The sequence below is a fragment of the Anoplopoma fimbria genome, chromosome 9 (assembly GCF_027596085.1).
Source record: "Anoplopoma fimbria isolate UVic2021 breed Golden Eagle Sablefish chromosome 9, Afim_UVic_2022, whole genome shotgun sequence".
Taxonomy (NCBI): domain Eukaryota; kingdom Metazoa; phylum Chordata; class Actinopteri; order Perciformes; family Anoplopomatidae; genus Anoplopoma; species Anoplopoma fimbria.
This window is the reverse complement of record NC_072457.1, coordinates 27,016,959-27,088,285: the sequence shown is the minus strand read 5'-3', so window position 1 is coordinate 27,088,285 and position 71,327 is coordinate 27,016,959. Positions and strand designations below refer to the sequence as shown.

The following is a 71,327-nucleotide window of genomic DNA, read 5'->3' as shown; positions in this document are numbered from 1 at the left end:
TTAGTGTGTGTGTGTGTGTGAGAGAGAGAGAGAGAGCAGGAGATGTGAAACACCTAGAAGATGCTAAGATCTAGTTGCCATGGGGCTGTGTGTGAGTGCACAGTAAGCACCAAGGTTCTCTGTATACAGGGGTCAAGTTGATGTAACACGGTGTAAACCTTCACTCTGATGATGTTATACCACCGGGAGGAAGATATGTACAAATGTTGAGAGCTGAAATGATTAGTTGATTAATCAATTATTCAATTAGGGAATTAATCGGCAGCCATTTTTTAGGTCTCTTTCCTTTCACATGTTTTTCATGTGTGAAGAATTGCGTTTTCTTTACTCTCTTCTCATAGTAAACTGAAAATCTTTGGGCTATAGACTGTTTCTCAGATGAAACCAGCTGTCTGAACACCAAAATGTCAGCTTGTGATTTAAGAAATTGCTGTGGACATTTTTGACTATTTTATCAACCGGTTTTGGAAAAAATACGAGTAATCAGATTAATTAGAAAAGAGATTGTTAGTATTGTCTTAAAAACTTTGTCTGGTTTGTGTTTTTATTTTGGGCCGCAACTAATTATCATTTTCATAATTTATTAATCTGATTATATATATTTTTTATTAATGATTTTTTCTCTATAAAATGTCTATAAAAAGTTTCAAGCTTTCAAATATCTTGTTTTTTTTGGAGCCACATAAAAAAAAATACTAAGCAAGAAGAATATTTTATTTGACTACCTACTTTAAGGAATATGAAAGTTTTTTTTTTTTTTTTAAACCTTCCTTTTAACAAAACAAGTTGAACATCTGAAATGCATCAGTGTTTGATTTTGTCTCAACAAACAGCAGCCGTACAAGAAGAAACTTCAGAAAGGGCGCCTTTATTGCAGGGCTTTAGTACTGGATTGCATTAGATTGCACAGGTGTTCACAATATTGTGTGTGTGTGTGTGTGTGTGTGTGTGTGTGTGTGTGTGTGTGTGTGTGTGTGTGTGTGTGAGTGTGAGTGTGAGAGAGAGTTTGGTGCTTGTGGAAATAATTTCAAAGTAGCGTCTGCATGTTTATGAGCTTGTTTACTACTGGGATCCATTTTTCAAATTTCCGAGAGTGGGAGAGAAGTAAAAAGAGGAAAGTAAAAGCAGGAATAAATGACGGAACGGGAGAGTGGGTGAGAGAGAGAGAGAGAGAGAGGCAGAGGCAGAGAGAAAAGGAAGCAGTGGGGCAGATCAATAGTTGAGTGTTTTCTCTCCACAGTAATGATGAAATATGGTGTAAGCAGATCTGGTGCATAATCATTGCTGTGCTCCACTGTTTTTCCTGCTTCCATGTGAGTGTGCTGCCTGTCCTTGTGTTATCTTGACTTTGTGTGTTAAATGTACCTTCGCTCCACAAGTGTTTTGACCCCCTTATTTACATAACCTCACTGAGAACCGAAAAATGTACGAAAACCGAGATAAATCCCATTGCAACACACACGAGAAGTCAAAAGGATTAGGAAATGGAAAACATGTTTAAGTTCAGTTTAAGTGGCTCAAATCACTGATCCAACCCTCGGTCCTGATATGTATTAAAACACCAATATTACAGAGCTGCTTCTCTGTATCGACAATCTATGATCAGCACTTTAAAGTTTAGTTTTCATGATTTCCCCCAGAGGGCTTCTGGGTTTATTTTTCAGGCTTGTTAAAGGACACACTCGTTCCCACACAAACACAAACAGACACGTTCACTCCATACCCGAGCTATGATTTAGTTTTTGCATGCAGCGTTGAGATATTGAGAATGGAGCCATGGAGATGCAAGGCCCTAGTAACAGGAGTATCCGTACCAGCGGTTGTCTACTAGTTGCATCATCTCTATGCGCCAAATTGCCGCATTTTTTAACTGCAGTGTGACGATCCCAGAATTGTGGTATGAATTTCTGAACCTTTAAAAAGAAAAATACATACACACACACACACACACACACACACACACACACACACACACACACACACACACACACACACACACACAGATGCCGTGTGGATCAATGCCAAAGAGCGAAGAGAGGGAACAAAGATATGTGTGTGCATCAAATGTGGCACCGGCTCTTTGCCTTCACCTGTGGCATTAAATCATTTCTATGCAACAACAGTTCTCCAGCAAGTTGAAGCCTAGTTTGGAAACTTTGCATCAGAGTTGTTGTGAAACAAATTGCGTGCATCTTTCAAACACCTCTAAATCACCCTCAACGTGACTGAATGTAACTATGGAACGGGGTATTGGCTTAACTTTTCAACCATTCATCTCTGGATGCTGATTCTTCTTGTATCGTCAACTTAAGTATCTCTTGTATGTCTGTTTGACCTACAACGGTTATTTTCATTGTTGATTAATCTGCATTCTGTTTGTTTATTTAACCAATTAGTCGTTTATTCTATGTAAAGTCAGAAAAAACCCACTAAATTAGTCATTACAAGGTAATCTTCAAATGTGTTATGTGCAAACGAACAGTTCACAACTCAAAGATTTTCAATTTATAATCCCGTACCACCATAAAAAACAGTTTAACATGAAAAAAAGAATCCCATATGAGAGCCTGGAACTAGTGAATTGTTGTCCTATTTTCCTAAAGAATGACTTAAAGGATTAAGTGGACATCAAAACTGATTAATCATCCTTTCAGCTCTAAAGCTGACAAAGCTGGAGGACGAAAAAGAGAACTGTAGAAGATGAAGAAGTTTCATTTTGAATTATTTTGTCTTTATACTGGAAACCTTGCAATATATTATTAAATTAGATTAAAAACAGAAATACATATAGCATATTTGGATACTGGGAAAAGACAAATGTGTTTGATCAGTTTTCCATATAAACCTATGTTAATTGAACGTATTGACGTTTCTTTTCTTTTGTTTTTGTATACGTGCTACTAGAGGATGTCTAGGTTGTAAATGTTTGTCATAAAAAGAAAAACTTAAACTCTTTATAAAGGAAAAGACAAATTGTTACGACAGTAGGATGTGCTCATGCTCACATACTATGGTCCTGTTTGAGTGTGTATTTGTGTGAGCCACGATGCCTGTCATACCATCGTAAAGTGGCAGCAAATGTGGAACCTTAAAATGGTCACCAGGAATGCCTCGGGGCAAAAGGCCGCTGCTCTCCATGACACCTCCATGAGCTACAGTCTTCTCTTGTCTGCTCTGGTCTTAAATGTTTGTTCTTGATATAACCAAGTCATGTGACTGACAGTGATTCCTGCGTCCACAAAGAGTCACGCCATGTTCGCTTTGCTGCTGCACCGCCGAAACTTTGTCTCAATTTAGTCCTGCTGACCGGGGACGTACAGCGTCCGGGGGAAATGAACAGTAACATGTCGGTTCACGTATCGCTGTCTCCCTCGTCGCAACCCTCTCATTGTTTTCCACACACACACACACACACACACACACACACACACACACACACACACACACACACACACACACACACACACACACACAGAGAGAGAGAGAGGACCGACTTAACCTACGCTACATGCTTCTCTCCTCTTACAAAAAAAAAAAACACTTATGAAAAAAAGGAGCCAGAGCTCAATTGCCTGACAGTGCAGTTTTTTTTTTTTTTTTTTTTTGCTTGTGTTGGGAAATTTGTCATCACACTCTGACTTACTACCTGGAATGGGAAAAACGTGTCGACGCCAGGACTTTTTCTTGCCTTTAATAACACACTTGCACAAACACTGTCTCGCACACACTTAACAGGCACACATGCAAACACACACACACACCTTTTTTTTGAACTCTCAGAAAAGTGTGAAAGTGATCGCTCTTCTCTTGCCGTATATTATAATATGCATATAAGGGGCCCGGCTCTTGCTCCTTTTCAATCCTTTTCCCTCCCTTTCCTTGTGTTTTCTCCCTCTCCTGTTCTCCCCTCTCTGTCTGTGTTATCATGCTTATTTCACGCTCTGCATACCTCCCAGTTAATAGCCTCCTGCTCCTCTCCACAGACACAGCTCAAACTTTTTTTTCTTCTCTCTCTCTCCCCCCTCTCTCTTCAGTTCCTCACCCTCTCTCCGAGGCCCTGCTTCTCTGCAGTGATCCTGCCCCCTCTCTATACACAGGTTGCCATTATCGCTGATCAGATTCTTAATTCTCAATTAGCCTCCACACTGTGCTCGTTGTTAATTATTTACCAACTCCCTCAACTCCCTCGGCCCACACTAGATCAATAAGAACTGTTTTTCTATTTTTTTTTTTTATAAAACAAAGCCAAGATGGACTGCAGCCGGGGGCCGAGCTTTGTGGCGCTCTGAGGTTTTAATTCACGTTCCCTACGTTTAGCTCTCTTTGTGTCTTTCCATCATGTCCTCTCTGTGTCTTCAGCGCCTCACTCGGCTGCCATGCTTTGTGTTTTCCGTTATTGCTCAGAGAGTTGCCTGAGGGAGGAGGCGCAGTTAAGGCAGTTGTTATGTTGGGATTATTCAATAAAGACAGACTTGCCACTGCATCACAACCGACTTGTGACTCCCGCAGTCTATTCTTGATCATTCTCTACATGCTAGCTTGTTTATGCTCGCATACACCCACACACACCAGCCCCGGGTCGTTATTTGAAGCTTCTAATCTGGCTATTTTCTTGTGTGTGTGTGCGTGTGTGTGTGCGTGCGTGTGTGTTTGCAGCATGCCACCAGCTTTAACTAGGAAGTCTCTTTCTAAGAAATTCCTCTCTGTGTGTTGGCAGTGGCTAGAGCAAAAGGTTCTCTCAAACAAGATTAATTAGGGCTCCGTCTGAAGCCAGACACACACACACACACACACACACACACACACACACACACACACACACCAACACACACAGAGTTCATCCTCCTGTTCGTCTGCACTACATAAAGAGGAAGAGTCGTGCTTTAAGTCTTGTGCAGTTTCTTGTGCACTCTAATCTATCTTTATAAACCGCATGATCGCTGTGTTCACCTTCTGTCACACTATTACTCTCGTTTTCATCCTTTCTCCAGGACTTGATTTGTCAAGAAGACAGCATGTGAAGCTTTATCTGCGCGTGTGTGTGTGTGTGTGTGTGTGTGTGTGTGTGTGTGTGTGTGTGTGTGTGTGTGTGTGTGTGTGTGTGTGTGTGTGTGTGTGTGTGTGTGTGTGTGTGTGTGTGTGTGTGTGTGTGTGTGTGTGTGTGTGAGACAGAGAGCAGAAGGTTGGGGGGGGGAGAGAGAGAGAGAGAGAGAGATGGTCAGCAGTAGTTTCATTGCACTGGATCAGCTTCAGAACTTTTCTAATTGGAGGTTTTAGTCGTGGTCGTTGCTGAGTCCAGGTTTTTTTTTTCTCGCCCCAAATCCCCCGCCATCCATCCTTCCCTCCCTGCCTCTCTCTCTCTCCCCCCCTCCTCCAACACCCCCTCCGTACCCAACAGCTAAGCTCTTACAAATGTGTTGAGGATGCATTTTCACCCAAACGCTTTCTCACCCCCTCTTCATCCTCCTTCTCCCCCCCCCCCCCCGTCCTGTTCCTCCTCATTGGCGTTCCTCCCTCAATCCCCACCTCTGTCCCCCCCCTCCTCTCCTCCTCCTCCACCCCCTGCTCACTTGCCTCTCTCTTTTTCTTCTCTGCTTTCTCCCTTGTCATTTGCACCCCCCACCCCGTCCTCCCTCCATACTCAGCATTTTTCTCGGCTGTGGGTGTGATGTCTCCGCTGTAACGCTAATCAGCTCTGGAGACGTCAGCATTCTTCAGTCTTCCTTCACCAACACACACCCCCCCCCCCCCCATCTCCTCTTTTCTTACCTAGTCTGTCTTCACCTTGCTATCAGATCAACTCTTCACCCTCTTTTTCCTCACTTTCTTATCTTTTCTTTCTTTACTTCTAGCCGTGTTTTACTCCTCTCCACCTTTTCTTGCGTCCCTGTCCCCGTGTCCCGTCCTCCGTGTTTTGCGTGTGTGTTGTCTCTCCGCTGTAACCGTAAGCAGCTCTGCTCTTGAGTCGTCAGCGTTCTTTCGGATGCTCCATAAAAATACAGCCTGCCACAGCAAAAAAGCTGTCTGTTGTAGCAACAGTGGCTGTGGCATTGACCACACCGCAGCGACCACCCCGCAAGCATTATGGGAAGGACACCTCTGGCCCTCGTGTGTGTGTGTGTGTGTGTGTGTGTGTGTGTGTACGACCAAGATGAATTGCGATGCCTTTGCTCAGCAGATGATCCTTAACCTTGATGACTTGCTCTCAGACAACACACACACACACAGGCAAACTAGTTTATTGCAGTTTTATGCTCTGGTGTAAGTCAGGTTTTATTTTGTCCGCCCTTGATGAAATAGCCCCAAACTTAATTTACTGCCCCGCTCTGCAAGTATACTAACACCACAAATACCGCTCCTCTAGCTATAACAACTAGTATTTTTTTTTCTCCTCAAATGTGAACAGATGCTATTTCTCTTTGTGTTTTATTTTATTAACCTAAATATCTTCAATAAAATAATATCTCAAAACAAGCAATTTGAACATTCGACTACAAGGACCCCCTAATGAGTGGCAGATGAATCAATGAAGAGAATACTACCACATACAATCTGAAACTAAGACAATGGCAGACATAAAAAATGATTATGAAGAAGCTTCAATACCGATTATGGATATAGATACTACAAGTACCTTTTGTGCACCTGCAGCAATTCTATTTTCTAGTTTCATCCAAGACAATTTAATTATGTGTTGTCAAATATGGAATAAAACCTCTGAACCATGCATGCACAGTAAACTCAATTTCCGCCCGTACCACAAGTATTGTTTAGCACTTTAAACAAAACTACATTTGCATGTTTGTCTACTTGCAGCAGAGCGTTTTACGTGTGTGTTTTATTGTGCCCCACTGGCATGGCAGCAGGGGAATGTGTGTGTGTGTGTGTGTGTGTGTGTGTGTGTGTGTGTGTGTGTGTGTGTGTGTGTGTGTGTGTGTGTGTGTGTGTGTGTGTGTGTGTGTGTGTGTGTGTGTGTGTGTGTGTGTGTGTGTGTGTGTGTGTGTGCTTGCTGGCATGCTTTTTGTTTGTATGTAGATGGGGTTATGGGGGGTTGGGGTTTGGGCACAGGGGAAATAAACCAGTGCCTGGCAGGAAAACAGCCTCTCCCCCTCCTCTTCCCCACCCCCACCCCCAACAGCCACCCTCAGTCTTCATGTCTTTGATCCATCTATTGTGCGATGATGCACCTCCAGCTGTGGGAGGCTGCGCTCCAACGAAACGCAAGGCTGCAGTGGTACATGAGGATGGAAGACGATTGTTTATTGAGAAGAAGCTCTACATATAACACTGTGAAATTAAAAAAACATTTTAATTGACTTACCCTAACTCATTAAGGAGTGCTTGAAGTCAAATGGCTTGAATGCAGCTCCATTATAGTAAAGCTCCCATGTGAGGAAAAGTGTAGCATCACATTTCTCCCACGTTTTTTCACCATTTTACTGAATTCCTGACAGAATTTTGACTCGCTGTGATTTGATGCGCGTTGTGTGCATGTATGATTACTTGTATGTGCTTATAGCGTGCGTTTTTCTTTGATCTACAGCTATTTAGAACTGTAGATGTGTGGAAGCGCTCGCACAAACACTCACGCACCCTCAAAGACAGACAGAGGTGCATTGTGGGGGAGGTTCACTGGCACGCTCGGTGCCGTGCCGTTTGACAGAAAAGAATAAGAATGAAAAGAGAACAGACGCGTTGCCTCATGTCATCACTTCCTTAAAGCTTTTCCTAAATTAGCCAACTTGTGAATGACTGAAGCAAAATAACTTATTGCATTTTCCAAATCTGCCTCTTACTTTTTGTGAAGTAAGTGTCCCTGGTGTGAAATACGTAAGAGAGCATGAATGCATAAAGACAACAGACTTTCCTTAATCAGCAAATTGCTGTAACAAAACTTCAGATTCAGCAGTATCAGAAATGGAGGTTTGGCTGAAGAGCAGGTGTATTTAGGCTTTGAAGAAAGCAGCATTTCCCTTTTCTGTTAGACAGCCAATCAAATGCAAGCACATCCTCTTTTTGACCCCTCTCGTGCCCTCAGCCTGCAGCTATATTTTGTGACAACCCTCACCTTTAGGAAAGTAGCTAGATGGTTGTGAGTGGTAAAGTAAAAACAGAGAGGGGGGGTAAAAAGTGACAGAGGGATGAGCAGAAATTTGTACGCAAGGAGGGGGTGGGGGTGGGGGGGGGGGGCTGAAAGAGTGAGATCAGGAATCTGCTGAGTCATCATGACTGGCCTCATGATGATCGCTCAGCAGCAGCAACAATAGCCGCCCTTTATCAAACACACACACACACACACACACACACACACACACACACACACACACACACACACACACACACACACACAGGTCTGCGAGATGAGAGCCAGATCAACGCACCACACAAAGCCTCTCATTGAGAGCTTGTGGAGATGCTCATCTGTGGAGCTGTGCGCTCTAAGGACTGATCTCATCTTTTGCACTTCCAGGCTCCCTCTCTGTTCCTTTCTGATTCACACTGTTCTGCTTCCATCCTTTTGTCTCTTGTTGCCCTGTCGGTACAAATACATGCACATCATTATATTTGGTTTGTCTTCATTTTAATGCCTAGTACCTGAAGGTGTATATCTGTTTTTCTACTTCTCTGTTGTCTGTACACTACAGTTTCGGGTAAGGTGTGCATGTGTGTGTGTGTGTGTGTGTGTAAGGGCTGCTAACAGTTGGTTTTCCCCTGGAGTCCTTCCCACACATTTGACCACTTCCTCTTCTTTTTACGCTCATTTCATTCCTATTGGGCTGAAGCCAACCAATAAGAGATCAACAACACAAAGGTAGTGGGCACCGCAGTGTAACCACCAGGAAACAGGAAGTCAGGGAAATTCTAAGAAAAGTTTGTGTGTCACTTTCACTCATACACTGAGACACAGATGCATGATACTATAACATGCTCACACAACAGTGCTCCAACAGTGGATTCATATGCGGCGTGTCGCCACTGATCCTGGTGGGTATTGACACACACTAACTATATTCCCTTAATTTCAAGGAACTGGTATTGTTCTTACAAACACATTATCGTAACACGTGATCACATTTCTTAAGGCTATCAGTAGAACTTTCAGCTTCATTTATGGTGTTTCTTTGCTCATGTTTTGTATTCTCTTGCGTCCCCGTAGGTCTGTTCAGAAGAGCAAGGCACTTGTGGCATGACGACGACTAACAAAGGAAATAAAGCCTTGAAGGTAAGAGAGTGCATGTGCTACACTGGATTCTCTGTATTTTGATTTGTCGTTCTGTCTCACTCCTTGTCTTCCTCTGGTTTCCTGCAGGTGAAGCGTGAGCCGGGGGAGAATGGCACCACCCTCACAGACGACGAGCTGGTGACCATGTCAGTGCGGGAGCTGAACCAGCACCTCAGAGGGCTCACCAAAGATGAGATCCTGCAACTGAAACAACGGCGGCGCACCCTGAAGAACCGGGGCTACGCCGCCAGCTGCCGGGTGAAGCGAGTCACCCAGAAGGAGGAGCTGGAGAAGCAGAAGACCCAGCTGCAGCAGGAGGTGGACAAACTGGCCAATGAGAATGCTTCGATGCGCATTGAGCTGGACGCTCTGAGGTCTAAGTACGAGGCGTTACAGACCTTTGCCAGGACTGTGGCGAGGAGCCCGACTGTCGGGGTCGGGGTCAGGGCTGGAGGGGGAGGAGGAGGGGGAGGGATGGCGTCATCGGTCATTGGTCCGCTCATACCGGGGAAGATGGCAACAGCCACGAGTGTGATTACAATAGTGAAGTCAAAAACAGATGCACGGTCTTGAGGGAGGGAGAGATAGATGAAGGCATGCAGGTCGGGATGCAGTTCAGGTGCGACGGCGTAATTCTTCCTCTCTGCTGGCCGCCTCTCCTCCACCTGCACTGATGTCAAACAGCCAGGCAGTGTCCACCACTTTGGCTCAGCATGTTCCTGTCACCTGTATCAGATCAGTGCAGGCGAAGGAAAGGAAGGAAGCAGAGGAAGATTATTGAGACTATAAAGATGGAAGTCCTTGGTCAGAGCATGATCATTTAGCACAGGACAGATACACAGGGTTCCTACGGTCACTGAAAGCCTGGAAAAGTCAAAGAATTATTTAAGATTAGTTTTATTCCAGGCCAGGGGGGGGGGAAATCCAAAATAATGTCAATGCCCAAAACACGTAATCATGCAATTTTGTTCAGTTGCTACTAACGTCAGTCAAGAGTTCAGTGTCAAGTGTAACTGCTGGTAGTTCAAGATATCTATGAATTCATAAAAATCTCGTGGCACATTTACACACTAGATTTGAAGTGCTCGATTGCCCCGAACCAAGATGTAGAACATTTCAATTTGATAGACCAACAAAAATATTCTAACACATGCGTTGTATATGTATGAGACTCAAAAAAAGATGATACTATTATGTTAAATAACTGGATTAGATTGACACAAGAGTGTTGGGTCCCTGAGCTCCAAAATAATTCCAAAAGATTTCATGTGACCTGATGATTTCAGTGGCTGAAGAGAAGTCCCATCATGCTCGACCCTAGCCAAGAACTTTTTTCACAAAAGAACTATATAAAAAATATATATATTACACACTGGTGGTAACTGTATTTCTACTGTTTTGTACTGTGTTGTCATTCACATGAGGTCCAAAGTGTATTCTCTGTGTGTCAACTGTTATATATCAGGAATTCTGTGAAATTCTGTGGCGCTTGTTCGTTTTGGTATTGCTATATTTAGTTAGCTGTATTTTTTCTACGCTCTCTTCACTTTCTATGTCCAACTCTCTTTCTCTTACGTGTTTTTTCTCTGTCGTTCAATTTTTTCAATTCCAACTGGTTCCCTTCATTACACATAGTACTTAATGGATCCAACAGAAAGAGGGGGGGGAATAAGGCAATTGATATTTACCCAAAAACAAAAAAACATTCTATTGAGAAAAGGGGATAAAGTCACTGACCTTATCTGAGTTTGTAGGATTTTTCAGGGAAATTGAGCTCCTCTCAAAAGTATATTCAAGATAATTGGAAGGGCAAGTGCCTTGGTCTCCTAATGATATGCATCGAAAATAAGGCAAGAGGACATGAATAGTGGACGGACGGTGGAGTTTTAGTGCAGGTGTTTGCTTAATGTGAAACACTGACCAATCAGGAATCAGGTCGTGGCAGCATTTAACTGTGCGTTGTTGTATGAGCTGTGTAGTAGCAGGATTAATTATATCAAGAACACCCATTTATGTGACTTGGCAATTCATTTATCTAAAGAAAAAAAAACAGAAGTCTCTGCAAAACAACTTAATTTTCTTGCACAGGACATTTTGGTTAAAGTTCTATTTTGAGTAAAAGTCGATAAATCTGTTTTATGTTAGTTACTTGGTTTTCATGTTTAAGAGTTTGATTTTCTAATGACTCAGACATCTATGATATTTGACATACAGTAAAAATCTTGCCTCAAATCAAAGTCGTTTATGTTTCAGTCATCTTGCTTTTAACAACAAAGCTAACTTTGCAAGTACGAGTTTGATTTCTGACAACGCAGTCGGCCAGCAAATATATTCCTCTGAATTTCCAGTCACACAAATGGGATGTCCTTTCACACGAGTTTTACCATAAAAGTAGTCTTACGTGGTGTTCTATACTCCAAGAATCTGTGTCTATGTATGGTGGAGTCTGGAATTTTATAAAGACAATTATCTTTGCATTGTTTGTAACGACCTGTAAAAAAAAAAAAAAAAAAAAAGGTATAACAAAATCTGTTTGATATACAGTATCTCTCTATTTTGCAATTGTACCAAAAGTGGCTTAACTACTGAATAGCTTTGTTTTAACTCTGTGACTAGGCACGTGTGTGTAACCGTGAACTAGCGTGTGGTGTGCTGTGTAGGTATGTGACGAGGTAACTATAACGTTCTCTATTTCATGGATATGACTTTGATCCTTGTTTGATTTAAAGGCCAAAGCGGGTGATGACACTGTTGGTAACTGCACTCTTTTGTCTAATCATAATATCTTTGTCCTTGCGGCCCCATCATTCAGCTCCAGCACTGCAGATGTGTTAGGTTAGGTGTTTATCTGCTCGTAATCTGAACTCACAATTTATACATTTTAAGTTCACTTTGGCAGAAACAATTTCCTGCTTTTTTTCTGAACAAGTCCCTGTGGGTTTTATTTCGGTCCTTGCAGTGTTGAAAGCTCGTTTTTGCCTATAGGATGACCGATGAGAGGGGGAAGTGTAATGTTAACCTCACAATCTTCATTCTGTATTCATCTGGAAAGGTATCAGAGATGTGAAACTCAACAATGGGCCCCAATGGCTGCATCACCCCTACTCTTCAATAAGTTATTTTTGTAGTGTGTGATAAAAAAATATTTGTTTTTGATGTGTATATTTTATGTAGTTCTGTATAAATAATGTTCCTGTTTTTTTTCCTTTTTGTATGTTCAGTACGTGTCAGGGAAGTGAAACTAATTTGTTAATGTATTTGGTGTTTTATGAAGTGAAGAAAAAATGATTATGCTATTTAATGGTTTGTCTGTCAAAGAGTTAGGTTAACTTTACAAAGTACAATTGCCTCAAATTGTTTTTCTAAACTAATGAAGACCTTTTCATTTACCGAGATATACTTAATTTACATTATAAAAACAGTAGCCTACGTACATGCAGCCTTTTACCTGAACCACTTCTTCTCCACTGTGAAGTAAAAAGGGTTAACTAGCCTACTGCTGTGCAGTTATTAAGAGTAGCGAGGTATATCTGCATCTGCACCATACATTCATATAATATCAAACAGGTGAACAAAGGCATTGGAAGGGAAATGGGTTTGAGATTTAAAAATATGATTTCTCCATAATCTTAACACTGGTTTGCTATTTCAGTCAACCGTGAAATGGTATCACGTCTATCATGTCACGGCAAAGGAATTTACTCCAAAATGTTCGGCTACAAGCAAATATAGGGATCACATCCAGTATATTTATGTATGTGCTCTGTATTTTCTTTTTAATTTGTCCTGTTTTTATGGTCAGAATGCTATTATTTGATTTTCTACTGGATTTTTTTCATGTATTCTTTCTCTCTCTCTCTGTTGTTTCCTGTATGTACTTCCATTTGCTTGTTGAATGATGTTTTTTGATCTTGTGCAGTGTCTGTGTGGTCATGGTGGTATTAAATAGGAAGAAACACAACTAAGTTTCGGTTGTGTCAAGTTGTATGTACTGTATGTGCTGCTGTCAAACAGTATGTTGCCACCCAGTCTGTATTTCTATGCTCCTCTTGTTTAACATGAATGCGTAAAACATAAATGTGTCAACATGGTGGCTGATGTTTAATAGACTTTTCCAATTATGCAAACTGTGTAAGGCAAATTAGACCTCCTGCCACACAGGAGCAGTGATACCTTAGTAGTGGTCGTGTCACGTTGTCTGTTTTATAATTGCAGTTACTTGTGTAATGTGACGAGGTTAAAGAGCTTATATACAGAGTGTTTAGCAATTTATTCTTGGTTATAAATGTCAGCTTCAGTTGGTCTCTGTTTAAATCTGGCTTATCTTTGTCACTTAACTATTAACTGTGAAAACCTATAATCAAACAGGCTGATTCATTTCCTTTTAAGAACAAGGCAAAGATGCTGTCATGCAAGGCCTTCAGTCACACTGAGGAAGATTATTATTTTTGTCTTCCAGACTTGAACATCTTGTGTTTGTTTGTATTTCTCCAGTGTGAAGCTGTGTGTCACGTCAGGGTGTTAGATCTCTAAACAAATGAGCTGAAACATTACAGAAGTTTCTTCCTAATTGTTCCTCTGCAGACATGATCAGCTGACCACTAGTGACCATTCGTGATTATCAGCAGGGCAGTCTGGTGGTATTTCACAACAGAGTTTATGAACTTGAAAGACACGCTGACCTTATTTTCCACTGCCTGTATAGAGGTCATAACCTCCTTAGGAAAAGACACCCATCTCAAACCCAAGCAACAGCTCTTAAACCACATTTATAAATATTTTAGAGGCAGGAAGGAGTGGTGGAGACACATCTGATAAAACTCTTTTCCCACTCCACTTATCCCCTCCCTTTTTACAAAGTGTCAGCAAGTTAACTCAGCTGGCCGCAAAGCTCTTCTTCAAAAACGTCGGATTCTTCTAGAAGATGCAAATCATTAACTTCTTATCTTGCTGCTTGGCCAATTGGTATGTAGTCGTACGGTTGTTTTCCTGTCTAGTGAATCACGCCACTGGACTCTAAAAGCCCTTTCACCCACCTCCAATGCGGATCGATGAGAGTTAATGAACCAAGGATTCCTTTGATCGTTTGTTTGGTGTTTCATCAATAATAATGGTTGTTTTGTTCCCTCTTTCTTGCTCTCTCTGCTGCCCCTCTCTTATCAGTCGCACAGCCTCTAACATAAAATTTGGTATCTCATCATTACATTCACTTATTTTTATCTTCTTGTTGTAAAAGTCTCCCTCTCGAATTTTACTCTAGGTAAGGTTTTTTTGCCCATCAAACCACCTGTGTCTACTGTTGAGCATTTGGCCAGCTTACTCATTGGGATATTATTTGTGTTTTAAAGTATCAGTTTAAAGCTATAGAAAAGTAGTGAGCCCTTGTAATGGGAAATTCTGTGTTTTGTAATATTTCTGTATGGGGTGTAATAAATTATTCTACGATAGTACTTTATATGGGAAAATACCTAAAATGTGACAGTCTTTGTAAGTATTTATCTTCAACTAAATTATTGTACTTTTTTTGGGCAATTTGTAGATACGTGTGATGATGACAAGGTATTGGTTATCATGAAATTAACTGTTTCATCATCAGTCTGATGCATCTTTTAATTTATTGATGTATATACTGTATGTTTGTTGATAAACAGCTTACTTTATTTTGTATATGACCAATAAACATGTTTTCAAATGGAACAGCTTTTGTGTGTCTTTTTTTAAATTGGAATAAAAGAGTTATAATTATAGTTGTTTAGTATAATTATTATTATTATTCACAGCCCTATTGTGGTCTTTCTTTCTGTTTTTCATGAAGTTAATCTCTGCAATGCAAATATAAATATTGTTGATGTTGCACATGTATCTTGTTCATTAAATCAGGATACACTGGATGGATAAACTTCTGTACCTCACCAGTTATAATTCATACAGATTTGAATCAGTCACATTTGATAAATCAACATTATTTTATTAAATCGTCCTCATTCCTATGAATGGAAATATAAAAAATTAATAGTATAAATAATTTAGCACAGCCTTTTAATTCAGCCAGACTACACTGATCTAACACTCAAAACTTCAAGTCTGTGCTGCTGTTGTGTTTAAGAAAGAAAGAAAAAAGCATATACTGAGAAGACAGAACATTTTATATGTAAACTCTTTATTTCAGATATAAACTATACAGTATATTTGTTAATCTTTATAAATGCGTCACAATTCAGAAGACAGTCACCATGAATCTTTTTTTCACAGCAGACAGACTGTTTCTGCTGTGACAACTTAAGATTGTCTGCTATTTGGACGCACTGACCAGCTTTAAACAAACACAGATGATTGACAGTATGACAATACAAAATCAATTTGAGAGGGAATAATAGTGTAAATGATTAATAGAACATGGAATGTACATATTTGAAATAACCAATGATTAACTATTTTAACATTTTATTTTTTGGGGTTGCCAATAGGCCATAATTCAAGGCTGAATATCACCGCACAATTTGAACTATTTTATAAAGGCCGCACATGTGTTTAACCATTCCCGTCCATAGGTGGCAGTGTCAAGTTAATACCGGCTCCCTTCCACTTCAACAGGTCCGGATCCTGTGAAAACATGGAGCGAGGTGGTCATCTAATCATTACCAACACAAGCTTCGCAGCTGTATCGTTGAAGCATAGACTGGTGTTTTATTTGTTTGGTTAATTTAATGTTAATGTGTTTGTGAATTTAACTTGTGTGTTGTGTTTTAATTGTCATATTCGTTGTTTAATTGTGTAAATCCATATCCGTGCTGTGACTCCACTCCGGGTTTTCTGAGCGATCCGGCGGGTTCCAAACCGTCACTCTTGTTGCCCCGGGAGGAGAGGCGGGTAACCATGTCAACAGGCCGTGCTGATGGAGGGCTGCTCGGCTAGTCGGTAGCTCGCTAGGCTTCATTTATCAGGAGTAACACTGCTGCTCTACTTTACCTTTACGAGCCAGACTTAACTAGATATTACTCTACTGGCTTTTTGTTATTGAACGCCAGTAACCATACCAACCACAGCTAAGCTAGCTAGCTAGCTAACAAGCTAGCTAGCTAGGGTTACAGCTCAGCAGCTAGCGTTAGCACACAGCTATACTTCATATCATGTACATTATAGACAGATAGTCCTCAAACTGTCGACTACCAGCTGTATCCTGATGCGACCTGATGGAGGACTACGACACGTTTGTGCAGCGTCGCCTCTCCTCGTGGAGGGGAAGAGAGGAGGACAACAACAACAACAACAACAACAACAACAACAAACCTCCTGCGGCCTCTTCTCTCATCCGCTGCTACGGACGAGCCATCCTGCCTCCCCTGGTGGGACTTCAGTTTCTCCATATCGCCCTTAAAACGAACATCATTCATTTCAGGGACCTGGTTAATAAACTTTGTGTTGTGTTTTGTTAGATAAGACTCGTAGTCTCTGACTTTGCTGTCATGTGTGTTGGTGCTGACACAATTAGTCAATGAAAGAAACATCTTAAGGAACTGATAAGTAATTAATAATAATTCATATTCTTCATCTTTTTTTAATTATTCAAAGAAGTTATCAAGCAAAATTGCTTCAAGTTTGTCCAGCTTGTCAGACGTATATTGTATCGTCTATAACACTGTAAAGTTACTATAACTATGTATATATATATATATATATATATATATATATATATATATATATATATAGTTATATAACTATAACATTATTTGGGTTTTTGAGTGAGGGTTGGATAAAACTGGGAATATGTGATGGACAGTTTTGACTATTTATAGACATTTACACCAAACAAACAAGTAATTGGTTATTCCTAAAATACAGAACAGCATAATCAATAATGAAAATAATCAATAGTGCCTTTGACCTGTTATTCAACATGCATGACGCTTCATGTCTGTTTTCTGATGATAACAGCTCTCAGGGGAGCAGAGAGAGGAGATGCGGCGACACAGAGATGCAGCGCAGAGAGCTGCTGTCCACAGAAAGATAAAGGATGAGTCAAGAATGGCCTACGTTCAAACTATCCTGCACAGTGTTCAGGTAATATAAGTCTTGACTTTTCGGCTATCCTGTTCTTGTGTTTGTATTTGTGTTTTGCGAACTTAGTGAACTTAGACTTCTTAGTTTTATACAAACATACACTATTTATTTGAATAAATAGTCATTGTCAGACTTTATTTTCTTTCATGTAGTGTTTTGTCAAGCCCGCTTGTTTTTAATCAGATTAGAAAACTCCTTTTCTCTGATCTCATGATATTTGAGAAAACTCTGTCATGATGTTGTCTAAAACGTTGGTGACGATCCTAAAACAAACACGCATAACACAACAGGCGATATCGAGGTCAGCATAAATTATAAAATGATTGTACGATAGGTAGATATAGTAATTATTGAGTGACTAGGCCTAATTGTTTCCTCTTGTGTTTTGCAGCTGAGGAAGACAACAACACTAGAAGAGTTGCTTCAAGAGTCTGAGATCGACACAAAATCTTCATATTCCCATAACGCCATCGGTGGAGTTGTGTCACAGAGCAATTTATTCAAAGGAACAAATGATAGTCTTTTGCTCTCCCCACCATCCGGAAGGAAAGAAAAGGATGGTGTTTATCTTCCTCCTTTGACATCAACTACATATAGTGCCATTTTTGCCTCTAATGTGACACCTCAGCAAAGTTACCAGGAAGGCTGCCTTATTGACCAACATTACAGCCAGCAGGGATCTCAGCCAATGCACCAGTCAGAATCCTCTGGTTTTGTGACCTACGAGAACGGTGAGAACACCACCAGTGTCTCTGAGAGGATTGATGCAGAGAGACAGAGCCATGGCTTTGGCTCCTCAGAGGAAGGTGGCTTTTTCCTTCTCAACACCTCAAACACAATCGCCAAGATGCCAGATATTATTAACTACCCACCCATAGATGGCGAGGAATTGGAAAGGAGTGGACTGGAGTCATCCTTTTGTAATAACTCAATAGTCGTAGAAGACATTTGTTGCACCTTGCTCCAGGAAGATTCAGTCATATGTGACCCTGCACCGATGGATAAATCTGAAAGCAGCCATCTGGACAGCACAGAGGGTGATGACAACCTTTCCTTTACCACAATGCCTGACATTGACAAAGATCACAATTTGGACAGAATTGAGGGCCCCGTCTCTTCACCAGAAAACAGTGGCCTTACAGACAATCTAGAGTTATCACAGACATTAAGCACTCATCACAGTCCAACAACAGAGTTGCATATTCAGCTCGACTCCACAGAATCAGAGCCAGCGGACAACCACGTAGATGAGGAAAAGCCATTTGAGGAGCCTTATCGTCTGAGCCTCCAGGCCTTGCTTAAGAAATCTCAGGAGTATCGGCGGCACCAGCGGATGTTTAGGAACCAAGCCAAAAACACTAGAATTCAGGAGAGGACCCAAGAACAGACAAGGGCGGAGGAGCAGAGCCTCTCTGATAAGGAGAATGATGAGCTCCCTTACAAAAGGACCGGGCCCACAGAGGGGAAGAAAACCAAAGAGAGGAGAATGTCTGTGGAAACGTCCCCAAAGAAATCATGGAAAAATGAGAGGATCATTGAGAGTGAGTTTTTCGGGGATAAGGCTAACTTTAAATCTGAAAGCACACATTTAACAGGAAATGGACATGCTAAGGAAATGACTACTGTTGAGGAGGAAACAATCTTAAAAAATAATAAGCTGAACATTTCACAAGAGATCATAACAGAGCCTAAACAAATAAGCACCTTCCTCCTGCTACAGCCCACATCAGCAGAGACCTCGCCTGTTCAGAAATATCACAGTATCCCAGCCCCTAGTTTCTGTAGGAGTCCTGTGCACTGCAAGAGCAAAGGAAGTATCCAAGATGGAGAATCTCTCGATGGGGTTGAGGCCTCGAGGAAAGTTTTTATCGGGGCTGGTTTGATTGAAGACCACAAGGTTGGAGAAGTAAACCTTGGATGTAACAACAGTCCCACCGCAGTTTCTTCCACCGTGAATCTCATGGTTGGAGGTGATGTAACAAGCGTTTCAGTCAAGAATTCACAGCACATAGATCAACTTGAGTCCAACCTGTCCAGTCTAAAAGTACTGATCTCAGATCTGGAGTCCACACTGACAGAAAACTTGGAGAATCACGACCAAACTGAGAGCAACGCTCAAAGTGAGTTAAGTTTTAAAGGCACCAAGGACTCTCCTAAAAGTGATTGTGACTATTGTGAGGACAAACTGAGGAATGATGAGGTTAGCAATGATGCAGAGGAAGACCAAAGGTACGGAAAGTGGCCGAGAAGACAATCATTAGACAATTTCAAGAAAATGCAGGAAGATACAGGACCTGAACTGAGCAGTTGTGACACAGACGATGTAAAAGAAACCGAGGCAGTGAACGTAAGCGAGCTCAGGCTTGTCAAAACCTTAGCTACAGAGAGAGGAAAGGAGAATGAGACATGTAAAGGAGGACTTACAAAGAGTAATGGACAGCATGGCGGCAGTAGAAAGTCTACAGCTAAGCACATCCTCTCTGTAACACAGCAGCTGCGAATTCCTAATGTATTCAGAAATGTTCCATCCGCAGCCACAGCTTCGCACAACGTCTCGGTGCTTTCGGATACCAGTAACCGTCCAGTGGAAAGCAGGAGTGAGACAGCTGGAGAAGGTCACAACTCTACCCAGTCGCCATCTCTCAACCTGTCGTATGACGTGGACGCACCGTCTGGCCTGTGGCTCCTCGAAGGGTCAGGATCCGACATGGGCTCAAAAGGTCATCTTGTTCAGGAGAAACATCTGACCCCAGAGAGTGGGAGTGAGGGTCAGGGCGGGTCATCCAAGGTCAAACGGAGGCTGCTCATGCACATGACGGAGGTGACGCGGGACAGGAGTGCCGATGCCAGCAGAGGAGCAGACTCTGTGGTCAGACCCAACTCCAGCACTCCTAGAGGTAAGACCAGGACAATACTATGGAGAGGGATTGCTTCTACAAAACAGGGTTGTTATTGGGGGTTAATGGAAAAAAACTGAATCAGGACTGATGAGGATTTAAAAAATATATATTCTAGTATATCTGGAGCTAAAAGTTCATTTGTATGTTCTTTGTTGTAGGCCTAATTTAGGTTAAGTGTGCACTGTATAGCTCTGTTATATTGGACAAAAATAGAAAAGATGAAATAGATATATAATGTCTGAATAAATGAATAGAAAATAAATCGGATCAGAATCCTTGCCGTCAAAGATACAGACATTCTGCTGTATTTGTCCAGATTTTTCTATTCATTTTATTGACATATTATGTGACCAAGTATTTCACATATATTGCCGTCAGCTGCTGCAGTGCCGTGGTACGAAGGCCATGGCAGTCAAGAAGACAAGCAGGAACAACTGAAACAGGCCCACGCTGCTCAGGTCCGAGCCCTGCAAGATGAGCACAGGAGACAACAGGAAGAACTACTGCAGGTGAGACAGAAGTACATCAGAGTACGACACATAACTGGTTGCCATCAAACATGTCGCCCATTTCTATTTGTCACAAAGCGAATATGCGGCAAGGCTGCTTTGTTAATGGTATATTATTAGTCTGTATTTTACAGATTTTTTTTCAAATATGGGAGGGCTCAAAAAAAATATTTTAGAGAATACGGGCACTATTTTACATCTTTCATATTCTAATCAAATACCATGAAAGGACCAAAACCACTGACCCTACTAACAAGTTTTGCCTGTCTATATATAGCTGATAAAGGTCTGGGCTATTCCTCCAGTCTTGTCACTCTCAATCAAGTCAATCCCACATACACCATCATGCTGACAAAAATACGTACTAGCTTACCAAATCTGCAGGTCTCAAAGTCTTAAATTACAAGACCATTGACGGTATGTAGTCAAATTTCATTCATTAAGGTCTTGAATATTTTTTCTTGCTTTCAGTAGACAGTAACAGGAGTTATATATATTTTTTTTGTATTTGGTTCGGCCAATAGGCTTTGAGTGGTAATTGTGCGACAGTTGATTGGGCAGTCAGGAGGCTTATTGATTTATTATAGTACTAAGAATTACTGTTATATAAAACTTGGAAGGACTGAAAAAATGTGACATAGAGGTCAAATATAAATACTTAATGAGTAATTGTCCGCCTAATTATGCTTACTGGTGACATTCTTTGACCAGTATGACCATGGAAAAGGTAATTGCATTTTATTTTTTGTTAAAAAATCCTAAACTGTCGTAAATTTTATTTGACGAAACACTGAAAATAGTCCCCAACAAATACACTAAGTACTTCTTTTTGTGTAATGTTTGCTAAAAGTAGGGAGCTTCTCTGTTTAACTTAGTTTACGGCTGTGAATGAAATGAGAGAGAGATGCAACAAAGACCTCTCGCTGAAGTTGAATTGAAGTCGTCGCGGTTCATGATTGCCATCTTAATCCCTCAGCTTCAGGGGAACCCCAGGGGAATTTTTCACAGTAAGAAAAATATAGAATTTTGCCAGCTGTGCCCTTAAAAAAAAAATGCAAATGTTTCCCCTTCCTTGAGCGTCAAAACGGCAATGAAGAAACTACAAGAACGGAAACCTGTAAAGACATGTTTCTATCTACCAGACATTTCTCCTAACTCCAAACATGGTTCAAGCACAGTCCTATTGATACTTCCTCCATCCCATTGGCCCGCTTCTTGCATTAAATTGCATCATCTATTGCTGTACAGATCTAGCACCACGTCATTCCTGTAAAGGCAACCATAATTCACCCTACCAAGGTTTTTGACTCCACCCAAAGTCACCTATGAGAAATAAAAAAATGAATGTGTTTCCATTTTTTTTTTTTTTATGAGAATAGGGCTAACTGATTCACTTAGCTGTGATATAACATTGACCCTAAATGCTCTTATTGAAAACTAGAAGCAGCCTTGAAAGGCTCTGGCACTGCTCCATATGTGGACACACGGAGACACACACACACACACACACACACACACACACACACACACACACACACACACACACACACGTCGCCCTACCTGTTAGAGCTTGCTTCAGAGGACCGGGGTCGTGGGCAGACTACAGACATCTGCTCATTACAAGAGACCTTCAGACTCTCCCCAGTAAAAAAAACACACAGGGATTCTTCCATAAATGTTTCATTACATCCCTAAGAGGCGAGCTGGCATGGTCGCCTGTTTGTGCGTGTGTGTGTGTGAGTGTGTGTGTGTGTGTGTGCGCACATGCAAGACTTCAAGGACGCCTGCTGTTCTCTGGCAGCCAGTTCTTGTTTCTGCGGCTTGTGTCTGTATTTGTTCTTGGCCGGTGTCCTTGCCCTATTAATCACAGTCTCTGTTTAATTTATGTATCCTTAACAACAATATAATTAACATAACTCTTTAATAAAAAGACTTCTTTTCGACTCCCCTCTGTCCTTCCATCATTTGTGATGTGACGAGAGAGCGAGCTGGCTGGACCCTCTGGTAGAGGGAGGAGGGGACCGAGGGAATTGACACAGAAAGGAGAAGGATAATTTGTTTAATTCATGAGCGTCTGTGGTTAAGTGCCAGATCGTCCCGTTGAGTGCCACCGCTAATGGTCCCTTCCCCTTCTCCTCTTTTTCTCCCTCTCCTCACATCCCCCTCTTTGTTTTGTCTCATACCTCCTCTAACGTCGTTTTTACTCTCTGGCTGTATTCATTTTCTCCATCTCTCCTGTCTCATCATCCCCGTCATCCCTCTCCTCCTCCTCCTCCTCCTCCTCATCTCGTCCCTCCTCACTCTGTGCCCCATCTCTCCCCTTCTGTCTCTTTCTCTCTACCCCCAATTAATTTCTTCCTCCTGCCTCATTTGCTGTCCTTTCCAATTCAATATTTTCCAACCTTGCCTGCTCTCAAAATGCATGCATGCGTGCCTAAACACACACACACACACACACACACACACACACACACACACACACACACACACACACACACACACACACACACACACACACACACACACATGCACGTCTCCCCCTGTTCCTTCCCTCCACCCTCATGTATCTTTCTCCTGTCTCTCTCTCTCTCTCTCTCAGGCATTGGCAGTGCGTTACCGTCGCCTCCAGAGCGTGTCCTTCCCTTACTCCATGTCAAGCTCACATCTTGGGGACACGTTGACCTTTCCTACCCTCTCTCAGGTATCACCATCACATTTGTTGACTTTTTTTTTTGTTAAATTCATCACCAGTCAGCTGACACACTCGGGTGAAACAAATACTTCCCCCTTGATGTCTTAATCCTTATCAGTAACCCCTCTCATCTGTTATTGCCCTCTCATATGTTTTCACGTACAGAGGCTCAGCTTCAGTTAGACTTAAATTGTTCAACAAACATGTCCGTTTAATGCGACGTCTTTAGAATCAACAAGTGAAACATTATTATTCTGCTTATTATTCCCAATTACAATGATCCACTTGCGTTGATGGGCTAAACAGATGCCAACTAAAAGACCTTGAGAATCTGCGTGTGAAATTAATTGGTTGTCATTGATGGAATTAGCATTCTCCTCTCAGTTCCCCTCTGGTCCTCATTATTCACCCCGCTCATCCCTCGTTCTCTGCTCTTCCTCCTCTTCCTCAGCCCTCCAGCCCGCTCTCAGAGCGCCACCGCCCCCTGCTGTCAGCAGCTGTGAAAGGTTTTCTGGCTCGCAGGCTGCTGAAGACTGAGAGAGTGGCGCAGCTGGTGCGCACCGTCAGAGTGAGTCGAGATGGCAGTGTCATGTCTGTCTCATAGAGTCATCAAAAACAGTTTGTATACAAATAAAAACTGTGCTTGTGTGTGTGTGTGTGTGTGTCTTTGGGTATCTAGGACACACATCAGTTCCTGCTGGCCCTCCAGCAGCAGAGCCCCGGCAGAGGAGAGCTTTCTAGCAGACAGGATCTTTTATTGCAGGAGAGAGTCACTCTGCAGGTATTAAAGCAAACATGTGTCGTAAACATCTGTTAACCTTTCTCCTCTTCTCTGCTTCACCGCCAAATGAGCAATTATTCCCTCCATTAGCACTTACTACAACAGATACTATGATTACACTCATTCATTCGAGCCATCGTCTGCTCTGTAATTGTTTCCCCATCCAGCTGCGCGCTGCCCGTTATGAGGTCTATGACATCTTCTTCAGCCTGTCAGCCGGAGAGAGGATGCAGCTGATCAGCCAGGACAGAGAGCTGGCCAGGGAGAGAGAGCTCAGACGACAGGTAACCTTTTCACGTGCTGTGTGTGTGAGCTGAAGAACAAATCGTATAAATTGGAGGAGTATTGGTTTCTTGCTGTCGATAAAGAAGCAATCACAAATCAAACAAAAAAACAACACTAGAGGAATTATGTGTCAGTTGTCGTGGAAAGGTCACGGCTGACATTAAACAACAGCCGGGTGTGTGATTGTGCACCACTGGGCCAAAACTAAACACTGCACAGACATATCAGTATTAGATTACAGCCGCTCTGATCCAGGTCTAATGATTAAAACATGTAGAATACTATTATGATATTATGCTTTAGTTTTCCCAGAGCAGTACTTATGGAGTTGATGTCAAGAGAGGATTGAAATATTGATTATGTTCTGTTTCAATGTACACTTCCTTTCTACTGATACATGTTGTGAGTATTATAGTAAACCTTGTGGGTGGTGCAGAGACTAATCTAGTGTGTGTTTTTGTTTAGAGTGGACATCCCAGAGGAAAGAGCTCTCTGTCAACTGCAACACAAAAATCACTGGAGAGAAAGAGAGGATTGATGTGAGTTTTCACTGGAGCAGTTCTGATTTCTGGTTTCTTTAGATCTCTGCATAGCTGAAGTGTTGTATGTGTCCATATGTGTATCAAGACACGTATGGACACGGTTACTTCTACACTCACAATACAGGATGAAGGAATCTCTGCATAGTCAGAGCTCAAACCGGTGCCTTTACCCTGATAAAGACATGCAGTTAGTTCTTGCACCTGATTAAAAGTTTGTATTACAGAAGCATTTTCTCCAGATCCCTCAGTGACAGAACAGTATGAACCAAACCTATGAAAACATTCAAAATCAGAACAAGAATTGTTAGTAGATTTTGCACATATTTTTTTTTATTGACCAAACATGTTTCAGAGGTTTAAATTAATGTTGCAGCCAGCTTACAAAAGCACTATATTCAGCTCAAATCTTTTAATGAAATGCATCTTGCACTATAAGCTTTTTTAATAAGCTGTATTTTTGTCAGTGGCTAAAATTCTCTTCCCTGCAGGATCCAGAAAAAGGCAGCAGAAAGGCACACGGGAATTGTGACAAGGACTGGACACCACACTGGACTCTCTGCAAAGCAGCCGCCTGAAACGAAACGAGGACAGTTCAGAGCAAATCCTCAGAGGGTCCCCAAGAGCACTTACTCCTCCAGACCCCGATGACGCTCCCCTAATTGGCCCCAGTGAGGACTCCTAATAAGGCCTCTTGCGATTAATTAAATATTTTATAACTCATCTTTTGAGAGTTTTCGAATCAAATTTGACACAAAGTGAAGCCAGTTGCTGACGAATGTATATCTTGTATTTCTTATCTGGTGTGCTTTGACCTTTTTTACACTTTACAACCAGGGTGTAACATAGTGATGGCAGTTCTATTCTTCTACAACAGGGTGGTTTCACATTGAATGGATGCTCAGGTCGGGATAAAACATCACTTCAGCTGCTCTGTCAGTAACAGGTCAAATCTGCTTCCTGTAGTTTTCACCAGTTTAATAATGTTCAGATGTTAGTGGGACAAATGTTGAGTTGGGAAAAAGTTATTTGTTTGCCCTTTGGCTTTCTGTACACAACTAATAGACATGCATTTTTAAGTGGTGACAGCCATGATTGAAGTTACTAATTACACCTCAAATGTCCTGTTAGAAGGGTGTTAATCAGGTTATTTGTTCAGCTGACAGTGTTTTTCCAGTTGTCTAATGTTAAATCTCTACTTTGAGGATGGACTTCAACATTGAATTAGTGTGTTGCCTCAAATTGATGTGCCTAGTTCATTGCCACCAAAAACAAACCATTTCCAGATGTATTGGCACATGATGAACTCTGTAAATATGACATTTACATTTTTTTTGTAGGACAGTGTGCTCATTTTTACAGAAATGTTAATATGCAGCTTCAGATCTTAGTGTTACTGCGAGTGTGCTACCTTAAATAATTATCCTAGTGTCTTTGTATCACATGTAAACACATGTAAAACGTAGCATTTTTTTTTTTTATTCTTACAGACTTTGGACCTGTTTTTATATGTTATTTATTTGTATTTTGTTGGTAATAAATGTTTCTTAACACTTAAAAAGTTGCTCTGAGGTTTGTGAAAGCCATGACTTCATTTCAAACAGGTACAGCCTCCGAGCAGCAGGGGGCGCTGCTGCTGCTGCTGCCCGGAGGCCCTCATCTTCACACGGACAACATCCGCCCCGGCCGTCGTTGGTCTCTGGCGCTATGTGATGTGTTTTGAATAGATAGCTCATCTCACAGCTGACTGAAGACAGGATGGAGGAGGAGGAGGAGGAGGCAGACGCCGGTGTCTCTTCACGGACGGAGAGGAAAGCGTTGGAAAAGGCCAAAATACTCCAACGAGAGAGCGAGAGGAAGCTCCTAAAACTGGTAGGACGTTTACAGCCTGTTTCTGCAGCTAGCTGGTCTAAGTAGCTGCTCTCTGCTCCGTGCATGCAGTGAGCCTTGTGTTTGTCTGGTCCCTGCAGGTGGGACGGGTCCTGAAGAAGCCGGAGTGTGAGCGGTCTGAGGAGGAGGCCGCCGTGTTGCTGCTGCACAGAGACACTGTGGAGGAGCTCTGCAAGAGACAAGCCCGCAGGAGTGTCCTCAAGAGGAAGCAGGAGGAGGTGAGACTGTCCCGTCCAGTGGCTAGGTGGGAGATCTCCTGTAAGAGTTTATACCCTGATGGTGAAAGAACCAAGACGCAGCTTCTTGGTTGAATGAGAGAAAAGGGGGTAGAAGTACAGAACCAGTCAAAAGTGTGGACACACCTTCTCATTCAACTACTGTGAAGAATGTAAAATATAAAACATATTCTGGTTTGTTGAGCATTTGTTTGTTTACCACATAATTCCATATGTGTTCCTTCATAGTTTGGATGTCTTCAATATTAATCTACAATGTAGAGAAAAAAATACAAATAAAGAATAACCATTGATGAGAAGGTGTGTCCACACTTTTGACTGGTACTGTAGCTTTGGGCCCCAATTGATCTGCCCGACCCACCACCAGGTTGTCTGTGTATTACTTAGTTTGTAGAAATCTAAGTACTGTGTATTAAACTGGAAGTCAAACTTAATTTATGACACTTCCCCCTCCACAGAACATGGCCTCAAGGTTAAATGATAATGCAGGACCCACCTTTTTAAGGCCCTTTTCATTTCAGGTTTTGGGCGTATAAGGCTCTGGGACTCTGGAGCAGTTTCATCACTTTTTGTATTTGCGTGTGAGAAAAGGCAGTGAATGAGAGAACGGCACAAATCACATGTTATACGTGTATGGTTTTAACCTTAAAACATCTGTTTTTCTCTGTATTATCTACAGCTGTACGATGTTGCCGATGAGCTGAAGAATAAAGTCAAGCAGCTGGCTGAGGCAGTCGAACAAGCTAAACACCTGGTGGTATACACCGGAGCCGGCATAAGTACGGTACGCCAAGCTCTGCAGCTTCAGATTTTATTTTTAAACTTTCACAGGACTGATGATGTCTTTGCTTTCAGGCCGCTTCCATCCCAGACTACAGGGGCCCCAATGGGGTGTGGACACAGCTACAGAAGGGCCAGAGCGTCAGGTGAGATATGTCGACTCTGCGCTTTTGGTTTTGGGCTGCATTTTCTGTTGAAGTGAACTCCAACTGCTATTATCTTTGTTTGTCTCTCTATACAAACAGTTCGTCTGACCTGAGTAAAGCTGAGCCGACCCTCACGCACATGTGCATTAGGATGCTTCATAAGGAAAAGCTGGTATGTGAGAACTAGATACATTTATAATGGTAGATGTTCCATTGGTATTCACAAATGTAAGTATACTATACTTTTTGTGTGTCTTTAAAGGTAAAGCATGTTGTTTCTCAAAACTGTGATGGACTTCACTTGCGTAGCGGTCTACCCAGAAATGCCCTGTCCGAGCTCCATGGAAACATGTTTATTGAGGTGAGACACGCACATCCACAGCTGTTTAGCACTCTGATATCATGAAACCCACCTCCCTGGAAAGTCCAGATATTTTTCAACATATTTGCAGTGCCGTCTCCTAAAGCATCATCTCATTAGTATTCAAAACTGAAAAAAGAACCATCCTTTTTCTTTTGTTGGATCAGTGTCGGTTATATAAAGCTTGATCCATTTGGGATCCTTAGTTTGTTGTGGGCAAACTAGCTGTCAAAATGATCAGGGGAAAAAACTGCAAATGCTGTTACATGGAAATTATCTATGAAACGTCATTCCTGAAATTCTGGATTTTACACCGTCCTGACAAACTGTTCTCCAAAGAAACTAAGTTACCCTGACATGCTGTTTTTTCTGTCCCGTCTCTAGGTGTGTACATCCTGTTCCCCGGTCAGGGAGTCTGTCCGTTTATTTGACGTGACGGAGCGGACCTCGCTGCACCGCCACGGGACAGGCCGCAGGTGCAGCCAGTGTAGTGGTGAACTCAGGGACACCATAGTGCACTTCGGGGAACGTGGGACCCTGGAGCAACCTCTCAACTGGAAGGGAGCTGGAGAAGCTGCAGAGATGGCGGATGTTATCCTCTGCTTAGGCTCCAGTCTTAAGGTAGGTTTTATAAACCACAGTGTGTCTGTATGCATTTGCTTTAGATAATCGGAAAAGTTTGTTACAGTGCAATGTCAGAGTCTTGTTTTCATCAGGTTAATAAGAATATAATTTAAATTAATTAATTGAAGTGTAAATTGCTATATTTCTTATGATTTATATTTGATTTCTTATTAGTTTGTTGCATCTTCACTCTCTTGTGCTCTGTTTCTCGCTCCTCCAGGTTTTGAAGAAATACGCCTGTCTTTGGTGCATGAACAGACCAGCGAGCAAAAGGCCCAAACTCTACATTGTCAACCTCCAGGTACACTCAGTTTTGACACATTAGGTGAATAAAACGCAAGTGATTTGAATATGTGCTCATTAAGCTCCGGCTCAGTGGCTGATTATGTGGTTGTGTTTTTGTTCTAGTGGACACCAAAAGATGATCTGGCTGTGCTAAAAATTAATGGCAAGTGTGATGATATCATGAGACTTCTTATGGAGGAGCTGAACATGCAGATTCCTGTATATGACCGGTAAGGACCCTTTATAATGAAGTAATTACACCCAGTCTACACGAAATTTGTGTATTATTGTTACAAATTTGGTGTATTATTGATTAATTATACATTTACACCAAAATTAGCATTCAAACAGGCTGTTCTCATAGCAAAGGATACAAACATGCAAGTCTTCTTTCAGAGGTACTAGTAAAAGGAAAAAGGGTCAGGCACTATTTGAATTTATCATTCATGCTTTCCACAATTCTTGGATTTTGGAATACCTCTACTATAAAATCTCTCTCTCAGAAAATAGAAAGATAAGTCCAACGCTTTGACTCCAAGCTCAGTTTCCTTCTTTCCGTCTCATCAGGTCAGAGGACCCCATCTTCAGTCTAGCCACATCTCTGCTGCAAGATGAGGTCAACAGCCACACTCGTGAGGTCATCGCTCCCTTTGATGGGCAGGAGGTCTGCTTACCTGGATCTGCAGAGCAGGCAGAAGAATCCACAGCGGTGCAGGGCGGCTGGTTTGGACGAGGCTACGGCAAAGGAAGGAAGAAGAAGAAGAAGAAGAAAGCTGCATAATCAAGGGAACTTTACAGACGCACTTGATGGGTTCAAGTATGTCAAATCCCGATAAGGGATTCAAATTTCGGTCCCATAATGAGGACAAGATGGACTTTAGGGTGCTGTTATGTATTTCGGCTGCATGGGAAACGTTTAGTCACATGCAGCGAGTGAGTGAAGGGAATCATAAGTCTGAGTATTTGTCATTTTGGAAATGGCACTTTGCACCATCGACATAAGTGTTTCATAACAGCTTGAGCTAAAAGTGTCTCTGGTTATGCTGTGTTAGTAGCACTAAGTATTATCCCAGTAATGAGTGACAAAAGCATGAAAATATTCTCACAAGCTGTCAACTCAAAAAGTGGCCATGACACTTCATCTGAAAAGTCAAAAGAAGGTTTTGAAACCACCTCTGCAGTGTCGTCCCCTTTTCTCAGACCCTCTGTATGTTTAAAAAACTTGTATTAACAACAGCATTAAGTTTTAATAAGTCCAACATTCAGCTGGTTTGAGCATAAGCTAGATATAAATGGACATTACTATACTGGTATTTATAGTAAACGTTACTGTATATGTGCTCATAGCAAGGTTTACCGTTCAGTGGAACTCAAGCGACTTGGTTACGTTTACTGTCAATTTTAGATTTTGGTGCTTCCACAGCTTTACTGATAAGAGATTTAAAGAGATGTCAAACCTTTTCTACGTGTATTACTTATAGTGAAATATATTTTTGTAGTCTTTTTCACACGTTTACAACTCGCCTTGTTGAATGTACCTTTTTTTAACATGGCTTATTTGTGTTGTTTATTTTAAAGGTATTTTGGTTTACTTAAATTATTTACTTAACTCAGTCAACCTTCATATCTGCTGTTATGCATCCTCAGGTTTGCAGGCTAAGTAGTACAGCTGTTCTTGTACCTTGGTTTACCAGAGTTGATGAATTTGCCTTTTGTTTACATTTTTTTATCTTAACTTTTATTCAGATGATGCAGAGACTCTGCTTCTGTCATATCTCTGTCGACAAAAGTATGAGAAGCAAAGCAGATTTTATTTGATTTTCATTAAAATTTTAATTAGTAGTTGCTTTGTGTAATGTTAAATTAGTTTCTATGATTGGAAACATCAACAAATGTGTGTCTATTAATCTGTCTCAGGGATATCCAGTGTGATTAATAATCTCATCCTGTACCATGTAGTTTCAGAAGTTATTAAAGGCCAGTCTTGCAACCAAGAGCTAGTGTTCAACATTCCTTAAACAAACTAGTGGTTACACTGGATGTGAAAAGAAAAAAGATGCTGTACTTGTGAGACAAAGTTTTTCTCATATATTATTGGATAAGCAAATGAGCAATAAAAAAACAGTAAAGAACAGTAAAGAATCCACATTAACTGAAATATTATATATACAGACAGAATTATACCTATTGTATTACACAGTGTATTAGTGTGTTAGTGTCATGTGGTCTACTGGGAGCAGAGCTGGTTGTGCAACCTGACAGCATTATTATTATTATTATTATTATTATTATTAAGATAAGATAAGATAATCCTTTATTAGTCATGCAGCAGGGAGATTTACAGGATTACAGCAGCATAGAGGATAGTGCAAACAAGAGACATAGTAAAATAAAAAACACAAGATCAAAATAAGTATTATAAATAAGCAAAAATGAGCAATAACTATTATACCTATTGTATTGCACAGTGTATTAGTGTGTTAGTGTCATGTGGTCTACTGGGAGCAGAGCTGGTTGTGCAACCTGACAGCATTATTATTATTATTATTATTATTATTATTAATAAGATAAGATAATCCTTTATTAGTCATGCAGCGGGGAAATTTACAGGATTACAGCAGCATAGAGGATAGTGCAAACAAGAGACATAGTAAAATAAAAAACACAAGATCAAAATAAGTATTATAAATAAGCAAATGAGCAATAAAAAAACAGTAAAGAACAGTAGAGAATCCACATAACTGAAATATTATATATACAGACAGAAACTATTATACCTATTGTATTACACAGTGTGTTGTGTCATGTGGTCTACTGGGAGCAGAGCTGGTTGTGCAACCTGACAGCATTATTATTATTATTATTTATTATAATTATAATTATTATTATTATTATTATAATTATTATTATTATAATTATTATTGTTATTATTATTATAATTATTATTATAATTATTATTATTATTATTATTATTATAATTATAATTATAATTATTATTATTATTATTATTATAATTATTATTTAATTATTATTATTATTATTATTATTATTATTATTATTATTATAGTACGGAAATACACTGAGTAACGCTAATAACATTTTTAAAAAAAAACCATTCTCCCTCTAGAACGTAATGACGTATCTTACGTCACTACTCCACTCCTCAGGCTGTCGTCTCGGATCACGTGATTATGCAATCCTCACGTCAACGTCCCATGTGACGTAGCGGGGGAGGCGTTGTCCGGGCGGTGTCGCTGTGTGTTGGGTTTTTGGGGGAAACCTGAGGCGCAGACGGACGGACAGACAGACGGACAGACAGACAGACGTCCTCTAGAAGAAGCCTTGCAGTCACGCCGGTCCGAGATCCCCTGCAGACCTCCGCTCTGCCTCAACACCACAGAGTTACCCGATCCCGTCGAGATGATCAAGAACGGGCACCACGCAGCCGACGAGCAGCGGGACGACTCGGGGCGCAGCGAGCCGGGCGGGTCGCTCTGCAGCCCGGAGAAGAGGAAGCGCGTCGTCCGCCTGTGGTGCGACGGCTGGTGAGTCCCACTGACTGACTGGCTGACTGGCTGGCTGACTGGTTCTCCTTTCTGCACAGGCTGCGGAGACGGTCCAACCCCACCGGCTGTGGGTTAGCATGCTAGTGCTAATGCTAGCTGGGGACAAGAGCAGGTTTACTCATCTCATCGTTTACCTGGTTCTCATGTTTACTCATGGTTCTCATGTTTACTCATGGTTCTCATGGTTCTCATGTTTACTCATGGTTCTCATGGTTCTCATGGTTCTCATGTTTCAGTCTGTGGACGACCACCACGTCACTGGTCTGCAGGGATGTACTGTCACAGTGTGGCATGGTGGGGTCAGTCAAGGTCCTCACAGTGAGACTGAGGTTATGGATGATGTGTGTGTGTGTGTGTGATGTGTGTGTGTGTGTGTGTGTGTGTGTGTGTGTGTGTGTGTGTGTGTGTGTGTGTGTGTGTGTGTGTGTAACTATGCACTGACGCATCTGAAACTATTTAAAGGTTAGAAAGGACATGTCTTTCAAAAGGCTAGTTGTAAACACAACCACAATTCCTACATCTGACTCAGAAGAAAGTATCTATTGTGACATTGGTTGAAACGTCCAAATATTGTCTGCTGTCTGTAGATTATTTATTCCCACTGCTGTCAACACCGCCAAAGATGTCTAACTTAAAGTGTCTGCAGGGTTAATGGTTCGACGCCTGATGGGTTGGGTAATCACAGGGCATTTATTTACTGTCTATCTGACACACAGATCTTAGGGTTGGTTGTGACACTCGGAGCCGACTCATGAGTCAGACAACCACCATTCTTTATTGTTATTGAAGCTCTGCCCATCACGCCTCACCTGATTTAGCTGCTGCTGGAAAACAACAGACTCCAAATTTGCAATGCATAAATTCTCTACTGGACTCACATGCTGTACATGGACGTTTCGGATTGCTGATAATGAGTGTTTGGCATGGCCCAGCTCATGTGTGGTTATAAATAACTAGCATAGTGAACATGTTGTACGGCATTATGCAAAAGTAGCGTGCTGGGGAAGTGAGCAGGGGTTCCCTGTTCTAGGGGGGTTTGAAGGGGGAACATTGAGAGCAAGTATCTACGAACAACTGATGTAATATTATAAGACAAGGAAGAGAGAGGAGCAAATGGGGGGGGGGGGGGGGGGGATATGATACATATATTATGTGACTCCTAATTTTGCAGCAGTGTCTAAAAACTCAAATAAATACCCAGCCGTCTGTATTAGTTATTGGGCTCAGGTGAAGTGTGGTGATTCTTGGCACATAGTTAGTGCCTCTTCAAAATATCTATTGATAAAAAACACTTGCAGATGTTAACTGAGCCATGAGCAACAAGACTGTAGATGCTATATCAGACACTGATCTGCTTATAACACTCTTAAGAAGATATATTTACAACTGGGAGCACACGGTCTAACTGATCCTGATCAGGTGAGGGTATTAAGGGAATTCAGACTAGCAGGTTGTGGTAATGTCATTATAGAGGAGAGGGCTGCCCACTGGAAGGACGGTCACAGACGAGGTCTTTTATTAAAGTGGTACAATCTGTTGGAAATGACCTACAGAAGTTTTAACAGAAAGGCCCAACTAACTTCAGTCATTATAGTTCATTTTTATTTAAGATATGTTAAACTAGCACAAATGTAAATGTGTAATATGAGCCCATCCTTTCTAATACATTATTTGAAACGGTCTTTTATATATACCCTGGACTCGTAACCACCTGCTGCTCTTGTTAAGGTTGCTCAGTCTGTGGTTGTACTGGAGCGTCCTCGGCTGGGAATGTTTTGAAAGTGTAGGAATGTGTAGCTACAGGGTGCTGAACCAAAAACACATTTTCATCAAAACCTGAAAAAAACGTAGCTGGAACTGAGGAGGAGAACTCCCATATCTTCCTTTTTTTTTTAAATGGCAAGCCAGTGCAAAACATTAACTGCAGAAGTTGCTTAATGGCAGAAAACAAATAAATATTGGCCCTTTGTACACGGTGTCGCTGATCATTACCTTTCTCCCAGTAACCTTTTTTTATTTTTGCTCACAATGTTGATGTTTAAAGGCAAAGGTCACACACACACTCTGCTCTCATTTGTGAGGTCACAATAAAAATAGATCAAATAATGTCAGAATCAACAAACCAAGAGGGGTTGTCCAGTGAAAACCATCCTGCAGAGGTGGCTTTGAAACAGATTTGAAAGAAAATGAAGCTGTGAAAAAGCTATAGCTGGAGGGTGCTAATTGTTAACGCCACGCCCCTTATTGTTGTGTGTGTTTATCTGTTTTGTCCTCTGTAGTCATTTGTTTGAGCACTTACAGTTTGTATTGTTTTCTATGCTAACAACGTCTTCATCGCTTCTTTCAATCTTCACAGTTATGACATGGTTCACTATGGTCACTCCAACCAGCTGCGGCAGGCCAAAGCCATGGGAGATTACCTCATAGTCGGAGTGCATACAGATGGTAAGACTGACACACGCTTTCTGATATGGATATTTCTGTAAACGCTATTTGTGATCAACTGTCTGGTGCTCTACAATCAAGTCCAGTTATTGTTTGTTTCTAATCAAAATCAACACAACTTTGCGGTAAAAAGCCGTAAAGACAGTTCTCCTCGGTCACTGCAGACTGAGCTCACCTGGGTTAGAGTCATGATATTATTTTCCATTATTACTTGCAAGTTTCTCAGGCAGTGTGAGACATTGGGGTTACTTTTAGGAGGCTGAACAGCAGTCCGATGTAAAATGTATACATCTCTAAGGTCACCTTTATAATGTAGACATTATAATACAGTTTCTATTATACAGCTACACGTGTTTTTTAATGAACTGTTTTTAAATCAAGATTTACACATCAGATAAATATGAGATGACAAGAATAACTAGATCATGTAAAAGAAAGAAGAGAATTAATATGTTATTGGGCACTGTCTATGAGTCTTTAATACATGAGGGAGGATGTGCATTTGCATTTAGTATCTCTTTATACATTTCCCAATGAACCTGGAGGTTTGTTTGTCACCATCTGCACTCAGCCTGTCCACCCTTTTTGTAGTAATTTTGACCAGTGAAAATATCCTTGGTTTGAGTAAGGAAATCTTCTGTTAAAGTGTATTATAGTCTGTGCTTTGTGCAGTCCAGGGCACAATTGTGTCAGCAGCTCACCAAGCTGCAAAACCTAGTTAATGTAAATATTTGCTGCTCGTTTATCATCCCACTGATTAAGTTGTTAAAGGAAACTTTCTTAAATGTGTTGTAGTTTTAGCCAAGTTGAAGAAGTGGCAAAAAATAACAGATATGGAGAGAAAACAGCTTCTGCATTGGAGCAAAGCAGGAATTCAGGATCAATACAGATGTAGATTGATGTGCTAATAATTAATGATAAATCACCTTTCATCATCTCTCAAAGCTGAGATTTCCAAGCACAAGGGTCCTCCTGTCTTCACTCAGGCAGAACGCTACAAGATGGTACGGGCCATCAAGTGGGTGGATGAGATGGTAGAAGGAGCCCCTTACGTCACCACCCTGGAGACTCTGGACAAGTACAACTGTGACTTCTGTGTGCACGGAGGTGAGCCAGTTGAGGGCGGCTCGTTGAATCATGTTTCCTGTCCTTAACACACGGAGGGTCATGTATCATTTCTGTGGACGCGTCAGACTCAGTGATGCACACGATTTGAGCAAAACCTCCGGATGTGATGATGGACTAATGTCATGGTTTATGTTTCACCAGATGACATCACACTGACGGTGGATGGTAAGGACACGTATGAGGAGGTGAAGCGTGAAGGCCGCTACCGGGAATGTAAACGCACACAGGGTGTCTCCACCACTGACCTGGTGGGACGAATGCTTCTCATGACCAAAGCCCATCACAGCAACATGGTGAGTTTAGCTGCATTTGCACTCAATGCCAAAGGTTTTTAGTTACTGTTCAGTTTTGGATTTCACTCCTCAGTCCGTACTTTTCTTTTCTTATATTCCCCACAGTAATTCTGTTTACATTTATGAATTTAGTTTTTTATACAGACAGCCTATTTGTGTACTTCTAGTGCCAATACTGACGTGTGGTCACATTTATAAAGGGGGTGCATGTCAACTACGGTAGCTGTGTAAACTCTGTAACTACACTGTAACCCCTTAATGCACAACTATAAATCCCCCTTCAGTGACTGTTTGTTGGTGCGCTCATTATTTAGTGTGTAAGCCAATGTTTTTTGTTTGTTTTGGTGTTCATCTAATCTTTTTCTTTCTAATGATTTCTGCAGGATAACCCAGATTACCAGCAGCATACAGACAACTTTGGAAAAGTGAGTGGCGTGGTCTTTTATTTGAAGTCAAACCTCATCATGTAAATATATCCTGATTATAAAGGACATCTGTGGAACATCTTGCCCAAGGTGAGACACCACCTAGCATTTACTAAATGTTCCCAGTGAAACACTAGTCTCTTGTTGTGTTCAGGGTCCTAAAGGCCACAGTCCATGGACAGGAGTGTCACAGTTCCTCCAGACATCCCAGAAGATTATCCAGTTTGCCTCAGGAAAGGAGCCTCAGCCTGGAGACACCATCATCTATGTGGCCGGGGCTTTTGACCTCTTCCGTATCCTCATTGTGCAGAAATAACCAGAATTGAGTTATGATTGTGTAATCTGTGGTACAAGTTGTTGTTGTTGTTGTTGTTGTTGTTGTTGTTGTTGTTGTTGTTGTTGTTGTTGATGCCTTGACCACAAATTCCCTGCAGACATTGGCCATGTTGACTTCTTAGAGATGGTCTATAAGCAGGCAGAGAGGCCCTACGTCATCGTGGGTCTGCACTTTGATCAGGTGCCATTAATAGAAACATTCCCTCACATACACACATCTCATTGAGCATTCAATAAATGAACCCCTCCCTGCTGTGTCGATACCTGTCCTTTTGAGTCAAGTGAGATGGCTAAATATCTAAAAGATGAAATTGTAAAGTAGTAAAAGACCACTTCATTCTCTACAGGAAGTGAATCGGTACAAGGGGAAGAATTATCCCATCATGAACATCCATGAGAGGACGCTGAGTGTCCTGGCCTGTCGGGTGAGTTCTCACACACACATGCACACATACACACACATGCACACATACACACACAAACACGCGCACACACACACACCTCTAAATGTTTAATACATTGGGATGTTTTTCTAGCCTTTATACTCACATTGCTGCAGGCTGAACTTGGCTCTCTTCCCTTCATTCCTGCTGGTCAGCTTTCAGTCTAGAACAAAGAATCTGCACTATGTATGTTTGTTTTGAAGTTAGACCAACTACCGAGAACATAAAACAAGACAAGACATGTTACACTATCCTAAAACTGCTAAATGCTCTGCTCTGCCATCAGTTTTACTCAATGCCTGATGACGAGGTACTCAATTTGCCAGAATTGAAGCAGTGAACTTTAAAAACACCTTCACCCTTGAGCTGTGTTGTATCCAAAAGGTGCTTGTCAGCTTTACTTTTACATTTAAACTTACTGCACTAACTAACGTGGGACACTGTCATGAAAGGTTTACTCATTAAAAAATGAATGTGGGTCTGTCTCTTACCTTGCTATCCTCTGGCCTGTCTCTCTATAGTATGTGTCGGAGGTGGTGATTGGTGCTCCCTATGCAGTGGGCAAAGACCTGCTGGATCATTTCAAGGTGAGTGGCCTTATATTACTTTACCTCTGATCATGCCTTTTGTTATTTTTTTTTTAATTTACTTTCAGCGTTATTTCACCAGAATGTTCCTTTCAGTTTGAAAACTGAGAGTGAAGTCACCACACTTGGTGAACGTTTAGCAGTCTTAAATCGCTTAAGTTTTATAACTGACTGGACTTTAAAACTAATTTCAGATAGAATTAGATTAAATACATATCAAATATGACTAAAAGCCTTGGACAGTATTGGACAGAACTATAAATCACTTTATGGTTTCTCCATTTAAAAGAATCTCCCTGAGATAATTTATGTACATTGTAAATTACTAAAGCCCTTATTGAACCATGTGGCGCCCTCTTGTGGACATATGCAATACCAGAAGATAAAACATCAACTTCCGTCAGATACATTTAAGTTAGTTAACAAGTAATATCACCATATTCTTCAGGAAGGTTCCTATAACTCAGCTGAGGGCGATGTCATTTTCTTTAAATGTTGTGATCCACAGTTAGAAAAGCCTGAGATAAATTAATGAAAAGGTGCTGCTCTATGATTGCCTAATTTGCAATTTTTTTATCAGTGACACACTACTTGCACCCTGTTGCTACCTAAAATCCTCCTTGTGGTCTAGACTGTTCTAGATGAGTAATGTGTGACTATAAATAAAAAAGTTTACCAGTTTATGTGCAATGTGATAAGGAACTGCATGTTAAGTGTGAGACAGCCAGAGCAGCATCCAGCCAGCATGGGGGCTCTCCAGTGACAGGCTCTGTTACCTCTTTCTGCACATGATGGATGGTTTAACCAGCTGTGTTTGTGTAACTCTACAGGTTGACCTGGTATGTCATGGCAAGACGGAGGTGATCCCAGACAAAGATACGTCAGACCCCTACGCTGTGAGTACTGGGGCCTCTTGTCTTTAAACAAAATGCAGAGACCACTTTGGTTGTTCTGCATTTATATTTTAGAGTTAAAATATGCCGTTGGCCTATATTATGGCAATAATTGGAGGAGTATACAGACGAATTAGACAAATAAAACACAAAGTAATTTGGGGTCAAATTACGTTCGCATTACATTTTTTGTGGCAGAATCATTCGAACTTGACAGGAAGCTAGCGATCATTAAAACTGGAAAACCTGGTCCCTGATACAACCCATCATTAACAGTGAACTTTGGCCTTTGTGTTGGTTTGATAACTATTTGTGTTCTTCCCTCAGGAGCCTAAGAAGAGGGGGATATTCAAGACCATCGATAGTGGGAACAATCTCACGACTGATGACATTGTCCAGAGGATCATTGAAAACAGGTCATCGACACCCCATTCTTAACTTGAATGGCACTTACTTATCACCTTCATCTGCATTTAAGTTTTCTCACTTTATAGATCATTTTGACTCTTAAAATGTTTATGTTTTTATCTCAAGTTTAATCATGTAACCTTGCATGTTCCCAGGCTGCAGTTTGAAGCCAGGAATCAGAAGAAGGAGGCCAAGGAGATGGCAGTGATCGAGGCGATGAAGAGGAAAGAGCAGGAGGAGCAGAGTGAGGTTGCAGCTCAGGTTGCTCACTAGTGAGACCTCGGACCTGGTTCTGTGTCTGATTTACTTTTCGTGGTACACTCAGCTTTAAGGGGTGGACTGAACTGACCCAGGCAGACGGCCATGTTGGACCTGGCTGGGGGGGGCAGTCGGTCTCCACTAGTCCTCTGGACGCAGAATCCTTTTAATATTTGATGCACTGTGCTGGTTTAGCTTATCTCAGCCTTTATCTATACAGACTACTCCAGCCTAATGCTATTTGATTTGCCGTGTAAGAACACAAAGAACCCAAACTCAAACTATGTTTTAACTTCCAAAATCCCTTTTAAACCTCTTGTCCTCCACAGAGAACTTTTTAATGATGTCTTCTGTCATGTAGTGTTTTTGTCAAGGAAATCACACACTATCTGTTCCTGTTTAGGTGTCGAAGTGGTATTTTAATTTTGTAATAAGCCATAACTTGTGTTAATGACATTGTGTTAATGTTAATGACATTGTCAGTTGTGTTTTTAGATTTTAAACCATATTAGTCTTTAAGAAGTGTCATCAGTAACATTGAATGTGGTCTATTTTTTAATACACTGTAAAAACATAGATTTAATTTAATTTTAAAAGTTACTATGTTTTTCTCCATCCTGGACAAACATTATTATGAGTTTATGAAATGATCTGTGGAGCAGTCTTTGAATTTTAAATGTGGATTTTAATGACCTTATTTTGCACAGAGAGTTCGGTGTGGGAGAGTGAGTTGAGTGAGGTTAGTGAATGAGTGTTTGCGCTGTAAATTACAGTATTTTCGTGCCTCATTCCTAAAGCTATAACTAATTTAAGGGCTGTGAATGGTATCAAAAGTCTAAAGTCTGTGTCTCTACAGCTGTCGGTTAAATCTCTCCAAAGTCTACTACTATGTGTGTTTTCAAAAACTAGCATGTCCTCTTTTCTCCTCCTTCACAAAAGAATCCAACAACGTAATAAACTGGGACCCAGTATCACGGTCAAACTGCTTCAGCAAACATTTGATTGTTTTTCTTGTTGTTATATGTGGTAAATTACTCTGAGGTGAGTTATAAATGGTGCAAGACTGTGTGTTTTTAAAGTTTGTCTATGGAATGAATAGATAAAATTACTATATAGTAGATGAGAATTTTCACAACCTTTTAATAACTATATTGCATCGTGCAATCTCCCTTTTTAATTAATTTATAGTTTTTATGGCAGAGTGTCATCTGATGTCTGTTTTACAGCATCATGTGGGCAGCCTGATGAGATCTTTGTTGGATCAGCACATATTCACAGTTCACTGAGTTTGTGAAATGAGGCCACCGCCAGTCAGAAACTGCTAACTCCGGCCGGTCCCGCCTCGCTCACAACGCTCTCAGATTTGAACAAAAACTGCAAACTGTCACCTCATTACAAACACAAAGAGCCTTTAATCCTCCAGTCTGAGCGGGCCGGAGGAGCTTCTGCAGGAAGGATCCATTCACTCAGCTGAGGGACATAACTATACAGATACTGAAACATCAAGATCTCACTCTCCACATTCATTTGGTCCAAGATGTTTTAATGTATTTTACACTGCTCTGCTTTTTACTTAATGTAATGGTGAAGATTAACATTTATTTTACTTAGGGGTCTCCCAAGAGCTCAGAGGAAACCCATTGGTCAACCACGACAGCAAGTGGGAAAAGCTGAATGTGTTTATTTTTGTGCATTATTAATCTATTTATATTGGGCCAACAAATGAGGGTTTTGACATTCATCTGTAAGACTTAAGAGAGAAATGACTGTGAGAAAGAAATTAAAATATTTTGGTGAGGATTATCTAAAACCAAAAAATAAAGGATCAACAGACAATTAAAGGGATGAGAAAGAAACTATCATTACAGAAAATTCTTTATTTGGTTTGAATTTTTTCAAAGAGTGTGTAGTTTTTTCTAGTTTCCCAGAAAAAAGACACACTCTTTGGTTGAATAGCTCACAACTCATTTCCACCACAGGTATTATTTCAACCCACTTTATCTGATAAAACCTCTACAGGAGTGAGTGCGTGTGTGTGCACGGACTTAACTGACTTGCTTGCCATATGTCTTTCTATTTGTTTTGTTGCAAGTTAAAACTTTATCACTTATCAGTGTGTGGACGTTGGTGACGTCACACACTGTAAATCCATCATAACTGAACACAACAGGATCTTGAGCAGGTCTTATCAGCCATAATAATTGAAAACACCTGTGTGTGGCTGCAGGGGCTTTAACCTATAATAATGCATTATATTATATTATATTATATTATATTATATTATATGTTATATTATATTTATGTTATATTATATTATGTTATATTATGTTATATTATATTATATTATATTATGTTATATTATATTATATTATGTTATGTTATATTATGTTATGTTATATTATATTATGTTATGTTATATTATATTATATTATGTTATATTATATTATATTATGTTATGTTATATTATGTTATATTATATTATGTTATATTATATTATATTATGTTATGTTATATTATATTATATTATGTTATATTATATTATATTATGTTATATTATATTATATTATATTATATTATATTATGTTATGTTATGTTATGTTTATATTATATTATATTATATTATATTATATTATATTATATTATATTATGTTATATTATATTATATTATGTTATATTATATTATATTATATTATACAAATAGAGAATATATTATGTAGACAAAGGAACTGGATAATAAAAGTAGAGGTACAGTACTTTAGTAAATGCACTCAGTCACTTTGCACCACTTTAAGGGATAAAGCTTAATTCGTTTTCTCAGCATAGACAGGTGAAATCGCGTATTCAGCATTCTTTGTCTCCGGCACGTCACTTCCCAGGGAAGTCCAAAACTTTTCCTTGTGTGCAGCAGGATCTAGTGGGAGGAGGCTCCTGTTTAAGGACTATCTGGTCTGTGCCAAGGCGGCAGGGCAGAGTTTGAACCGCAGTGGATCACAGTGATAATAGTTGACACCCATTTAAATCTGCCACAGAGAAGGAAGAGAAGCAAACAACTGGAGCGATGCGTAAAATCAAACCCTAACCGGACGGGTTGAGCTCCACACTGAGAGTTTGGAGGATGTGTGGGAGATGGCCTGAACTTTTCTTTTCCCAGAGTTAACATCAACCCTGCAGCTCACACAAACACATTTGGGTTGATTTCCAGTCCGGACTCACCTGCCTTTTGTTCAGTTTGGTGTTTTTCCTCTCGGGCCGGGGTCGTGGAGGAGATGAGTGCTCAGGATGGGACTGTGCCTCGGTACCGAAGTTACAGAGGAGGAGAAGAAGGCGAGGATCCACAGTGCCAAGATAGACAGAGACCTGTACGAGTACGCCAAGCGGGAGATGAATGTGGTTAAAATACTGCTACTAGGTGAGCCCTTAAACTCACCTAACAGAGGTGTCCCTAGGACTGTAGAGTGTGTGCACATGTACCACAACATATATGAATAGCACCTGAATCCCTATTTTCCATTGAATGACATGATCAAATGTTGAATTCACCATTCATTTTGGTTGTTACAGACTCACCAATCCACTGTTGAATCTAAACTATTGTAGATAGTCTGGTGACTAGTAGTCCTCTTGAATACCTATGTTGAATACACTTATTGTAAGTCGCTTTGGATAAAAGTGTCTGCCAAATGTAATGTAATGTAGATTCAATGATTAAACTTAATTACAGATAATAAATGCAAATTTCTTATGATTTATCTCTACTACATTTTAAATCAATCGGACCCAGTTTAACACCTATTTACAACCTCCTCCAGGTGCAGCAGAGAGCGGTAAAAGCACTTTGGTCAAACAGATGAAGATCATTCACAGTCATGGATTCACCAAGCAAGAGCTCACCAGCTTCAAGGTTGGAAACACAAACACACACACACAGACACATACATATAAACCTGATGAGACTGGTTCACCCTGCCTGATGTTTTTATTTGATCAGATAACAGTCTGTTTGCATACAGTTGGCTTGGTGTTATGTTTCCAGAAGAAGAGAGCTGGATAACAATCACACTTGTCTTATATCTTCTGAGGGGAAGTGGTACAAAACTGATGAATTCCTTTAAATGATCAATATGTCAATTGTTTTAGGGTTATCTTCATAGTTCAGTTTCAAGTAAGTACTTGACTCCAATAAGTGGGAGTCAAGAGGTCGGTTTATGCTGCGGGCACATTAATAAGAAGTCAAATCAGTGATGGAGATGAACAGGAGATGAGATCGAAAACAAGGCGACGCTTAGTTCCTGTGGGGGATATTTCTCACGATACATAGGGTCAGATCCAAGTTGGTATGCAGTGGTTTGGCTCGCATCTGCTTTTCCTTCTGTGTGTGTGTGTGTGTGTGTGTGTGTGTGTGTGTGTGTGTGTGTGTGTGTGTGTGTGTGTGTGTGTGTGTGTGTGTGTGTGTGTGTGTGTGTGTGTGTGTGGGTGTGAGCAACTGGAAGCCAGATTCCTCTGTTGTATTAGGGGTTGGGAGAATGGAAATGGTTCAACACACACACAGACATCAGCTTGTTTTTATTGAAGGCTTATCTTTTTTCCACATCCCCTTGCTTTAACCTCTTACTATATTTTTAACCTTCCTCTTTTCCCCCTCCCTTTCCCCTTTACTTCCACCTTTCCCCTCTTTTCTGCTTTCTCTCCTCCTTTCTGTCATGCATAAACATAATGAGTATGTGATGACAGAAAAGGCCGTTCTCTGTCTTCATCATGCTTCAGATACCCGCTCTTTAATAACAGACCCGTCACCGGAACAGACTGACAAGACAAACTTCAGAGATGAAGATGCTGGAGTTTGAACTCACCTCAATACAATTCACACAGCTGTTAAGTTGTTGATCATTTTATGTCCAAAACACTGTCAAACTTTGTTAAAACAATTTTTTGCAGTTGCTCATGGTCAGTATAATGCACTCACACACTCATATGACATATGAAGGTCCCAGTTGTTTGTACAGGCTGGGGTGATTGAATGCATTCCTAGATATTAAAGACGCCTCCAGCTCCCTCCCTGCACCCCTCTCTCCTCCTGCTGCCTCTCCTGTCTCATTACAGTCACCTTGTCTGCAGTTCACTCCTGTCAACACAAGCATCATGCTTTATTTTATTGGGCTGCGTTGCATAAAGAAACATAACCACGGAGGAACCCCATTTATGCTTTTATCAGCACTTTTTTGGTGCAGAATTAAATAAAATTACAAAAAGTAGGCATTTAATGTCCGTACGAATTCATTATCCATCAATGATTTGATCAGGTTTTTCCTAATTTAAATACAGATTTTGTTTTATAATGTCTTTTTTTTTTTTTTTTTTTACTTTATTTAGGCAAAGTTCTTGTACGTATTCAGACAACATAGAATATTTGACAACTGGCCTATTTTATTAAGTTAAATAAAGAGTTTCTGTAGAAAAACATGTTATTGCAAAAATATTTAAACAAGTATTTTTATAAAGTTTTAATATTGGTACCGAAACTCAGGTATGTTGCTACTAGTATCAAACAGGACCTAGAGACTGCAATTATTTCTTGCATCACTTAAATATAGCTACATCAAAAAGTATATAACGAAGAGAAAATCTATATGCGTGATGGTTTCTGTACCTCCAATATAATCAGTACACAAATACTTTTTACATGTTTAAGCATACACACGTGTGAACACGTGTCAAATACCAGTAGTCAAATCTCTTTTGTTGTCCATGCTGTCAGTTGGGTTTGCCTTTGTTCTCAGGTAACGCCCTTGCTTTGGAAAAATGACACACACTCACAAACCTGCCCTTCCCTTTCCTGACCATCCCAACACACACGATCCCCTACGCACGCACGCACGCACACGCACACACACACACACGCACACACATATGAGCTCATTGTTCTTTATCAAGCCTGTTGCATATTGTACCACATGTGTATTTGTTTTTATCTCTGACGCCCTACCTGCTATCATGAACAAGCGTCTTTGTGTCCACCAGTGCAGTGGTAAACATCTGGACCTTGTCTTGAACTGGACAGGTAATCCCTGCTCCACGCTATCTGTTCTATTATATTCCCCCTGAAGGCACAGTGAGAAAGCCCCCATCTCATTATTCCTCTGTCTGGTCTCTCTTTGGCCCTGCCAGACAGGTTTATATTGCATTAGGATCGTGACAGGCTCCTCTTTGTCTCATCCCTCCTTTATTTGCAGCCCAAGGCCGTGGTGTTGCTTTTACTCTGGATAGGCTGAAATTTTCCTTCATTCTCTTCCAACACACACAACTCTGTGTCAACAAAAGTGAGGCTCTTTGTGTGTGAGCGCGTGCATGTGTGTATGTGTGTAACATGTGCACATGTTAATGTGGCAATCATAACATTTCTGAACTGAATTTGTATTCTTTACCCTTGGATCTCTTTGTTGATTCAGGTGTTTGTTTCAGGGATAAGTTTCTAGGAAAATCCAATGAATCAGGGAGCTTTCTCGCCTAGAACGGCTGGGAGGTTCTGGTTTGGGGAATCAACAGCGCTTAAACCTACAAACACAAAGTCACGTTCTTAGTTATACATTGTTAGCAGAGCAGTCTTTGGTTAATGATTAATTATCAGGCCACCGTCAGTTCAGCCGCATTCTTCCTGGTTGTGCTTTTGTAGTAAATTGCTCCGACACAAGAAAACTGCTAATGGCTGTTAGTTTTCTGGGTTCAGGGAGCAGATCCAAACAGCAAGTTTGAACAATAGTTCAGTGTATCTGGATAGGTTTAGAGACTACGCTGCTGTAATGGGAGTTTTTATATCTCCTCAGTGTACCATAAACCCACAATGCTTTAAACTGTGGTGGTGAAGTGGTAGGAGTATGAATAGCCAGCAGGAAGCAAAGGTTAGAAAGGTGTGAGAGATTTTTTTCTATTGAACTTCCTTGTAAACTGAGGAACACACACACACACACACACACACACACACACACACACACACACACACACACACACACACACACACACACACACACACACACATACACATGGGTGAAAACACAGTGTCATTTTACACTATACTCTTCAAGAGAGGTGAAGCATAGTGTGATGGAGGTGATGGTGGATTCAGATTACCATACATCAACCGACCTGTGGCCCCAGGGTCTGTGTGTGTGTGTGTGTGTGTGTGTGTGTGTGTGTGTGTGTGTGTGTGTGTGTGTGTGTGTGTGTGTGTGTGTGTGCGTGTGCGTGTGTGTGTGCATGCGTTGGTCAGTGGAAAGAATGGCACCGTGTTTGTGTATTAGTTGTAATGCAGCCATCTGGCAGAAAGTATGTTTAGTTGCAACAGCCGGTACAAGCTGATTGTTCAGTGTACTTCACGTACGGTTAGTCACATAGAGAAAGACTCAATCTGCACACACAAAGTGTCTGATGTTGATGCCTCCTCCCATTGTGCCTCCCACCTCTACTGTCAACACAACACTAAAGTAAGTCTTTATTCAGAGAGGGAGGAACTTGGAAACAATTGATAAGTAGGACAAAGGTGGAGGGAGGGAGGGAAGGAAGGAAGAAGAATGAACCAACTGAAGGGGAGACGAGAGATACAGGGAGTAATTTAATCCATGGCACTTAAAGTCCAGGGGGTGGACAGATTTAGCAATATAATAAATCCAGTAAATGCTACCTTTGTAGTGCTAAAAAAGCTCAAATTAATAACTGATTAAATGCTAATTGTTGATTCAACTCATGGGTAAATCTTGTGGTTGTGTTGACACATTGAATGCATCCTTGAGATGTAATATGATGAGTGTATTTCCTTCCTTATAAAGCATTCAAAATGCTGATTTCTTAAATATTTTTAATCCTGCATTGTTTACTCACTAGCAGTTCACTGCCTTCGTTGGTGCATTGCTCTGTTTGTTGGCACGTTGTCGATCCCAGAATATGAATTGTGTTGCCCGTTATTAATGCATGCACATCCTCATAAACACTCATAAAAACTCTCAGCACTACGAGCTGTCAAAAACTCAACAGGGTAACTTAAAGATAATTTTTTAGGATTACAATTTGTTCAGTACATAAGCACTTCTATTGCAGACTAAAGTGTCGGACAGCCCAGATTACTCTTTACTGTGAACTACCTCAAGAATGGGTAGGTAAAGATTCAGGGCTTTTTGAGGCACCCAGCATCAAAAGTGTTTGGTTTTGTCTCATCAAGCTTGCTAGAGAACCAGTCAAGGTAGGAGAGAACCTGGTAACAGGGGGTCGAACTTTATCTTAAGATGGAACAACAACATCCACATTCAAATCTTAACAACAAGCCTAGATAACCCCACAGTGAAATTATACATTTAGCAAAAGTGTCATACAAGGCTCTAATGCCCCCTTCAATTCGTTCATTTGTAATGTAACATGTCATGAGGCCCAATTGAATATGTGTTCTGTGTAATTGCATTATTCCTTTAAGCCGCCACACTCACCCACACAGGTGCTTTCACTTATGCTTCCCGATTAGACCTCCTCTCATACCTACTGCCAGTTATTGACACCCTTTACTCCCATGTTAGTTTTATTGCACTTATTAAGACCGGTCAACTTTACTTGTTATCATTCCTCTGGTACCATAACATTTTGTGACATTGTGTACTTTTTAGCAGAGATCAAATCAGCAAGGGTAATTCAAAACACCTGTGTGGGTGTTCAGTCCTGATGAGCATGCCAGTTTCACTAAGGAACAGGTTTGAGAAGAACTAACTTTGCCTTTATTTTGTGTTGACAGTAGTTTTTAGAATCTTTGTTATTACAATTCATCCAAAGAGGATGAATTGTAATAACTGTGGCGATCCCCTGACTTTTCATCAAGCACCATCATTAGGTCATAATTATTACTGTCCATTACTTTGCTTCATTACCAGATATTTGCAAATGTTATGTCATTCCCATCAGCCTTGGCTGTACTTTATGTTTCTTGCTCATTAGCAAATGTGAGCATGCTAACTAATAGGTGAACCTGGTACACATAACACCTGTCAGCATGTTAGCATGGGCATTGTGAGCATGTAAGCATGCATGCACTGTTACACCTAAGTACAGCTTTTTGGAGCTGCTACCATAGCTGTAGACTCTTCATCCTGTTTGTATCTTACTTCTACTCAGCTGCACTTTTTATACTTGAAAGCCTCTCTTAGTCTTCCTCCATTGTTCTAAGTGACCTGTAACTACCAGAGCAGAGACCACTTCATGAACACATTTAGTAGCAAACCTCAAGACCGCCATCACCCCTTTATGATGTTTATGGTCATAAAACATAGAATCTGCAACGTAAAACATCCAGTGTTTATTGTTTGTAAGACTATGAGAATGTGCTAATATGATGTAACAAATCTAGTGTTATATGAAGTATCTGAGCAGATGACAGTGATGATGAGGCAGAGGGAGAGAAATGCACAAAGCAGCTTATTTCAGACACAAATCAATGCAGCGCTGTCAGCCAAGGTTGGAAAGAGACTAATATTCCCTGATGCCATGGTGTCCTCAGCCCGGCTCTCCTCGTAAGATAAAGCCCTGTCAACTCACTGAATTATCTCACCTCGCACATTTCACTTGGAGAGCAACACATCTCAATCTGGACACTGAAACACAAAGAGAGAGGAGTGACCAGACCGTGATAGAATCGTGATGGAATGTGAAGCTTATCTTTAGCTGGCAGGAGAGTGACGGAGAATATAACACACACACACACACACACACACACACACACACACACACACACACACACACACACACACACACACACACACACACACACACACACACACACACACACACACACTTCCCGACTCACTCTGCTCAGTTACCAAAGGCTCAAGGTTTCCAAGCACTAAAACAGAGTTATGAGTTTAATTTATGTGAGTTACATGGGACTCTCACTCTCTTACGCTCTCAATAGGACGTGAAAGCTGATCCATGGGGTGTCATAGATGGAAACAAACGCACACACAGACATACACACACTATGCCCTATATATATTACCACGTGTATATTTATCTAAAAATTCACATTGTGCTAATGTACACAGTAAAACAACCATACAAATATAAGCTAGAAAGGGTCATGTTGACCCTGGCACATAATCCCCCGTAACCTGCAATGTGTCATTTTTACTCTTCGGTTTTAAAACAGATTAAGCAAACAAGCTATAAAGTGTTGATTAGTGAGCCTAGGAGGTGCTAGGAGGCAGATTTTGTTACCTTTGGACAGAGTGTTCCAGTATTTATGCTATTTAATGTACACACCCTGAGAGTGATATCAATCTTCTCATCTCACTCTGCAAAAAAAGTGAATAAAAATATTCCTATAAATGTGGAACTAGTCCTGTAAGATTAAAAAGTTGAGTCGTCATTTGAATAGTTGTCCTTGTTAGTGATGCATTTTAGTTGTTTTCCCGTTGCCATGGCTGTTCATAAACTTAACCTGATCATTGGTCTTTGGCAGCCTGCAGTGCTGGATAACCTCCTGACCTCCATGAAGTTTGTCCTCCATGGCATGGGCGTCCTCCGGATCAACCTGGCGAACACCAGGAACAAGGTAGTCTGTCTGCATGTCTCTATGTCATACTGTCTCTCTGCATGTCCGGCATTTGTACCTACGTTTTGTGTTTTTAATCTCTATCAAACCTTTTCTCCAAATCCGTCTTTTCTCTATATTTCTCTTTTTCAACCCTTCTCCTCTTCTCTCCTTCACTGCACCAGATTTCCACTAGAGAGCAGCATCTCAGCACTGCATCCCTAGCTGCTGCATCTGGCACACACACACACACACACACACACACACACACACACACACACACACACACACACACACACACACACACACACACACACACACACACACACACACACACACACACACACACACAGCTACAGTTTACAGCAACAATTTGATTTTAACTTTATTGTCGAAGTTATCAGAACTCATACACTTTCCACCCACTCAGCACTTCTTGCCGGGAGATGATGACCAAAGTACTTCCTCTATTAAATGTCACCAGGGTGTGTATGTGTGTGTGTGTGTTTTCACATGTGTGTATCCATAAATTTGTCCATCTGTATCGATTACCAAGTATAGAGAGCCGTGACAGACTCCTGAGCTTTTCTGTCGTTTAGACTCACATCCTCTTTTCCATCTGCCCTCCACTCCTTCCTGACCAGCCGTCCATCCATCCATATATCTGTCTCCGTCTCCTCTTGCAGGTCCACGCCCATTCTGTCCTGTCGTGTGGGCGCTGTTTCGACGAAGAACAGGTGCTGTTTCCTTTCCTTAGCCACGCCCTGTCCTGTCTGTTGGCCGACCAGGGGGTGAGGGCGGCGGCGGCCCGGGGATACGAGTACGAGCTCAATGACTCGGCACTGTAGTGAGTACTCTGCTAGCACACACTCACGCTGTGCTGAGGAGATGCAGGGGTCTAATTAGCTGGACTTAGCCGCCGATGCTCGGCCGTGTGTTCACTGTCACTGGGAATCAGAGACTGGGGAGTGGAGAGGAAAGAGGGAGGGAGACAAACTCTAGTAAAGTGTTATTACATGTACCTTCCTGGGTATTATATACATCCATATAACATCTTTAAAATACTGACATAAGTTTGTTTTGCATTGGTTTTGGATGCAAAGCAATGCGGCACAAAAAAATGCTACAACACAGAGGTATAAATAATAAGATTACAGTGAATGTTTAAAAATGTGCATATTTAAGAAAAAGACAAATGAGTGCAGGCACAATAATGAAAGTAGAGAAGTGAGGACGAAGAAGAAAATAAGAAAGGAGAGAAGGGATGTCGTGTGTAAGACAGAGCTGGAGCCCACCAGGAGGCCGTCTGTTCTCATCCTCTACCCCAGCGAGAGGCCTCGGCTCTGGGGTTATCTACACCGACAGCCTCCCTCGTTCCCACTGAGAACCACCGAACATCACATCAGCCTCCACTTTCCTCAGGCATACACACACACACACACATGTTCATACTTCTATACTTGTGAGGACACTTATTGACAAAATACATTTTCCAGATCCTTACCCTAACTTTAAAGGAATATTCTTATTTTATGTAGTAAGGCAATAATTCCTATTGATAATAATAATAATACTAAGACGATTGAACAAACCCACATGACTTCAAAATGATCATTTGGAAGATCAAATGAAATAAAGTGATAAGGATCATCTGTCTCGGCTTGTTTACAACAGAGACTGTACTGTATGTGTTCAAGATAGACAATAGACTCTATATTATCTTAAATCTTTTTTGACCATTTGGAGACCACTGAAACATGACATTCACATATAAAACATTTTCTTATTGACACATCCAGCAAAATGATCTTTCATTTGGAGTCGTGTCTCTGTCCACCTAATGAATGCAAGTCCAATATTCACTCTTTTTTTAAGCTTATATTTGGTCTCTACCAACTCCTGATGGAAATATCTGTCTCTAGATAAATGTGCTAAATGCTCCACTATGTTCACCAGCTAGTCTCTAAATGTGTCTTTGTGATGTTTGATGCAGAGCAGATAGTGAACAGTGTGTTTTTATAGATTTTTTTTTTTCACTGAATAATTGAGGATTGGTCAAAATGTAGTCAAATGTAAAATGACCCCTTTCTCTAAAACTCAGAATGGTCCTCACAAAGACAGTACAAAAGAGAAACTTGTAGTGTGCAGCGTCCGGCAGGCAGTGTGTTTTTTAAGCAGCAGGATGTGTGTCCCTGTTCAAGAAACTGATGCAGGATGACTAGTTGAGAATGTCACAGTCAGTTTAGGTAGGTGGAGACGTGTGTGTGTGTGTGTGTGTGTGTGTGTGTGTGTGTGTGTGTGTGTGTGTGTGTGTGTGTGTGTGTGTGTGTGTGTGTGTGTGTGTGTGTGTGTGTGTGTGTGTGTGTGTGTGTGTGAAAAGTGTGTGAAAAGATCACATCTCACTGAGCGCACACATGATACAGTTGATTTTCACTATAGCTGTTTTAATAGCTAATCTGTGTTTAAAGCTTAGCCTCCGTGTGTTATTATGGTAAACCACAGTGTGAATATTCATGGTGATCAGCCGCTGCGCCCCCTGGGCCTGCAGCGTTATCACTGCACGCTCTACCCGCCACCTGGAAGCTGATGGCCACAACACACACACACACACACACACACACACACACACACACACACAATGTATGAGACACCCGCAATTGATACCTGATTCTCTTTTGATCTCAAGTTTGTCTGCAGGTTATTAAGTTCTCCCTCTTTCTTTTCCCCCTTGTTTCTCCTCTGTCTCTCACCTTTCTCTCTCTGTCTCTCTTCCTCGTTTTGCAGTTTCTTTGAGAACCTGACCCGCATCACGTCTCCAGATTACGTGCCCACAGAGACAGACGTTCTGCGAGTACGACTGAGGACTACAGGCGTGATAGAGACCCAGTTCAAAGTCAACCGTCTCATTTTCAGGTAGACTCCAATCACTCTTTATATTTAAGACTTAATACTGCAGGATAAGAGTGCCTATATAACCAGTGACTCAGTCAGGACTGAACTTGACTTCTCGCCTGTCGTACAAACTAACTTCACTTCTTTAGCTGTGAAACGCTTATCTCCGTCTACAGCCATGTGATAGGCCCAAGATTCGAGATGGAGATGGGTGGCTTCATTCAATACGTCAATATGACACCTCTCGTTCAGCTTTCCATCTACTGACCACACACACACACACACACACATTCAAAAGCATGAGTGCCTAGGTCTTATCAGTGATAAGCAGAGGGCAGGTATCTGAGCCCCTGAAGCTGATGTCAGATGACTCATAGTACCAACGGCTTTATCATCCTCCAATGGCTGAACTCATTTCCTGAAGCTGCTGATGGTTATGACAGTACGATGGATATTAATGAACTTGATTTCTCAACAAACCAGCGTCAAAGAAAAAGCTCACACTAAAGCTACAATCTGAAGAAGCTGCTGATGTTGTTATAGCCTCTATTTGTTGTTTAGAATATTTGTTTTCATGTTTTATCATCACAACTTAAATGAATAAATGAAACAAATCCAGCATAAAACTGAAAAGGGCTACATTTTTTGATGGAAATGTTGTTAGTTCTGCATGTGTTTGATCATAAAACAGATTATTGGACAAATTGACACTGAAAATTTGTGATCCGTACAAATGGAAATCAAGAGGTCGGCTTTTAGTTTGTTGCCTCATAGCGGCAGCATGAAGCATTGTGGGTGATTTTCCGGAGTTTGGTTTTATTGAAAGACTAATGGTCTATGTTAGAGGGTTAACAATGATACATTCAGCACCATACACATTTTATTGTGTGTGTGTCACTTGAAGATAATCAGATTATTTTCCTCTCCTTTCTTAGTAATGTCTACCTGAGGAGCGCCTCTTCTCCACCACAATAACAACCTGTCCTCAACAATGCTCGACATCACATCTTATAGGGAATTAAAATGATAAAACACATTACCTCAGCTTTTCATAAGATCTCTGTTTAGCATATAAACATTGTTGAGCAAGTCAGTTTGTAAGAAGATGACTTCAGTCAGGGGTGTTTGTGTCAAATCTAAAGGCTTCTTTTACGTCTCTGGATGCCACTGACTAATGCCATTTGACTGGATTTGACAGTATTTCACATCAGGAAAAGTTTCACCAACAAACAAACAAACGCTTTGATGATAACCAAATCTGTTCTGCTGCACAGATTTTTCCTTGCAGTCTTGCTGTTTGCGTCACTGCAGAGTCACTCAGAGTCACTCAGAGGCTTGTTGTTTTTTGCTTTTTAATAATTTGTGTACGTGTTTGGTTTCACTGTGAAAGATTGTGGTGATGACGTCACCACAAGATGACAGTGTCAGACCTGGGAGGGGGGGAGCAGGGCCCAGGTGGTGCTGCGGGACAGAGCGCAGCCTCCCCCATCCACACACCCTCACACAAACCCTGTCCCTTATCTGCCTGAATTCTTGAGTAGATAAATAATTGGGTTAAGTTAATTGACACACAGCGCCATGAGATAGAGTGTGTGTGTGTGTTTGCTTGTGTGTGTTTGTGTGTGTGTAGGTTCGTGCCTGTGACTTGGAGAGATCAAGCCCTTGGGGTTGATGAAGAGCTTAGCATAAGTCAATGTAATTATTTAAAACTTAGAAACAAAAGGGATATTAAAGGGATTTGCAGAAGTAGATGGGTTGTGTTTGGTTGAGTTTTTCCGTTTAGACATAGACAGTTTGTAGTTTTACTCACTAATGAGTTAACAAATTAATTCCTTAATAATAAGTAGAGACAGTGGAGTTTTATTCATTTCCTCTTTATTTTGTCAGGCAGTCTCATTGAGATTAAGATCTCATTTCCACGAGAGATCTGAGAATAAGAAACATTCACAAGAACACAAACGGCAAAACAAGGAACTAAAAGCAGTTAATAAAATTAGAAGAGATGTGAGGGAGTTTGGAAGCTTCAACAGTAGAGCATTATAAATATAATTAAAAAATAACTTCGGTAAGGATGTCGATCCAACCATTTCATACGGAGATCAATTATTAATCTGAAATCTGTCTTAAGTGATAAAACATATGCACTAGGATACACAGGGTTTAACAGCTGAGGTGCTGAAAGGGCTTAATGATAATACAGAATATCTTTATAGTCAAAGACTGACATGAAGGTTGACTGAGCAATATGACAAACATCCTGTCATTCTATACAAGAAGCCTGGTTTGATTTTTTTTACTTTTGAGTCAAATGTTGAATATGAATCTTGAATGACAGTCTGCTCTTGAGCCAAATTCCTATTTGTATGACTCAGCAATATTTGTAAAGTCTCTGTTCTTAAACTATGAATTTTCAACATTAGAATAACATCAGTGTCAGTTCATAAAAGGTTTAGGAGAGTAGCCTGGTCTCATTTTGTAAATATTGAGGCTGCACTTGTAGCTAACACAATGTGAAACTGCCTATCACAGTTCAATGACTGTATACCGCTTGTTGGATGATACTTGAGGTTTCTCATCTCAGCCAGCATCTGCGCCCTATTTTATATTTAAGAATTGTTTTATGGTGAAATGTACTGTGTTCAACAGTTCTCGGTCCTTCAGTATTGGTGCAGGTTGTGTTGCTCTGCTGAATCCGAGCAATTCAAGTCATGAATGAATGTAAAAGATGCAGACCTTTGAATTTGAGTGGATATATATATATATATATATATATATATCTTATATATATATCTTATGCAAATTTCCCCGCTGCGGGACTAATAAAGGATTATCTTATCTTATCTTATCTTATAACAACATTCCAAGATTGATTCTGCCCAGGGACCTTTTGGCAATGTGCATCATGTCCGCTGATGTAAAATGTGTCTAAAGCCAAACACACAATTAAATATAAATAGAGAATAGAGTTTTCAATAAAAAACAATAGTATTGTGAAATGAACATTGACATGGGTTCATCCATTCCTCTTTGTTCTATAACTTGTGCCAAATAACACAGTTTTTCTCTTCCAGGAAACATCTTGGAAGTAAATAGAAAAGGAGGCACCTGTGAAATGGAGCCTACAATTCAATGAAACTCAAATGAGTTTTGAAGGGGTTTAAAGAAACTATGAGGAAGGAGTATTTTTTCAAACAATAAAATAGTCTTGTTTGCTGCGCCTCACATTCACTGGAAACCATAAGTACGGTGAGAAATCTGTTATGTAGAAGTAAACTAGAAATAAATTAGGCCATCAAATTAGATAATAGAACATTAACTTATTTTTTTTCTGTGGAACTTAATACTCTGAATAATGTATGTGACCAAATGTTCATGATTTGCATAATTCACATTAAATACCATCCAAAGGAACTTAATGATCCCACACAGTACGATAGAGGGATATCAGTCGTCTGCCCTAATCCTGCTCCCTCACCTGTGTTTGGATCTCGCATATGAGAGTGGTGTCAATCTTCTCATCTGAATTTGGCAAAGAGGATACATATGTGTATTTCCCAAAAAGTCTAATTATTCTTGTAGGATGGCACACTGTGGATGTAACACAGGAGGATGTGTGCATAATGTTTTGGAACTCTTCTGTATCTCCTCTTCTTTTCATCTTTGTTGCTACATGTGCTTTGTGCACGTTCACTGCGTGGGACGGCAAAGTAGACAATCTGTAAAATATATGAATAAGTGGGTCTGACTGATCACCACTTATCATCCTCTGTTGGAAAAACGGCAATTTAAAGCACATGTTCTCAGGAGTTGAGGCTCATGTTACGTATTATATAAGAAATAGATTTCAGTTTTGATTGTATGAATTATTAGAGAAAAAGGAACCAATGCAGTTTTGTACACACAGACAAAAGTCTTACACCCTGAATCATCAATACATTAAAGACACTCCGGGTCTCATTAACCTGTTATTTAAACACTGCGCAATGGATGACATCAAGCCATCATCTTCCATGTGTGTGTCCACGCAAATGAGAAATGTGTGCGTGTGTATGTGTGTGTGTGCGTGTGTATGTGTGTGTGCGTGTGTATGTGTGTGGCAGAGCATAAAGTCTGACAAAGTTACACCCAGACACAGCCTAGTTTGCATACAGACGTCCTGTTTGGCCTTTAACCCCTCAGTGTAATAACGATCTGGGTCTTTTCCTGCATCGTTAACATGAACTGCTCAGATAATTGCCATTACAACACTGCAGATGAGGGTGAACATTATGGTGCAAGAAGGGCCAGTGTGGAGAGAGTAAAGGAGGAGAGGAAGATGTGAGCTGAAGAAAAGTAGTGACAAATAAAGAACGTTATACGTTATATGTCTGCTCTCTATACAGTTAGTTTAATCAGTTTTCATCTAGAGAATTATATAAATAATAGACAGTATGTCTAGACGGACAAATGTAAACACCCCTTTAGTAAATGTAATTTTTGTGCAGTTGTAGGAAAATTATGCTTTCATGGCAATTAACCTTTTTAAAGTCCCTCACCCTTGGCATGCTGGGAGGCTTTCCTCTGGCTGTCTGGAGATTAAGATCAGATGAGGAGCTTGTAGATGCTTGTGACTCCCATGGTAAAGAGTCTGGACCAAGGGTTACACTACATTGTTTGCCTCTTCCACGGTGGCAATACGTGACTCTGTACGTTGTAGAATACACTGTATAAGGCGGAGTGAATGTAATATTACTTAAAGTGTTTTGGTATGAGTGCATAGACTCATACCAAAACACTTTAAATAATATGATACAAGCTGTATAAAGATCTCGAAAATCTGATTCATGTTGTAAAAAACTGATCTATAAAAGTTAGAACAACTGGCACTTCGAGTTTGTTCTATTACTCCTTTTTACCTTTTTTATTTTCTACATCTCTCCCATTTACTCCAGTCACCTCTTAGCAGCAAATTAGACAAAACAATCTTAATGCAAGTTCCACTCACAAGCTTTTTCTGGAGCTTTGAAGTACATCTTTCCTGGATTTTATACGAACCTTTGCACCTGCTTCATGATGTTAGTTAAAGGAAGATATAAAAGGAGGACTTGGAATAGTGATATATGGAAATAAATGTTGAACACAACTAAGCAAGCTAAAGCTTTTATTGTGAGCATGAATAGTCCTCAGTCCTCAGTCCAAGTCATGTGACACACATCTGTCTTCCTCTGTCTGTATTAATGGATTTACTCTATATTTTGTCAGTTGCTCAGTTTTAAAAACGTTCTGTCCTATCTGGCTCGTTTGAAGGCTGGTTACTGGAAGCAGGAGTCAGGACTTGACTGAATCATATATGAAAGCCAACATCATGAGGGGATTGTGGTGTTGTTGAGTGTGTGTGACGTTGTGTACATGTGCTTGTGAGTATGTTTGTGTAATGAAGCATCAGCTTCACTGACATGTTCTTTGTTGCACATCATTTTCCACGGAAAATTTCCATTGGGAATCTTACCTCATCTTTACTTTGCACCCCCTCCGCTGTTGTTTCCCTCTTTGCGCGTCTGTGTTTCCACATGTTCATTTCCCCTCTCAATAAAGAGCTGCATTAACTCGATGGATGCTCATATGGAAGGTGGGTGATGGCACATCTGGTTTTGAAAATGGGTGAAGTGGGACAAACTGATATATGTGTGTCTCTCTTTGTGTTTCTGTGCTGTTATTTCTGTTGTGTTTGTCTCTCTCGTCCTTTTGGAGAACAATGACCTTTACGCTTCTTTTGCTGCCGTGTTGTGATTGTCTTCGGGAAAAGTGTTGTGATTGTCTTGGTGAAAATTGAAAAAGGAGGGAGCCCGTTCTGCAGAGACGTGCGACACATCTTCTCTTTGTGTGAGAGAGAGCGCACACGTGTGTGTGTGTGTGTGTAAATCACATATTTTAGGAATATCTGACCTTATCCAAAACCAATACAATCTGTCATTGATTAGAGCCGCCCCTTAGAGATACAGTAGGCTGCACTATCAGTATGGAAGGTCATGAACACACTGAAAGCACAGCCTTACACTTCTCTACTGGAAATTGAATCCTGATAAAGGACATGTCAGTCACAATGAGATTTCATGTCACATACTGGCACACACACACACACACACACACACACACACACACACACACACACACACACACACACACACACACACACACACACACACATGCACGTATATGACTTAAATACAGTGCTTCCTTCACTGTCTGATGAACGATAAAAAGATAAATAAGTAGACGTTCTCCCACTTATTAGTAAAATACCACACAGGGGATGATGTGTTTTACAATATTAATGATGGATCAATAATGTGATGTTCTTGCCCCGAAAATAAGACAGAAAATAAACTGTTGTTTTGTTATCAGAGTAGCAAAGGAGGCCAGATATTGTCATATTTAAGAGCGTATGGACAAAATGACTTCTCTGTGGTGTGAGAGTCATTGCTGTGTTTCTGTGTGTGTTTACGCTCTTGAATGTCCCTGATTGGAGTGTGTCACCCGGCTAAATCGATTGCTCCTGGGCCCAGGATCACAGTGTGGCTCCCTCTGCACATGTCACACCTTTCTCTACATCTTTAGTAGTAGTTTTTCATTAGTTTATCCAATTAATAATTCAAGTTCTTTTGGCATTGCATGTCCGTCTCCCGCTTGTATCATGGGCCTGTTGGCAGTGTTTGCGGCAATAAGCCCTGCCTCAAAGCCGACATTTTGACTTGTCACAGTAGGAAAAGCACAGGTTTAGTTAATTGCATTAAAGATGGCTCTGTTTTATTAAAGTAATAAGTCATATCAGTGAGCCAGCGTGCAAAGGTCATGGCCCTGAATGTTGCACACCTGAATATGATGCAGCCATCTTCATGGTTATTAATTACACCTGTGTTTTTTTTCTGCAATGACATTTCAAAATGTCTCTTGTGACTGTTAGAGGCAAACATTTAAAGGCACCACACACCCACACAGTGGCTTTCAGTTTCTTATGCCGATTAGACTCAGCTCAAGTTGATGTTGGGCAGAGATGTGCTGAAAATTGCATGTGGCCATGAAACTCTGCATACTAAAAATAATACTAGAGTTGTAAGTTCAATGTTTTCTATGTAGAGCACTGTATTTAGAGCCCAAATTCTAAGTGTGAAATTTCTAAACTATACAATGCTATATAACGAACAGTTCCACAATGCATTGTTGCATTGGGTAAATGCGTCTCTGCAGCTGAAAGATGATTGATTTGAAGCGTCCAAAAATCTCAGGTTACAGCTCTCTAAAGAGTTAACTGCTATAAACTATAGAATGTTTGTTAATGATAAGTGTTTGGGACACAGCAGAGAAGTGACGGAGATGAAACGCACCAACACAGTCCTGAGAGGAGCTCTAATCAGTGAAATAACTTCAAACACCAAAGTGGGTGGACCACAGGTTTGACAATCAGACTGATGAAGTGTGTGGTGCATTTGTTGTGCAGCCCGTTCAATATGCACAATGTACACCTTTAACTTAAAATAAGAGATCAAGATTTTTCTCACTGTTTAACAGGTTTGCTTATCCTAGAACTTGTGTGACACAAATTGTAGCCCTTCGCCTCATACCTGACTATAGCATTTCACACAATAAGCAGTTTACACATTCTGTATATATGCAAACCTCTTGTCAAATACAGGGGCCTGGCTAATTACTTTATTAAGTTACAATCTCAGTACAAAGTTAAATGTTCAATGTTGCTCAATTTGCATGACCTAACCTGAATGTTCACCTGAAAGTATTCCTCTAATTTATCTTGGGGGTAAAGTCAACAGCTGTTAAAGCTGCTATTAACAGAGGATTCAATTATAATGGGATGATTTAGCTTCTTTCAGCTCATTGTTTTGGTTTACAACCCACAACTTTACTGTTTTGGTCCGCTTACTGTTTCCAGCATCAACAGGCAGCTGATTTCAACATAAAAGCTCATCCTGACATATTTAGCAACTAACTGGTGAACATTCAGCATGTAGCAACTAAAGAGACGTGGCTAAAATACAGTGAATGTTGGACTTACATTCAACAGGTTGTCAGATACATAGCTCCAAATCAATGCTAATGTTGCTGCTCATCTGCCAGATGTGTAAATAGTCAACTATTTGCTAACATGGTCACAGTATTTCAATGTTGTTATTACAGCATGTTTCAAGTATTTTAATTTCTCTCTTCAGAGAAATCTTAAGCTGCACCTTGAATTCCCCCTCTTCAGCTCAATTCCTCATTCGTCTTGACTTTTTTCAAACTTTTTGTCCCCTCTGTGTTCAGGATGTACGACGTTGGAGGCCAGAGAACTGAGCGGAGAAAGTGGATTAGTTGTTTCGAGGATGTCAGGGCAGTGCTGTTCGTGGTGGCACTCAGCGGTTACGACATGACCCTGGTAGAAGACCCTTCTGTGGTACAGAATGCACTCAATCCATCCCTCACAAATATTCATGCTCTCCAGACCAAGCAACTAGAGAGCACTTGTTAAATCTCACCCAATCAGATTATATCCTGTACAAATAGACCAAGTTTAAAAAATGTCTGCTCCTCTGCAGCTATCTGATGGTGTTATTGTCTTCTCTCTGCAGAATCGTCTTCAGGAGAGCATGAAGCTCTTCTCCTCCATCTGCAACAACGTTTTCTTCCGCAGCACATCCATGGTGAGGAATTCATCAGTCACTGACAGCCTTTAGATTATGATCAGGGCAACCTAAGAGTGACTTTTCCCTCTCAGATTTTTATTTGATTTCTTTGTAGGTAGGACTAGAGTGGGGAACATTATTAGCAGGGCAAAGGACCTGAACAAATCAGGTTACCAATACCTCAACCAGCATAGATGCCTGGCCAATCCCAGCGCTTGAATACTGCACAGGGCGGGTCTTTCCAAGATGGACAGTGGGATTCATAATAAAGCGTTAATCTTCCTTGATGTGTGTTTAATATTAGCATGCTATCCCACTCAACTAGTATCATGACAATGGTTAACCTGCTAAACATCATCCTTTTAGCAATGTCATCGTGAGTATGTTGATGTTAGCATTGGACTCAAAGCAACACTGCATAAGTACAGACTCACAGAGCTGCTAACATGCCTGACTCTTTGTCTTGTGTGTGCCTTATTGACTGTGTTGGCCCATTCATTAAATCTTTATATACAGTGTATGTGTTGGCCCCTCAAACTTAACTCATGTTGTTAGCCACCGCTCTAAGTGGTCACGAGATAATTGTAGAGGGTTACAATATAATTGACAGTATAGAAAAATAATCTTAAAGGCCTTTTGACCTGTCTATTTCACCTTTGATTCTAGTCTAGAAAATAAGTTTCTAAGTGGAAACTTCTATTGTAGTTGAATTATCCACCACTCCTCCAGACTGGCAAATAGCTACAGCTATATTTAAAAGTAACAAGACAAAAAGGGGTCCAGATGAAGAGGGTGGGAACCGCAATTCAGTTTGACAGTTCAGTTTGTGGACAGAAAACACGGAGGTGACACAAGCAAACTGTTTTTGTTGCTCGCCATTTGTTCTATGACACCATGAGACAAGAATAACACTAATGCGTTTGATAAATGCTGTTTCCACACACACACACACACACACACACACACACACACACACACACACACACACACACACACACACACACACACACACACACACACACACACACACACACACACACACACACAGAGGGCCCAGCCCCGTCCCTTTGTCTCTGAGTCCTCCGTCACTCGTAATTAAACAGCGAGTTGTAATTAGGGTGAGCTTCGGTGGGGCGACATTTTCCCCTCTCTGTGTTTTTCCATTCTCCTTTCCGGTAAATGATAACATTAAAACAAGCGTGTAACGAGCTTGTTCAATTTATTCCACTTACCTCTCATTTAATGCCCACTTAAAAGACAAGTCAGTGCAAGTTGAAGCGAGTGTCTTTTGCTGTTGACTCTGCCGTGTTTTCTGCAACTTTTCCAGCAGCCTGTCACCGTGATCACTATTTTTTAACACTTGTGTCGGGCCTTTATAGAAAGAAAACTCCAATCTCTGTCCAACAAAGGAACTCGAATTCAGTTTTGGTATACGGAGATTGTGAGGATTAGTGATTTACGTTTGGCACATTTGTCACAGGCATAGAAAATTTACAGAGATGTTAACAAGAAAGTTGAAGTGTTACACCAAAGTATCTCTTTCAGTAATTTTTTGATACAACCATAAAGATTTTTTTATTTAAGGCTTCATTAGAGACAAATGGGCAATTAAATGTGTGTGTGACGTGTTTATGTGCAGGGTTGTGTGTGGGCCTGCACGTTAACACGGCTAACAGGCTCATTAAACCAAAGTGTTTAATGATACCTTTTTAACGTGGGAGTGAAATTTGTAACCTCCACCTCAATTAACTCTTCACTGTGGCTGGTCAGGGATGATTACACACCCAGGTGATGCTCCGTATCCTGTTCATTGAAAATCTTTTGTCATCTGTGTTTTTGCGTTCAAAGGGGCCGGAAAAGACAACACTTGGTCCTAGTTTTAATTGGTTGACTACAAAGCCAAAAGTACCCGTGAGATGTGGCGGCAGAGGAGTACGAGTCGAGTTTAGAGGCTTTGAAACAAAACTGTAGAGTCCAAGAGATTTATGAAGTAGTAGCTGTGAGTGATTGATTGCACACTGATGAGTAGAGGGAGTTCATTGATCCGTCATCATCACCCCATGCTGGAATCAACACAGCTATTCATTTTCACATTTTAGGTAAATATCTGTAAAGTGAAAATAGATGTGACTGCAAAACATTTTTTATTGGTTTTATAGGTCATTTGGTTATTGCGTAACTAAAGGTGGGAGTTTTAAAATCAACCTTTTTCTTCTCTCAATATCTTCCGGATTGATTTTCCTTTTACACTGGAGACAAAGCCGTTGACTTGTGATGAGAATCTCGTTCTCTCAGCTGATTGTTTTTTGTTTGTGTGTGTTTTTATTGCAGATTTTATTCATGAACAAGATAGACCTTTTTCAAGACAAGATTTTACACTCTGGGCGACATCTGCGTTTATCCCTGCCACAGTTTAAAGGTAGGACTGATGTAAATGTTATTATTATTATGTTCTGCTCATACAAGTGTCCACATGGACGTATAATAGGACACCAAAACATACAGCTGCAGGGGTGAAACAAGTGTTAGACATGAACACAACTAGTTACATATACAATAATACTCGGTGGCCACTTTATTAGGCACACTTGGGAAATCTAATGTAATCCAATACAACAGCACGGCCACATGTTCTACATTTACTGTGTTTATTGTTTGAATTTTGTTCATGTTTATTGTTGAGGTTGAAGTCTGAAGTGGTGTTGTACTGGACTGCTTTATATTGAGAGGTGATTCTAATGATTTGCCCACATAATGTACAGACATGATGGAGGAAGAATATTAGACAAACGCAATATAATGCAGTTTACACCAACACCAACACTAGCTACAACCTTAGTAATAAACATATAATTGAATTAAAACCTCTCAGCTGACCTGTTGTATTGGATTATATTGAAATGTATAGGTGTACCTAATAAAGTGGACAGAGGGTGTTTATTGCAAAACAAAGAGCATTTTCTTTTTGCAACAAAAAAAAGGTTCCCTTCTTATACATAATCATCAGAAAAGGACATCTTACTCAAAAGTGAAGCCCTTAAATCATCATATACATCGTACAATGAACAATAATTGATATCATTTCTTTCCTGTTCTTGTTTTTCACGAGACAATATGTCTGAGTGTCATCAATAAAAAACAATATAATTCACCTCACTAATCTAGAGATATCCATCCCAAATGGCCCAGTAAATAATGTCCCTGCTTATAAGATCTTGGAATTCTGTTAAGCTAAAATGTCTTGAATTTGAAAAATAATTTAATTTCAGCCATTAAAACCTAAGTACATTAAAAGGAAAGACCAACATTCACAGTTTAGGGGCTTTTAAACACAAAGAAGGACTGTATCCGTATGTTTTTATTTTTTTTATTTTTGTGTCCGCTCTGCTCAGCAGTTTGCTTCCCACGTCTCAGTGGGATCAACAGGGGCTGTGTCCTCTCTGCTCTCATGCAAATGTCAATATAAATGCTAAAACTCTTGGGATTGGGGTCAGCCAGCAGAGCCAGCGTCCATTTCACACTGACCTCAGGTCTGATGACCAGTCTAATACAGTTGCTCACAAACGTTTTCGTCTGGTTTCCCTCACAGCCCTTTCAAATGAGAACATATACACCTTCACCAACACCAGCCTGTCATGTTCTTAATGTGTTCATTAGCCAAGAATGTGTTCAAAAGCCAAGAATACATAAAAAGTTAGGAAGATTTAAACAAAATCATCCAACAACCCCTCAGATTCATCCTGAGACGCTTCGGAGGGCCCGACCCCGAGGTTGGGAACCCCTGGAATAAACAATTTACCTGTATCTCAGTAGATAAAGTAACTCCTCCCGGACCAGCTAAAACAGTAAAATGCTACTCAAATGTTGTTATATCAATAAAAATAACCTAATAATGTCATATATGTTCATATATTAGTCATTTTACTGGAGAACAAGTTGCTTTACTTTGATACTGATAAGTGCATTTTACTGATAATAATACTTTGATGTTAGTAGAGGATCTGAATACTTCTTCCATCACTGTTGTCTTAATGAACTCTCAGTCGTATCACTTGGTGTTCAGGTGTGACAGCTGATGGTTGGTGTGATGCCTGTCCTCCTCTCCCAGTCGTAGCTGGTAGTTTATTGGTTATTGATGTGTTGTTTTTTTTCTTCCGAAACACAAATATGTAAATCATAATTAATGTTTTGTCAAGTTACGTACAAGCACAGCTGGTTGACATCCACACTTTTTTCACACTTTCTGAGGAAAGGAGCCAGATGTTTCACCCCTCCTCATCTCTCCTCCAGGTGCAGACTGCGATGTGGACTCGTCAGCCCGCTTCATCGCCGCCACCTTCGTCTCGCTCAACGCCACTCCCAGCAAACTCATCTACCACCACTTCACCACGGCAACCGACACCTCCAACATCCAGGTTGTCTTCCAGGTGGTCATGGACACGATAATCAAAGAGAATCTGGAGGCCGTGTCGCTACTGTGATTGCCAGCGGAGGTCTGACACTTCACTGGACAGTCAGTGCTGGATGTCTCGTTTTAAAAGACACAAAGACACGAAGCTCCAGACAGTTTTCTCTCTGCAGGTGCAGCCTGGGAAATCTGACCCTCTTCACCACTGTTGCATTTCATCCTCTGTGATGCTTGTGACTTTGGGTTGAGTCCTAAAACATTGACTTTTGAAACCTTGTGCTGAGAAATGGGCATTCATTTTTTTACTTACAAAATCAGACCATGAATGGTGAAGTTACTTTTATGAGGACTTGTTAGATGTGTGTGTGTGTGTGCGTGTGTGTGCGTGTGTGTGGGCGGGCGGGCGCCGGACAGAGAGGGGCGAGATTTACTGTTTGTCCGTTACTTCCTCTGTGCAGGGTTCACTCATGCATACCATGGTGTGTTTGCCGCTCATCCATCACTGTGTCTGTGCACATCCTGTGCGTCACACCCCCCTAATGAGGCGGTGATCACTTTAAAAGCCCCCCAGTTTGTGTTTACTTGTCCTCTCACACTCCATTCTTTGTAATCTGTGCCTCCACTCGCTCCCCTGACTCTCGCCAGTCAGCGATGATTCTGGGTTTCATGTCGATGACTGTGTTCCGTTATCTGACACACTCACAAACCCTGATTTTGTCAACCAGGATGATGCTTCCTATATGTTTGTGTGGCATTAACTCTGCAGGGGTCTGCCTGTCTTGAAGGCTCCCCTGAGCAACTGACTATGCTATCACACACCAGCCTCGCTCTGACTCCAGCAATAACCAAGATATGGTAATGACTGATACGCTCTGATATAAATAATGAAGATGAAAGAAAGGAAAAGAACACCCAAAGTGCCTTATGATGAAGTGGTTTTGCTGTCGTGTAATTTAAATGCTTCATGTGTGTATGAAATTAACAAATATGTTCCCTGCTCTCGTTTTTTCTCCTTTCAGAATAATTATTTGTATCTCTTTAACTCTGATCGGCCGTGCTCTCAGACTTATATTTTGTGGTCTGTGCTGTGTATTGAACTGAAACTGCAATACAAAATAAATGTGATAGGCTTACGACCTTATTTTCACATATTTCTGTTTTCTTTAAAGACCTTGTAAATTGATGGAGGTAGCAAATAAAAGCAGTGGTTGAAAACTTATTTCACTAGTTTGAATATTTAAAGACAAATTTAAGCCACACAACAGGTTACCAGTGTTTGTTCATTTTAATAGATAAAATAAATAAAAGTACTTTACAGGAAATCTGCTCTGCAGTCAACTTTCTGGACATTTAATACATTTCGTCAATGGAGGCTACATTTCAGTCGTTAAACAGTAAAGATTGGAAGTCATCTGGAAAGAAGATGGTTTCAACCAACATCTCTCGCACTTTTTTTTTTTCTTTCCTGTCTACACAACCAAATAAAACTAAACAATGTTTGAGTTTTTCTATTTTTAATAAGAGAACATTCAGAGTCTGCAGCGGTCCATCGTCGACAGTGATCAGGTTTCCCCTCACACTCATCCATCCCCCCCTTCCCTTCCTTCATTCCTCGTGTCCAGAGAAGCGCTCCCGGTGCTCGGTGGAGGACCAGGACTGTCTCCCGGGACTCAAGCGGACAGGCAGTCCAGGGAGTCCAGGGTGAGGAAGACGTCCGCCTTGCACTGGAATGTGCCCGTCCCGTCCCGCAGCAGCTCGCAGCTCTTCAGGTTTGGGGAGATGTCCTTCACACAGATGGCCTGCAGGAGGTGAGAATGAATTAGAAGTTAACAACTGAAAATCTGGCAAAATGAGTTGGTCAAATGTGTGTTAGGAACTAAGTCTTCTCAAACCAAGATAGTTGGCTTTAATTTAGCTCTTAAACAACTACGACTCCGTTTTCGCTGTGCAGTTATAAAAGGAGGCTACTGCAGTAATACAGACAAATATATAGATATATTTTCTACCTTTTATTCTGTGTTTTGTCCGTAGGAAATGATGATTAAAAAAAAATTCAGTTTCCTTTTTGTCACCACGTTTGACTTAATATTTTTGATGTCAACTATTTGTGTCGTGGTCTTTATGGAAGCAAAAGTTAACAAATGTGCTTTCTAATCTCTGCCTAAGGTTTGTGTACTTTCAATATTTATAAATGTGGCTCTTGTGGTGCTGAAAGGAAAGCAATTTGAACTTCTTAATGTTACCATCACTGTGAACAAAACAACACCTTAAACAGGAATACAGATTGTAGTATCTGAGCTGGACTCACCATGCTTTTGAGGATGGAGATCTGCCTGTTCGTCTCTGGAGTCAGGTTGTTGCCCGCCGTCTCCCCGCTTTCCATCAGCGTCTCTTCGGACTCGGACCTCCGGACGTAAGGCGACCTCCTGATCCCGGACAGCAAACCGGAGGCTCGACCCACCGAGTAGTAGCTGGGCCCGGTGGACTGCTTGTACCAGGCTTCCACTGGATGGCAGGAGATGAGCAGAGACACTCCGACGCACACCACCGCAAACCTGACTGACCTCTCCATGTCTGGAACCGTCTTGGGACTCTTTAGGCAGAAGGAAAACGGTGCTTATCTCGTCTGTTGCTGGTCAGAGGCCGACTTTATGTTTGGAAAACTTTCTGCTGCTTATATAGGCTGATGGGACGACGGTGTCGTGACCCAGGACGGTCGTCAAATCAGAAGGAGGTGGGCGGATGTTGGAAAGAAAGACCAATCCGAACTGATCAGTCTTTGATGGTGTGTGTGTGTGTGTGTGTGTGTGTGTGTGTGTGTGTGTTTTTATTTTTTATATTCCTTTATTGATCCCCATGGGGAAATTCAAGTGACAGACAATAAATACACATACTATACAACTACACAGACAATAAATACACATACTATACAACTACACAGACAATAAATACATACATACTATACAACTACACAGACAATAAATACACATACTATACAACTACACAGACAATAAATACACATACTATACAACTACACAGACAATAAATACACATACTATACAACTACACAGACAATAAATACACATACTATACAACTACACAGACAATAAATACACATACTATACAACTACACAGACAATAAATACATACTATACAACTACACAGACAATAAATACACATACTATACAACTACACAGACAATAAATACACATACTATACAACTACACAGACAATAAATACACATACTATACAACTACACAGACAATAAATACACATACTATACAACTACACAGACAATAAATACACATACTATACAACTACACAGACAATAAATACACATACTATACAACTACACAGACAATAAATACACATACTATACAACTACACAGACAATAAATAACATACTATACAACTATACAGACAATAAATAACATACTATACAACTACACAGACAATAAATACACATACTATACAACTACACAGACAATAAATACACATACTATACAACTACACAGACAACAATAAATACACATACTATACAACTACACAGACAATAAATACACATACTATACAACTACACAGACAATAAATACACATACTATACAACTACACAGACAATAAATACACATACTATACAACTACACAGACAATAAATACACATACTATACAACTACACAGACATACTATACAACTACACAGACAATAAATACACATACTATACAACTACACAGACAATAAATACACATACTATACAACTACACAGACAATAAATAAATACATACTATACAACTACACAGACAATAAATACACATACTATACAACTACACAGACAATAAATACACATACTATACAACTACACAGACAATACAATAAATACACATACTATACAACTACACAGACAATAAATACACATACTATACAACTACACAGACACAGACAATAAATACACATACTATACAACTACACAGACAATAAATACACATACTATACAACTACACAGACAATAAATACACATACTATACAACTACACAGACAATAAATAACATACTATACAACTACACAGACAATAAATACACATACTATACAACTACACAGACAATAAATACACATACTATACAACTACACAGACAATAAATACACATACTATACAACTACACAGACAATAAATACATACTATACTATACAACTACACAGACAATAAATACACATACTACAATACAACTACAACTACACAGACAATAAATACACATATACTATACAACTACACAGACAATAAATACACATACTATACAACTACACAGACAATAAATACACATACTATACAACTACACAGACAATAAATACACATACTATACAGACACATAAATACACATACACATACTATACAACTACACAGACACAGACAATAAATACACATACTATACAACAAAATAAAGATAGAGTGTGTGTGTGTGTGTGTGTGTGTGTGTGTGTGTGTGTGTGTGTGTGTGTGTGTGTGTGTGTGTGTGTGTGTGTGTGTGTGTGTGTGTGTGTGTGTGTGTGTGTGAATTTGTCTTGAAAATCACACACAAAGTGCTTAAAAGCTTTTAAATTGGGTTGGTGTTTACCCACTGCATGCAACAAAAGGGGCACAACAAAGTAGAATCAGTGGGCATGGCTTCAGAAGACCTCAACATGAGTGAAAATGGACAGATTAGGGGTAAAAAAAGGAGAAGATC

General features: G+C 40.6%; 6 protein-coding genes across 10 annotated transcripts in view; 5 read left to right on the top strand and 1 right to left on the bottom strand.

Moving 5' to 3' along the window:
* Positions 1-10,789, top strand: part of mafgb (v-maf avian musculoaponeurotic fibrosarcoma oncogene homolog Gb) — a 16,992-nt gene extending 6,203 nt beyond the window's left edge. For 3 of the 4 annotated variants that reach the window (XM_054605249.1, XM_054605248.1, XM_054605250.1), the window contains 2 exons: positions 9,158-9,223; positions 9,311-10,789. In XM_054605249.1, the coding sequence (XP_054461224.1) occupies positions 9,188-9,223; positions 9,311-9,796 (522 nt within the window). In that variant the 5' untranslated portion in view covers positions 9,158-9,187 and the 3' untranslated portion in view covers positions 9,797-10,789. Of the gene's footprint in view, positions 1-8,897; positions 8,986-9,157; positions 9,224-9,310 lie in introns of those variants that run through there. The other variant, XM_054605246.1, reaches the window with a different exon arrangement.
* A 5,294-nt stretch (positions 10,790-16,083) lies between these two features.
* Positions 16,084-26,536, top strand: si:ch73-100l22.3 (uncharacterized). 2 transcript variants are annotated; one of them, XM_054605226.1, is made up of 10 exons: positions 16,084-16,569; positions 17,159-17,284; positions 17,676-20,181; positions 20,563-20,693; positions 23,293-23,394; positions 23,837-23,953; positions 24,065-24,166; positions 24,334-24,450; positions 24,917-24,990; positions 25,482-26,536. In XM_054605226.1, the coding sequence occupies exons 1-10, from the start codon at positions 16,417-16,419 to the stop codon at positions 25,639-25,641; spliced, it is 3,588 nt and encodes a 1,195-aa protein (XP_054461201.1). In that variant the 5' UTR covers positions 16,084-16,416; the 3' UTR covers positions 25,642-26,536. The 2 variants fall into 2 exon arrangements, with proteins under 2 accessions (XP_054461201.1, XP_054461203.1); XM_054605228.1 differs by lacking the exon at positions 23,293-23,394.
* A 154-nt stretch (positions 26,537-26,690) lies between these two features.
* sirt7 (sirtuin 7) lies at positions 26,691-31,413 on the top strand. Its single transcript, XM_054605241.1, has 10 exons — positions 26,691-26,862; positions 26,961-27,098; positions 27,796-27,900; positions 27,972-28,042; positions 28,142-28,214; positions 28,305-28,403; positions 28,788-29,024; positions 29,248-29,328; positions 29,436-29,542; positions 29,880-31,413. Exons 1-10 carry the CDS (start codon positions 26,749-26,751, stop codon positions 30,091-30,093), a joined length of 1,239 nt encoding a protein of 412 aa, XP_054461216.1. The 5' UTR covers positions 26,691-26,748; the 3' UTR covers positions 30,094-31,413.
* Positions 31,414-32,522: 1,109 nt separating this feature from the next.
* Positions 32,523-41,089, top strand: pcyt2 (phosphate cytidylyltransferase 2, ethanolamine). The gene is made up of 12 exons (XM_054605242.1): positions 32,523-32,857; positions 35,235-35,323; positions 36,269-36,430; positions 36,593-36,744; positions 37,128-37,169; positions 37,324-37,462; positions 37,604-37,686; positions 37,853-37,930; positions 38,470-38,535; positions 39,366-39,431; positions 39,756-39,844; positions 39,992-41,089. Exons 1-12 carry the CDS (start codon positions 32,733-32,735, stop codon positions 40,107-40,109), a joined length of 1,209 nt encoding a protein of 402 aa, XP_054461217.1. The 5' UTR covers positions 32,523-32,732; the 3' UTR covers positions 40,110-41,089.
* Positions 41,090-43,052: 1,963 nt separating this feature from the next.
* Positions 43,053-67,796, top strand: gnav1 (guanine nucleotide binding protein (G protein) alpha v1). Its single transcript, XM_054605243.1, has 9 exons — positions 43,053-43,503; positions 43,904-43,995; positions 50,581-50,673; positions 51,339-51,499; positions 53,437-53,565; positions 61,843-61,972; positions 62,148-62,219; positions 64,533-64,620; positions 66,492-67,796. The coding sequence occupies exons 1-9, from the start codon at positions 43,374-43,376 to the stop codon at positions 66,680-66,682; spliced, it is 1,086 nt and encodes a 361-aa protein (XP_054461218.1). The 5' UTR covers positions 43,053-43,373; the 3' UTR covers positions 66,683-67,796.
* A 132-nt stretch (positions 67,797-67,928) lies between these two features.
* On the bottom strand, positions 67,929-69,335 carry npb (neuropeptide B). The gene is made up of 2 exons (XM_054605252.1): positions 68,918-69,335; positions 67,929-68,408 (listed from the first exon to the last, which is right to left on the bottom strand). The coding sequence occupies exons 1-2, from the start codon at positions 69,179-69,181 to the stop codon at positions 68,280-68,282; spliced, it is 393 nt and encodes a 130-aa protein (XP_054461227.1). The 5' UTR covers positions 69,182-69,335; the 3' UTR covers positions 67,929-68,279.
* Positions 69,336-71,327: the final 1,992 nt, after the last annotated feature.

Coding starts and splice junctions, on each gene's coding strand:
- si:ch73-100l22.3 (XM_054605226.1), top strand. CDS start 16,417: ATGGAGGACTACGACACGTTTGTGCAGCGTCGCCTCTCCTCGTGGAGG. Junction 17,285..17,675: donor CTATCCTGCACAGTGTTCAG/GTAATATAAGTC, acceptor TGTGTTTTGCAG/CTGAGGAAGACAACAACACT. Junction 20,182..20,562: donor CAACTCCAGCACTCCTAGAG/GTAAGACCAGGA, acceptor TATTGCCGTCAG/CTGCTGCAGTGCCGTGGTAC.
- sirt7 (XM_054605241.1), top strand. CDS start 26,749: ATGGAGGAGGAGGAGGAGGAGGCAGACGCCGGTGTCTCTTCACGGACG. Junction 26,863..26,960: donor AGAGGAAGCTCCTAAAACTG/GTAGGACGTTTA, acceptor TGGTCCCTGCAG/GTGGGACGGGTCCTGAAGAA. Junction 28,404..28,787: donor ATGGAAACATGTTTATTGAG/GTGAGACACGCA, acceptor TCCCGTCTCTAG/GTGTGTACATCCTGTTCCCC.
- pcyt2 (XM_054605242.1), top strand. CDS start 32,733: ATGATCAAGAACGGGCACCACGCAGCCGACGAGCAGCGGGACGACTCG. Junction 32,858..35,234: donor CGCCTGTGGTGCGACGGCTG/GTGAGTCCCACT, acceptor CAATCTTCACAG/TTATGACATGGTTCACTATG. Junction 36,431..36,592: donor TGACTTCTGTGTGCACGGAG/GTGAGCCAGTTG, acceptor ATGTTTCACCAG/ATGACATCACACTGACGGTG.
- gnav1 (XM_054605243.1), top strand. CDS start 43,374: ATGGGACTGTGCCTCGGTACCGAAGTTACAGAGGAGGAGAAGAAGGCG. Junction 43,504..43,903: donor GGTTAAAATACTGCTACTAG/GTGAGCCCTTAA, acceptor AACCTCCTCCAG/GTGCAGCAGAGAGCGGTAAA. Junction 51,500..53,436: donor CTCAATGACTCGGCACTGTA/GTGAGTACTCTG, acceptor CTCGTTTTGCAG/TTTCTTTGAGAACCTGACCC.
- npb (XM_054605252.1), bottom strand. CDS start 69,181: ATGGAGAGGTCAGTCAGGTTTGCGGTGGTGTGCGTCGGAGTGTCTCTG. Junction 68,409..68,917: donor TCTCCATCCTCAAAAGCATG/GTGAGTCCAGCT, acceptor CACCTCCTGCAG/GCCATCTGTGTGAAGGACAT.